The sequence below is a fragment of the Talpa occidentalis genome, unplaced genomic scaffold, assembly GCF_014898055.3.
Source record: "Talpa occidentalis isolate TD23 unplaced genomic scaffold, MPIMG_talOcc4v2.1 talOcc4.12, whole genome shotgun sequence".
NCBI classification, from domain to species: Eukaryota; Metazoa; Chordata; class Mammalia; order Eulipotyphla; family Talpidae; genus Talpa; species Talpa occidentalis.
In genome coordinates, this window is record NW_023601212.1 from 80,503,685 (window position 1) to 80,574,014 (window position 70,330).

General features: G+C 48.2%; 2 protein-coding genes across 2 annotated transcripts; one reads left to right on the plus strand and one right to left on the minus strand.

Moving 5' to 3' along the window:
- Positions 1-12,866: 12,866 nt before the first annotated feature.
- LOC119242329 (mucin-3B-like) lies at positions 12,867-26,325 on the minus strand. The gene is given in 17 exon segments (XM_037508052.2): positions 12,867-13,639; positions 13,754-13,806; positions 14,074-14,165; positions 14,248-14,430; positions 14,791-14,953; positions 15,238-15,303; positions 15,678-15,823; positions 16,393-16,451; positions 16,562-16,677; positions 20,530-20,718; positions 20,823-21,709; positions 21,771-21,992; positions 22,087-23,327; positions 23,329-23,561; positions 23,680-24,431; positions 25,045-25,572; positions 25,661-26,325. Coding segments are annotated over 17 exon segments (5,598 nt in total). The 5' UTR covers positions 26,287-26,325; the 3' UTR covers positions 12,867-13,597.
- A 2,068-nt stretch (positions 26,326-28,393) lies between these two features.
- LOC129145543 (uncharacterized) lies at positions 28,394-47,995 on the plus strand. The gene is given in 9 exon segments (XM_054693920.1): positions 28,394-28,406; positions 28,492-30,380; positions 31,767-32,834; positions 34,221-35,312; positions 36,708-38,353; positions 40,784-40,845; positions 47,724-47,840; positions 47,843-47,929; positions 47,932-47,995. Coding segments are annotated over 9 exon segments (6,021 nt in total). The 3' UTR covers positions 47,979-47,995.
- Positions 47,996-70,330: the final 22,335 nt, after the last annotated feature.

The following is a 70,330-nucleotide window of genomic DNA, read 5'->3' on the forward strand; positions in this document are numbered from 1 at the left end:
GAGAGCAGTGAGGGCTGTGTCTGCTCTGGGGAGAAGCTCCATGGAGACAGATGTGCCCGTGGAGAAAGCTCCTGTGTTAGCGGCAAGACAGAAGAGTTCCGAGGTGAACCGTCTCTTGCGTTGTCACACCACCTGGTAGGCTGTCTACCCCACTCTCAGAGCCCCCGATGGGAGAACACGCCCTTGCTGACTCCCCTACCACAGGCAGTTTGGGGCTGCGGTCTCGGGTGAGAGCCAAAGCGGCGCTCCCTGGGATGGCTGCCCAAGGGGGCTGGGCTGCGGCCCCCACTTCCTAGTGGCTGACCTTCCAGCCCGACACAGCCGAGACCCCTGCCTCCTCCCTCTGCAGCCCCCTCCCTCCACACGCCCATTTCCCTCACTCCCTCCCGCTCCTCTCGGCCTGCCCGCTCTCTGTCTGTACCCTCTCTGCCCTTCTCCCTGCGATCCTCTGTGGCCTGGTCTGACTCTCAGCTCCGACGGGGGCAGGGGTTAGGAGAGACAAGAGAGAATGACCCCCGCCAAGGCCACACTGGAGTGCCACTCGCCAGGGGCACCGGCTGACGCAGGGCCAGAGAGGGAGAGCTTTACGGAGAACGGGAAGAGGAGAGACAGAGATTGCAGCTCAGGTTCTGTGGAGGCTAAGGACAAGGACAGGGGGCCACACTGAGGGGCTGAGGGATAAGCCCTGAGAAGGAAACTACCAGGAAGAGAGCGCTCCACAGCAGGCAAGAGTCCCAGGGACCCTAAGGTCCAGCAGTGGGCGTTACTGCTACAAGTGTACACACTGTCAGTCACCTCTGCTATTCCGCCACTTGGTTAATTGGCAAACCAACACGAACCCTCCATCTGCAGATACCATCAACCCCATTTACAGGTGGAAGGAGAGTCAGGGGCAGAGATCCCCCGATGCCACAGCCGGGGTGGGGACAGGAGTTTGTGTGGCCTCTGCGGGCCCAAGCAGGAAGTGCCTTCTCTCCTGCCCACTCAGGGGCAGCCTCTTCCTCGCCTCTGCTTGTCTTGTCTTTGCTCTGAAAGCTCTTTTTTGCTTCTCATCCTACGGGGAGTGTCAAGGAGGCAGATGGAGGGGAGGTTGGCCCCAGGGTAAGTGAGAGGGGGGACCATGGGCCTCTGGGTTGGGAAGGCCTAGGGTAGGGGGTAAAGCAGTTGCCAGGGGACAGAGGGATGAAAAGCACAGAGGAATTGTGGGGTTCCTAAGGAGCAGGAGGTCTGGGGTACCACACTGGGTAGCCTCAAACCCACCCTTTGGAAGCAAAGTGGGTCTTAGGATCTTCCCACCCTGGCCCTGCAGACAGTAGCTGTGCCCAAAAACGTGACAGGGTGGCCCTGGGAGAGATATGGGCAGAGCTGGGACATGGGACCCCAAGAACCAAAGGCAGAAATGCCCCAGAGAGAGGAGGGCACCCCAGGGCACGCTCAGGCCAGCACAGAAGGAAGAAACAGGAGGACTAGTGTCCCAGGTGGAAGTTGCCCAAGGGTGGGGAAGTGGAGGGTCTGTGCAAAAGGCCGAGGGGCTCAGAAAACGGAGTCAGAGCGGGAAGAACACCCTTGCTAAAGCTCTCCTGGTGCGAGCACTCTGCACCTTCCATCCTAGCTGGTAACGCCACCAACTTGCCCCAGTTCCCCTCTCACGCCTCCCCTGCCTCAGTTCTCCCTGCACACAGAGCTGTGGGGACCCTCTTCCTATCTTTCCCTAAGGCCTCGGAACCACCTCAACATGCCCACCCGGTGTCATCAGGAGCATCTCTCTGGTGCCCCCCTCACTTCACCTCCTCACCTGCGGTCCCAGGGGAAGCCCTGAGCATCCAGAGGAGGCCGAGGAGCCCGAGCAGCAACATGGACCTGGTGTGGCAGAGCCGGCGCTAGCACAGGGACAACAGGACAGCAGGGCAGGGAGGCAGCCAGTGCATGCACTGCGGCACCCCGCTCTAATGACAGAATGTGTTCATTAGTCCTGCTTCACCTTTGCACCACCCACTTGTCCCTTCCTGTGTCATACTTCAGGGCTGTAGGAAGTGAAAGGCCAGATAGGGCAATCCCAGGTAGGAAAGTTGCTGGTGGCCCAACCCCCAGACAGCTGTTTCTAAGAAAGGCCCTTCCCTCTCCTGCCCCCTACCAAGAACTAGCAAAATGGGTGGAGAATGCACATCTCAAGGACTTTGGACTCTGGGATCTGGATCCTCCTCTGAAAACCTCTCCTTAGTTTCAGCTACAGAGAGGAAGGTGGAACCTCTGTGATCTTTAAAGCAGTAGGAGCATGCAGAATTCAATCAGAAGCCATTTTGTATCTGAAGGTGTGGGCCAGAAAGGGAAATACAGGTGGTCAGTGGGAACGGTCAACGAAATGACTAGTGTTGATCCAGCAGATTACCAGCTATCATCGATTCTACCCAGTGTGGGCTAAGTGGTGAAGAACAAACACGCTTTTCCAGCAGGTGGGAGTGGGAGTGAGTTGGACTCCTGTAAAAAGGCGTTTTGGTGGCATCTATTAAAATTCTAAATGCAGGCTCCAGGATCCAGACATTCCACCGTGCCATCTCTGTGTTCAGGAGGCACTTTAGGAGGCATTCACAGGATGGTCATTGCCATTCCAACAGAAACTGGAAACAACCCAGACAGACCTCAATAGAAAACCTGAATGACCTAGAATATTTGACTATAGACTCAATGCTGGAATCAAAAGAATGGCACCGTCGCGTAAAGACCCTCAGAATGTCTTATTCAGTGATACAGTTTTGTTAAAACACACACACGTATATATTTCCTATGAACATACACACACACGTGAGTGCATTTAAAATTTGCAAAGAGGGTCAGCTACCCCAATAACAGAGGCAGGGTCAGCTCACAGAAGCTTGAAGAATCTAAGTTTGGGAATGATAAGGGACTTTAGCTCTATCTGTGGTTTTTACTTTGACAAAGATTCTATCCTTGATGAAGCTCAGCCAGGTTGCTCTGAGCTCTCTTCTTGACTAGGACTTAACTTTGGTCTATAAAGACTAGAACAAACAGTAACCTAGTTTCTAAATGAGCATTCCTGGGATGCCACTGGGCCCATAAAGTACCTGCCTGAGAAAACTCAAAAATTCCCCCAAATTTATCTGTGTTCCATTCAACACCTGAAAACAAGACCCCTGTCTCCAGCCACCGTGGAAAGGTAGAAGCCGGGTTAGCAAAGGTAGAGCTCTACTTAGCACACCCGATGGGTGTCACATGGACCAACCGTGCATTGTGGGGATGCATTCTGTTGCCTTGTGCTGGGAGGGGGGCCCAGAGCCAGCAAGGCAGGTGCAGCTCAAGGGAAGGAGCTGGTGGGGGGCAGGGCCATTCTTGGGATCCACCACTTCAATTCCTTAACAGATTTGACTTCTTCGTGCAGCACTGAAATATTTGTTCCATGAGGTCTTCCTGTTTGCCAAGGCGTGTCTCTGGGACTGGGCTAAGTGGTCAAGCCCTGGGTGGCCAGGGTGCAGGGCACAAAGTACAAAATGCCAGTCGCTGTGCTAAGGACACGTGCAAATGCACCCTGTTGTAAGGCACACCAGGTTCCTGGGGAAATGGACTCCCCATCTAGCTTCAGGCTCCCTGATTCCTCCTCACTTCCTTCCCCCCACCCTTCAATTTAATCTCCCTCTACTGTCCAAACATCTTTGTGCTCCAGGCACAGGCCTCCTTGTCCCAGGCTTTTCTATCTCCAGGCCTTTGCCTGACCTGTTTCCTACATCAAGAATAATCTCGGGCCTCCCCGGTGGTGCAGCGGTTGAGCACTGGGTTGCGAAGCTGCCCGCAGCCTCTGCGGCGCTGGTTCGATCCCCGGCTGCTCCCCGGCCACCAGAGGAGGGTCCCACATGGCGCACAGACCTCTCCTGCCGCCCGCTGCTCACCTCAGCAGTGTACTTCGGTCCTTCTGCCTGCTCTGCTCCCCGCTCTGGCTCTGGTGAATTCTCTCACCCTCCCGCGCTTCTGACTGTACCCAGTGCATGTATAAACAAAAACAAACAAACAAACAAATAAATAAAACATGCCTCTATATTAAAAAAAAAAATCTAAAAAAAAAAAAAAAGAATGCTCTCTGCGTGTCTCTCTCTGCCTCTCTTTCTCTCTCTTTCATTTTCCTCTTTTCTCAGCTCCACCAAAAAGCTATCAGGAATGTGTGTGATCGTGAAGTAACTACTCCCATTCCTGAAATTTCATAGTGCTGACAACCTGTCTCTTTCCGCTGGCATTAATTATCACTTGATGGCAGTCATCTGAATGCCTGCCCAGAAGGGGGAGGGGAAGGTGAAATCTTGGTACTGAGCCAAAGCAACAGACACTTCGCCTCCAGAGCAGGGGAACCTCCTTTCCACTCAGGGAGAAGAGGGCCAAGGTAAGGCGGCTGGAGTCTACTTGCTGCAGTCCAAGAAGACCCCACCCCCACATCGGGGTCCAGCCCTTATGGGAAAAGCTGGAGGGGAGGGAAGGGAAGAGGTGCACCCCCATCACTCACCCCTGTGCCGCACCCAGGCTGGCAAGCATGGCCCTAAGTGTCACAGACCCTTCTCTGGGCTATGCACACACCCCCGAGACCCAGAGGTGGCTCCAGAGAGGAATGTGATCCCAGCCAGGGTTCCCACAGATGAGAAGGTCGTTGGGGAGAAGGACTGGGCACAGGGGGGAGGACTGGGGCTGAAAGAGGGCGAACTTGCCCAATCATCAGTGACCCACCTTAGGGCCCCTTTCAACACCTATTCCACAGGCCAGGTGACACTAAAGTGGGGTTCAAGGGAGCTCAGTGAGGGGTTCTGGCCTCTCTCCAAGGTCCCATGATGTCTCCCATACTTGGGGGAAGACATAAATCCAGACGTGCCCTCCTCGACGTTGTCCTCACATGGGACCCAGGCTGATGGCACATGCCCTACCTGGGACGTTTTCACTCTCACGGCAGTGGGAAGTGAGAGATGGCTAAACCACAGCTGGCTCTCAGTCGCTTTCCAGAGATGATGTGCATCTGTTGGCCCTTGCATGTCACTTGGTTGTCCCTGAGTTTGACAGGATAAAGATATAAAATCCTTCATCCACAGGGAAAGGCCCCACATGTCCAGCTGCCAGGTCCAATATCAGTGGGCAGGGAAGGGTAGTCCTCCCTGGAAAGCAAGCAAACATCGAACAGTGACACCGTCTATGGCATCTGGTTATGGTTTACACCATGAAGACCCCTCCGTGACCCATCAGTTGACTGGCCTGGTGGGTCTTTGAGAGTTGTCAGAGCTGTGCTAATGGAAATGGTCCCTGTAATGACAGAAATAGGGGGATCAGTTGGGGAGCTGGTGAGCTCAACCCAGTAGTCAAGGAGGAGAAACTCCTCTTCTGGAAAAACTGAGGCTGCATTACGTCTATTCCTCTGTGAATTGGTTCTTAATGTCAATATACCCTATTTCTTAACTGTGAGATACAAAAGATCATATCCTACCATCTCCCACCAGATTCCTTCCATGACTTCCTTATGTCTTCTACAAATTGTCCAGAAGTTACCCCAGTTGTTACCATCTCTGTTTCTTACAACACCCCATACCTCAACACAGGACCCATTGTGGAAGTTACCTCCTTCCACTGATACTGGTCATTTCCAGCACTTCTGTGAGCATTGGCCACATCTCCTCAGCTCTGGGAGGACTCGCAAAAAGCTTGTGCAAGTGGTCCTCACATGGTGATTGATTTCTGAGGATTATGAATAAGGAAGTCCAGGCCAACTTGAGGATGTTTCTGAAGGTTCAACAAAGTAATATCAAATCAAGGAAACCGAGTTTCACCTTTCCCTGTCATTTATCTTCCTAGGAGCTGGTGTAAAGAAGTTCTGTTAACACTACTCCCTACAGTCATTCTGGGAACAATTGTTTTCCCATGGAAACTGAGGATGCTATTGGTCTGCTGGTTAGAGAGTCCACAGAACACTGAACAGTGAACACTCATCTAAAACATAATTGAAACTGGACCAAAGTTAAAGGGACTGAAATAATCCTTTGTTGAGTAGAAGGTCTTACTGCTTCCGAACTTATTATAGGTTGTTTTTTTTTTTTTCCCTGCTTGGAAATGTTACTGTAAAAGTGCTTATTTATATGTTCAAGTATAAGTACAAGTTTTTATACTTAGTGGTTTTTTTTTTATTTCTTTATGTAAGAACTTAATGTATAAATTACCTCTGACTTTGGAGAACGTCAGTTCTTGCTCAGTTTTGGGAGTAAGGATTCAATCCTGATATCTAGATCAATGCCCTACTTGAGCCACCTTAATAAATGTTTTGCCCCCAAAACTCAGGAATCTTTAGAAAGTAGAACTGTTTTTTTCTACTAAGATCTTAAAGAGTGTGCTTAGAAATTGCATTTTAAATATTTACATATTTTAAGTATATTCCGTATCTACACCATGACTGTTCTTAGTATATTTGTTGAAGTTTGCATTTGATTTGAAACTAAAATTCAAAATAAAATGTATAGTGTACACATAGATATCTAGAATCTTGGCTGTGTACACATGTTGGACACTAACTGTTAAAGGTAACATTTGTGTAGCATTTTTCATTCTGGATATTGCTTTTACATTTTATGATATGAGGGGATACCATAGTTTTAAAAATATTACTAGGTCCAATGTTATTCTTACAATATATATTAGAGAATTTAGTTCATTGGGTTAAGAATAAAATATTGCTGGTTGGACTGTTAAAAGCAAATCACTTTGGGCCTCCCCGGTGGCTCAGCAGTTGAGTGCTGGGTTGCGAAGCTGCCCACAGCCTCTGCAGTGCCGGTTCGATCCCCGGCTGCTCCCCGGCCACCGGAGGAGGGTCCTGCATGGCGTGCAGACCTCTCCTGCCGCCCCCTGCTCCCCTCAGCAGTGTACTTCGGTCCTTCTGCCTGCTCTGCCTCCCGCTCTGGCTCTGGTGAATTCTCTCACCCTCCCGCACTAATGACTGTACCCAGTGCTTGTATAAATAAATAAATAAATAAATAAATAAATAAATAAATAAATAAATAAATAGATCTTAAAAAAAAAAAGCAAATCACTTCCTAAACCACATGGAATATTTACTAAGATAGACCACATTCTGGGTCATTAAACACATGGTAAAAAATTTCATAAGAGTAGAAATTATACTGCATCTGCTCTAGCACCACAATGGAATTAAATGAGAAATAAGTAACAGAAATGTAACTGGAAAATTTTAAAAATGTAGATATTAAAAACACACTTATAAATAACAAATGAATCAAAGCAAAAGTTGCAAGTAAAATTTTAAAATAGTTTGAAATAAAAATGAAAATGACTTCTAAAATTATGGGACACAGTGAAGGCAGTGCCCAGGCAAAAAATTTATAGAATTGAACACATTTTTTAAAAAGAAGAACAGTGGTACAGGTGGTTGAACGCAGCACTGTGAAGCTGTCTGCAGCCTCTGCAGTGCCGGTTCGATCCCCAACAGCCACGGAAATGCCCACATGGCAAGGTAGACCTCTCCTGTCTCGCCCTCTGCTCCCCTCAGCAGTGTATTTCGTCAGTCTGCCTGTTCAGTTCCCTGCTCTGGCTCTGGTGAATCCTTTCACCCTCCCACAAATCTGGCCTATACCCTGGTTCTTGTATAAATAAATAAATCTTTTGAAAAATAAATAAAAAGAAAAAGAACATTAAGATCAATCATCCTAAGATTCCACCTTAGGAACCTAGAAAAAAAGAACAAAAAGAATAAAAATAAAAAATATATCAAAAGTCAATGAATGAAAACAACAAATAGAGGAAATTAATAAAGCCAAAAGATGGATAAAATCAATCTACAGCCATATCAGGAAAAAAAGAAAAGACACAAATTACTAATATTAGAAACAAAACCAGGACATACTGTGATCCCATGGACACTAAGAGGAGAATAATAGGGTCTCCCCGGTGGCCCAGCGGTTGAGCGCTGGGTTGCGAAGCTGCCCGTGGCCTCTGAGGCTCCGGTTCAATCCCCGGCTGCTCCCCGGCCACCGGAGGAGGATCCCACATGGCGTGCAGACCTCTCCTGCCGCCCGCTGCTCCCCTCAGCAGTGTACATCGGTCCTTCTGCCTGCTCTGCTCCCCGCTCTGGCTCTGGTGAATTCTCTCACCCTCCCGCGCTTCTGACTGTACCCAGTGCATGTATAAACAAACAAACAAATAAATAAATAAACCATGCCTCTATAAAAAAATAAAATAAATAAAATAAAAATTAAAAATAGAAAAAAAAAGAGGAGGATAATAAAGGAATTCCATAAATACTCTGTGCCCACAAATTTGAAAACTTAGAAGAGCTGGACCAGTTCATTGAAATATGCAATTTGCAAACCTTACACAAAAAGAAATAGACTATCTGAATAGACCTGTATTTAGTAAATAATTCAATCAATAATTAATAACCTTCCAAAATCAGAAAGCATTAGACCTAGATGGTCTCACTGTTGAATTCTATCAAATATTGAAGGAAAAAAATTCCTTGTAGATTCTCTACAATCTCTGTCAGAGAAACAACAGAAGGGATACATCCTCACTCATTCTATTATATGAGGATAGCATTACCTAAGACAGTATGAGGATGGCACAACCAGACACGGACAGTGAAAGAAAAGAAAACCACAGACTAGTATCTCTTATGAATATAGACACAAAAATCTTCAACTATCTAGTAGCAAATAAAATTTGGCAATATATAAAAATAATGTCATCAACATCACTGACTGATGGGGATGCCTCCTGAGAACATTGTCATGGGACCTAAAGGTACAGCCCACATGCACCTTGGTTTGCAGGGACCACCACATTGTCGTGTGGGGTGCACTTGTATGGAGCTAATCCTAAAAATGCAAGACTGGTTCAACATTTGAAATTCAAAGTAATTTATCCTATCAGACTAAGGAAAAAACCACACGATCATCTCAGTTGATCCAGAAAACATATTTGACAAAAATGTATTTGGCAAAATCCACCAATCAGCGAGAGGCCTTAGGGAGCCTGGAGGTGCTGCTGTGGCACCCAGGGGTGTCTGCCCACATGCTGCTGGCTCCACAAGTGAAGCGCCCAAAAAACCGGACCACATGGGAGACTGGCGTTCTGCATATGCCGGCTTGCCACCAGTAGGAATGACTCCTGGAGGAACCTGATTCTCAATTTAGGACTTTTTGCTGCAAGAGTTTGCAGGGCTAGAACTTGATGACATTCACCAAAGGGCACTTCAGCCAGGACTGTAGCCAGTATCCAGGGAACCCCTGTGCTGTATTCAACCTTCTAAAATGGATCCTCCATCCGTAAGCCTTGCCTGCCAGCAGGTAAGTCTAATCCAGATGCACACCTGGCTCCCTGCCCAGGTTCCTTTTCTTCACAGAGTCCACTTGAAACTCCACGTCTATTCAACAGTCAGACTTCAGCTAATGTATTATCGCATGTTCTGTAGAGTTCTGTACATGTTTCCTAAGTTTCTGCAGGAAGTGTTCTTTGTTTGTGTCCTGAGGAATAACCTAATGGCATTTAGCAAGTATTTGAAATGAAGAAAAAATGCAAAGACAAAAAATTAAAATCCCAAATTTATTTCTGATAAAAACTCTGGGTAAGAGTCTCAGGTGCTAGGGCACCTGAGATAAGAGACAGGAAGGATTATCACTCTCATTCCTCTGGAACTTCCAGTTCTGGCCCATTTCCTACTTTCAGCCTGAGATAGGCAGAGAGGAAAGTTGAGTGTGGTGGAAATTGTAAAAGCTTGTCCAGAGACCAAAATGGTGAATTCTTCAGGACTTCATGTGCAACAGCATTTTTATTGGCCGTGGTGGCACAGGGAAGAGTTGAACCAAAGGGCAAGAAAAATCTGATGTTTTGTGTAGCCAGTGGGTGCTCTCGGATGGGATGTGGGTGTTTGCCCAGAGATCAGGGTAGCAGAAATTAATTCACCTGGACCAGATGGGAAAGAATTTGTGTTCCCAGTGGTATAGAAGGTATCTGGTGGAACTGTAGGATCTGATGAATCTGAGAGGGTTGTGGAGGGGCGGGTTCCACAGTAAAGGGCTAAATGTGTTTCCTCATCTCCAACTAGAGTAGAAATGATTCTCCTGAACTTGCATTCCATTTGGGAAGAGTGACATTAGAGGTCACTGAAGAATGGGAGGAACTCTCCTGGGAAAGTTCCAGTTGTCTGCGCTGAGGTGGCAGCGCCAGCACTTCCATCTTCTCTGGTAGAGAAGGTTCCAGAGGAAAAGGTCGATTCAGACAAATCACACCTGCTTCTGAATACAGAGTTTGATCCAGTGGGATTTGCAGCACTTGTGTGTCCAGTGGCCAGGGAATTGGTAGAAAATATGACACGCATGATGGGGTAGAAGCACTTGTTCTACAGGGAGAGGCTGTGTTTTGATGACTCTGAGATGGCTGAGGAGATGGTAGGTTCCTCCAGAGTGGACGTGTCTGACGGCCCTTCATCTCCGCACTAGACATTGTCTGCTCCTGCTACCTCCAAACACACTTCTGCTTGTGGTAAGCTCAGTCAGCAGATTTGCAGGAGCAGCCCTGGAGGGCAGGGTTTGGAGGGGGGTACACTCCAGGATGGCGGCCATATAGCTGTGGGAACTTGTGCAGTTGATTTCTGAACTCCCATCTGCCCCTAGAAATGTCTACCCTGCTCCCTTGAGAATAATCTACAAGAGAAGCCATGTGGAGACCTGGGATGTCTTCAGTCACACAGCCCTGGATGTATGTTCAGCCCTGCTACTCAAGCCTGTGTCGCACGCAGCAGAGAGCAGCAGGGAGTACAAACTAGCAAGGGCAACTCGGTTTCTCCAGGACCCTCACCCCAAACCCCAACTCACTGTGGAGAGTGGATGGGCATCCTGGCTTTCCAGTGTCAGCAAGAAGTGCCGCCTTGCTCCTACCCACATCTCCCTCAACAGTCACCTGGTTGCTGCCAAAGCATGGTATAGTAGATTGACTGTGTGCCCCCACAAACTATATTCAAGTCGTCAGAGCCAGTTCCTGCCTAGGTCTTATTGGTAAATAGATCCCTGCATAACTGAGGTGAGGATATCAAAATCAGATTGTCTTGAATTTAGGGGGCCCTAAGTCCAAATACTGGCATCCTAATAAGAGAAAGGAAGAGACTGAACACACACACACAGATGGCCACGTGAAGACAGAGCCAAGAAGACCAGGAGGCACCAGGAGCTGAAGGAGGCAAGGAAGCCTCCTCCCCTAAGAGTCAGGAGGGCCCTGCTGATACCTTGATTGCCGACCTCCAGCTTCCACAGCTGTGAAAGAATAACCTTCTGCCGTTGAAGCCACCACGTTGGTGGTGATTTGCTGCAGCAACCCTGGAAACGCGCACGTGGGCAGCCCCAGTCAGTGAGTGGTGAGGAAGGTGAACTGGGGAGCCACACGGCTTGGCCTCGAATCCTGGCTCCTCCACTCGACGATGGGTGGGCGACCTTGAACAACTGGTTACTATCCCTGTGCTTTGCTTTCCCCAGGTATAAAACAGATCAGTAACAGCACATTTGTTCTAGGTTAGGAGAATTAAATGACGAAAAAGACATTACTGAGAACAGTGCCTGGCACATAGTAGGCCCGCAGTGAGCATCAGCAGTACCCAGACCCCAGCATCAGAGTCACTTCCCAAGTGGCTATACCCTCAGGGCTGCTGATGATCAACATTCCAGCCCTCTCTGGAACTATGCATGGCTTTGTCAGTTCTGAATTTACCTAAGGACTTTGAGCTTCAAACGCTACCTCTCTCTGCGAGGCAGGAGCAGCTTCTGAGGCCCCCTCTGCACGACCTGGGGCCCCTCTTGCCACCTCTGCACCAGGTCTGGCGTGTGGTTCTTTCTGCATCAAAAAAACTTGAGTATAAACTGGCTTATCCTTCCGGCCTCTTCCAAAGCACCTCGCACCTGCTCGGGAAGAGCCAGTCCCTGTGTGTCTGCTGAATGAGTAGGTTTCATTACTCCCTGAGCAAAACAGCACTTCCCGTTCATTGCTCGGTGCTTACATCACACACCTTCCAAGGTGCCCCGTCAACTACTGGGGGCAAATCTGTTCTCACCGTCACCCACTCTTACCTCACCTCATACATATTGAACATGTCCTTTCCCAGGACCCCAACAAAGACCTCCTCTGTCACCCCGACCACCACAGGCCAGGAGAGGCCCAGGCTCCAGGCATGGCAGGTCCCGATATGGGTATATTGGCCTCCTGAGATTAGGAAGCCAAGGTCCCTGACCATCCTCCTCCAGCCCCAAGCCCCCAACATCACAGGAGGAAGGGCACAGGTGGCAAATCCACCCAGCACCCCCACTCACTGATGGAGAAGCTCCTCTGCTCCACCCACTCCCTAAGAAAGTGGGTCCCCCATCTGTGTTCTCTGTGGGGGCAGTTGTGGCCCCGGATGGCTGCCCACAGGTTCTTTCCTTCCTTTCAGGCCCTCCTAGGCCTCCTACTTTTCATCCAGAAGCCCCTGTTCTCCACCCAAGGGAAAGGAAGACATGCAGCAGCCTCTTGTACAGTAAATGCTGTATTTTGCTCACAGGGAGAACTGGCCACCCGCCGGCTGCCTGTCCCTAAAGGGCACCTTCCTGCAAAGAAAGTTGAGGACTGGTGGGCTCAGAGAACACTGCAGGGCTGGGGTGAGGATGGAAGAGGAAGGGGGAGGAGGAGCAGGAGCAGGGAAGGGAATGGGAAGGGGAGGGAGAGCTAGGGAGAATCAGGGGAACCTAAACCACCTAAGGGCCCCACTTCTCATACTTGGGACCCAGGACAACCCACGTCCCACCCCCACCCATGTCCCACTCCCACCCAGGGTGACCCAGGGGTGTTTCTGGGGGAGAGGAAGGGATGAAGCTTCAAAAGAGGGCCAGGGCTTGGGGAGCACCAGTTAGGGGGGTCCTAAGATGCAGAGGGTATCTGTGCCTCGCTAAGGACAGGGATATGAGGGGAGGAGGGGGGATTTAGGACTGGGGCACTGGAGGGAGGGGTAGAGATTTAGGGCAGAGGGAAGGGGAGATTAAGGAAAATGGAGGAGATTTGGGGCTGAGGTCTGGGCTATACGGGATGATTTAAGGAATCGGTCGGGGGGAGAAGGTTTAAGGATAGGAGCAAGGGAGGCAGCGCTGAGTTACATAAGGAGCGACGGGGGCTGCGGGCTGGCTACAGGGATGCTCACAGGAAACCAGAAACTGAGGTCTGAGTCTGGGCAGGCGTGTGGGGTTTGGGGATCTGAGAGAGGCCATTAAGCACAGAGTGGAGACTGGAAGGTGGGCTGGGACAGAACTGATGAGTACATCTGGTCTGCATGGTTACAAGGATCAGGACAGCTGTGCCAGTTTACAGGTGACTGGCCTAGGGTTCCACAGCAGGAGAGCTCGGATTGGAACTGGGTTTCCAGGTGGATTTCACTCTAGTAGGAGAAGCATGGGTCAGGGCATGGTCTGGTTTTGCCCAAGGAAGCCAGGAGTCAGCTGCGCGAGTCTGGGCCATCTCTAGTAATGAAGGCAGAGCAGAGAGCTCCTGCCCACCATCTGGGCAGGGTGGAGGGGAAGTGAATCTGCCCCTTCAGGGCTCACAGCCAGGATGAGGTCACCTCGGGTCTCTGGATGTGCACCTGCCAGAGTGCGTGAGAAAGGGAGTGAGAACAGGGGCCATCTGCTGGTGTGGGCCGGAGGTGACTGCCTCCTGGTGCGGCCCATGCCCCTGGCCTGCCCCTTTGCCCTCTCACCTTGACACTGGTGTCCACTGTCTCCAAGGCCACCTGGGCAATTTCTTGGATGACTACAGAGAGAGAAAAGAGGGGTGAGAAGGGAACAGGGGAGAGGCGCACAGGGGAGGGAAGGAGAGGTGAGGAAGGCAGGGCCTCCAGGGCTCCTAAGCACCTGCGAGGGCCAGGACCTTCCTCAGCAGGGGCCTGGGGAGGCATAACCAAGCTCCCTGGCCCGAGGGGGAAGCTTGTCCTGGGCTAGGGAGATTGTCCCGTCCCACCCCAGCCTCAGCGGTGCCCAGGGCAACCCTTGCCCGCCTTGGCCAGGAGGAAACACTCACCTGTTCCTTCATCCTCGAAGCCCAGGTTTGTAAAAGTCCCAACGCTGCCCTCATCCCACGTGTCAAACCACGTCTTGTCCTTGTCCAATGCCCTGGGGTGGGATGCCACGCGGTCAGGGGGGCCAGCCCTCGGGGCACCCCCTGACCACACCACCTCAGCCCCAGCCTGCTCACCAGCCTTTGCCTTGGCGGCCTCTCTGCTGAGAGCGCGAGCGCGCGAGGTAGACGCTCACCAGCGCCACCAGGAGCAGCAGCAGCAGCGCCCCGACGGCCGCCAGGCTCCCGACCAGCGTCCTCCAAGGGACGGCCACCTCGCAGCGCGGCCCCGAGAGCCAGTGTGTGTCGGTAGAGAAGCACCTAGACCAAGAGGTCACAGGTCACAGACCCCTCCCTTCCCGGGGTCAGCTCCACCGGGGGGCCACAGCCAGGCCCACCCGGCAGAATCGCCTACTGGGCGGGGGGCGGGGGCAGCGGAGGGACAGGAGTTGGGGGGCGGGGGAGGGCCGGGTGGGGGTGGTCGGGGTGCGGGGGTGGCGGGGGACTGGGGGGGAGTGGGCGCGGGGCGGGGGAGTGGGCAGGAGGGGGAGTGGGTGGAGGGGGAGTGGGTGGGGGGAAGTGGGCGGGGGGAGTGGGCGGGCGGGGGGAGTGGGCGGGGGGGCGCGGCCTGATGACGGCATGTTGGGCGGAGCTCCGTCCGGGCAGTGGGCGGGGCCTCACCGACAGGTAGGCCCGGTCCTCTCCAGAACGCACTGGCCCTGGTTACAGTCCAGCGTGTGGTCCAAGCCCGACGTACAGTTGGTGACGCAGCGGAGCCGTTTCTCCTCCACCAACGGGAAGTAGAAATCCTCAAAGCCCTCGGCAGCGGCTCGGCGACAGATGGCTGCGGGGTGAGTAGAGAGTTGCAGAGAAAGAGACCTGAATCCACTACTCAGCCGTGCAAGGACTGCATTAGCGATGGCGGGTGGGTGCGCAAGTCCCCCGGAACCCTCACCCACTGCTCACCTTCCCAGACTGCGCCCAGGTGGAAGCTACTGAAGGGCCGGAAAGGGCGTCCCGCGTGGGCTACATCACTGGCCTCCCCCAAAGGGTTCCCCCTGCTCCCCAGGGAGCTTCAACGGGCACATGTCCCCAGTCGGTGGGGTCATGGACACCTTTACCCTTTACCTTGAGGGCTCACTGACGAGCTGACGCTGTCGTTCACCTTGATGGAGTCAGGCTTAAAACACAGGCCTAGAGAGACAAAGGCACAAGTGAAATTGGAGGAGGGGTACAAGGAGTGAGGCCAGGAGAGCAGGGCTGGTGTGGGGAGGGCCAGAGGGCTTCTGTCACCACAAATGAGGTTTCTTTGATGTCCCTGGTGACCCCTGAATTATCAAGAGTCTTCAGTCATCCCAAAAACCTTGAAGAGAACCGCCAGGGACCTCATTCCCAGCACCCAGGTTCTGGCAAGCACCTCCTTAGCCCCATCCTTGACCCAGCTGACTGTGGACACCTCTGGTGTCTCCTGAGGGTACCAGAAGGCCCCTGTCTGTGCTGGGATAGTCTAGGACAGTGGCTGTGACCCTAATCCCTCCCTCCAGCCTGGGGTCCCCAGCCTTGCTCACTCTGGTTGTTGCAGCCATTCTCCTCCAGGCTGGAGTTTTGGAGCTCCTCCCTGAGCAATGTCTTCATCTTCTCATATTCGCTCTCCAGCTGGGGGCTGAAGGGCATCTCCAACAGGACCAGGTAGTCCACCACGATGCTGCCTTTCCTGAAGGGTTGAGGAGGTCAGAAAGCCTTAAGCGTGCCCAGACATGAGACCCATTGATCCCCAGACGAGCATCTTCAGCACCAACAAATAGTGCAGGGGGCAAGAAAGGGTTGCGGAAAGAAAGAGGCAGAAGCAGTGCGTTTGGATTCCAGACACATTGTGTTAAGAAGGGGCTGCCAGCTTCACTGACTGTCAGCTTGACATGGTAGGACCAGGAATGACCGACCGTCTCCTGCACTGCATCAGGCCATTACCAAACTAGGCCCCTGGCTCTCTGCCAACCAGAGAGACCAGCTACTGTCCAGAGAGAAAGCTTCCCATCAGCCATCGTGCACCATCTCTCCACATGTCTTATGCAATCTTGTATTTCCTCTGTGCTTAAAGAGGAGCAGGGGCGTCCCTCCTACAGAGAGACAGATCCAGGAAATGATTGCACGATTCCCCATATAGTGATCTGCTTGCATCCTCATGAAATATGAAAATTTCAAAAGGGAGGGATGAGGTCTCCAATCTTCCTTCTATCCCCTTCCCCTCCTGACATACCTCCACAGCCCAGAGATGTGTCCTACCTCAGGGACAGGATCTCCACACCCTTGAACTCTGTCACATTTTGATAAATCTTCTGCATCTAAAACAACAAGGATTCTGGGCTCATGTTTCAATCTCCAGGTATGAGGGCATCCAGCGCCAAGCTCAGTGCCAAGAGAAGACCCTTGAGTTCCCTCCCTCGTCCCTCACCTGAGCCCTGAAGGTGTTGCTGAAATCCTCATAGGCCTTGGAAGTGTTGTCGTTGAGGTCCGAGGAGAACTCCTGGTCCACAGACACCTCCATGCCCACTTCAGCCTGCACAGTGTCTGCACAAGTATGTCCAGCTCTGGTCACCTCACTGTCTGCTCCTGTCTGATATCACCACCACCCCAATCCAGGGGCTCCCCACTGGTCCCTTTCCTAGTTTCCTGAGGACTTACTGGATGGCACACAGGAGAGAGGTGGGAATTTTGGGATGAGTTGTCTCAAGATGAAGGAAAGAAAGGAAGTCAGGTCATCGAAATCTGCCTATAGTCACACCCTGTCAGAGTGGGAGCCAGCATAGTGGCTCCACGGCCGCTTATGTCCTAATCCCCAGAATTTATGGATATGTTACAGTACAGGCCAAGCAAAATCAAGATTGCTGATGGAATTAAGATCACTAAATTCTGGGAAGATAACAGAATGGTGAAGACAGAGCGTTCACATCCCCACAGTTACAACAAATCATCATCTATATAAAGCAAATGTTCCTCAAAAAGACCTGAAGACTGGAGCATCAGATTTTCACAACAAAATATGAAAGAAAATGTCTTTGACTATAGGAAAAGTCAAAATACAGATTTATCTGGAATGCAACCAGGGCACCATGACCTAAGAGAGGAAGAGACTGCAATGATAAGGAACTTTTTGGGGGGAGAGGGAGAAAATGGTGACTGAAGGGCTTTCTCCTGTATTGGAGACCCTATTACCCTAGGAACTGCACTAGTGAGGTGCAGAAAATGGAAGGCCTTATCTGGAAAATAATAGGACTGTAGAGGGGGGTCAGTGATCTGTGGCTGAGCCAGGGCCAGAGGGCAAAAATCCCACATTCCTAATATCAGAGATGCCTGAGGCTGTGCAGTGGGTGAGAAGATTCACCAGAGACAGAGTGGGGAACAGAACAGGCAGACTGAAATACACTGCTGAGGGGAGTAGTGGGCGAGACAGGAGAGGTCTGCTGCACCATGTGGGTACTCCCTGGCTGGGGATCGAGCTCTCATGCAGAAGAGGCTACAGATAGCTTCACAGTGCTGTACTAACCCCTTGTGCCACCAGGGAGGCCCTCCAATGTTATCTTTTAAGGAAATGGAAAAAAATAATTCTAGGATTTATATGGAATCACAGAAGACCCTAAATAGCTAAAGCAATTGAGAAAAAAATAAGAAAAATGGAAGTGTCACATTACTACACTTCAAACTATATTGTAAGGCAACAGTAATTGAAACAGTATGATACTGAAATAAAAGTAGACACGTGGGTCAATAGAATAGAATCAAATACCCATAAATAAGCCACACATATATAGACAGTTAATTTGTGACATAATTGTACAATGGAGAAAGGAAAATCTCTTCAACACATAGTGCTGGGAAAACTGCACAGCTACATGCAAAAGAATGAAATTGGACCACTCTCTAACTCCATACACACAAATAATTAAGAATGGATTAAGGGGGACCTCCTGCTGGCACAAGGGGTTAAGCATCAGCACTATGGAGCAATCTGCAACTATTGCAGCACGGGCTCGATCCCCAACCAGGGAGGTGACCCACATGGCTCAGCAGACCTCTCCTGTCTCGCCCAAGGCACCCCTCAGCAGTGTATTTCAGTAAATCCAACTGTTCTGCTCCCCACTCTATCTCTGGTGAATCCTCTCACCCCCTGCACCTCTGGCCTATACCCCAGTTCTCATATGCATAAATAAATCTAAAAAAAAAGAAGAATGAATTAAGGACTTGGATGTAAGTCCTAAAACAATAAAATACATTATATCGGCTATAGATACGGTTTTAGGAACTCAACCACAGCAAAAGAAATGAGAGCAAAAATTGGGCCTCCCCTGGTGGCACAGCGGTTAAGCGCTGGGATGCGAAGCTGCCCGCAGCCTCTGCAGCACCAGTTCGATCCCCGGCTGCCAGGCTAGGGTCCCACATGGCGCACAGACCTCTCCTGCCACCTGCTGCTCCCCTCAGCAGTGTACTTCGTCAGTCTGTTCCCCGCTCTGGTTTGGTGAATTCTCTCACCCTCCCATGCTTCTGACTGTACCCAGTGCTTGTATGAATAAATAAATAAATCTTCAAAAAAAAAAGGAGGGAAAAAAAAGAATACCTTTAAAGAAAAAAGAAATGAGAGCAAAAATAAATGAGACTACATCAAATTTTAAAAGGTAAAAATCAGTAGAGTGCACGACAGCTTACTGAATGAGAGATTAGCATTCTTATATCCAATAAAGGGTTAATACCTAAAGTATATAAAAAAAACTCATACAACTCAACAACAACACCAAAAAATAAAAAACAAACAAAATGGGGACAGAAGATCTGAGTGAACATAAGACTTACACACAGAGGCCATAAAGATGGCCAAAGCACATGAGAAAATGTTCATTGTCAATATTAGGGAAATGAACATCAAAACCACTAGTAACAGGGCCTCCCCGGTGGCGCAGCAGTTGAGCGCTGGGTTGCGAAGCTGCCCGCAGCCTCTGCAGCGCAGTTTCCATCCCCGGCTGCTCCCCGACCACCAGAGGAGGGTCCCACATAGCGCGCAGACCTCTCCTGCCTCCCGCTGCTCCCCTCAGCAGTGTACTTCGTCAGTCTGCCTGCTCTGCTCTCCGCTCTGGTTCTGGTGAATCCTCTCACCCTCCCGCGCTTCTGACTGTACCCAGTGCTTGTATGAATAAATAAATCTTTAAAAAAAAAAACACTAGTAACATTTTAGAGATGATGTGGAGTGGAAAAAACCCTCATGCTGTTGGTGGGGATGTAAATTGGTGAATTTCAGAAAACAGCTGGAGCTTCCTCCAAAAAGTAAAAATCAAACTAATGTATGACCGAGCAATCTCACTCCTAGGTATATACCTGAAGAAAAGAAATCATTAACTCAAGAGTTGGAGGCACCCCTATGTTCATCGTGGCACTATTCACAATAGCCAAGAAATGGAAACAACATAAGTGTCTTTCGATAGATGAGTAGATAAAGAAGATGTGGTATATATACACAGAAGAATACTATTTGGTGATAGAAAGATGAAATTTTGCCCTTTTACAGCAAAGTAGAAGGAACTTGAGGGGATTATGTTAAGAGAAATAAGTCCAACGGAGAAGGAAACATTGGACGATTTCCACCTATATTTGGAAAAAGGAAACAAGGTGGATGAACATACGAAACATTTAAAAACAATGGATTCTGACAATAAAAGTTACCAAAGGGGAAGGGTAGAGGAGTAAACATGGAGGGGATCCAAAGGATGAGATGTTTTTTTTTTATATTTTGTTTATGAAGTTTTTTAAAAGACTGCAAATCCACCTGTTATCCAGGTGGGCCTGGTACAATCACAGGGATCCTTAACAGAGGAAGAGGGAGGCAGGAGAAGACAGAATCGGTCAGGTGAAGATGTGACCCAGTCAGGTGAAGATGTGACCATGGAAGAAAGACACAGAATGGACGATTACTGGCTTTGAGGATGGAGAGAGGGGACTTAGAGACAAGGAATATAGAAGGCTCCAGACTTGGAAAGGGAGAGAAATGGATTCTCCTTTAGGGTCTGTGGAAAGAAGCACAGCCTACTGACACCTTGATTTTAGTTCGACAAAACCCACGTCAGACTGCTAAATATCCATAAAGAGATAATAAATTTGCATTGAAGGTTTGTGGTGATTTGTACAGCAGCATTAGAAATTAAAAACCCTTAATGAAGTCCAGACCAGGAGGAGGTGTCAAAAAGGATCCAGCCACCTCCTTGTCATGAGGGCAGAAAGAGGAATGATCTAGGCTCCTGGAAACAAAGGCAGGGATGGCTAGATAAGCCAAGATGTCATAGAGGCCAAGCGGCCTCCTGTCAACCAGATTGGGCCCAGGGGAGTCACTGCGATTTCCCAGGAGAAAGTGCAGAGGGAAGGGCTCTGGGAACTCACCTAGCTCCATCTGTTCCACAGCCAACTCACAGCGGGTTCCATAGAAGGTGCTGGGACACTGGCACTTAAGGCCATCCCATTTACCCCCGTTCAGGCACTTGATCTCCTGCAGTTCACAGCGGTCCCCAGAGAATTCTGGGGGGCAGAGACAGCGGTCCTGCATCCAAGTGCCACCATTGTCACAGGTACCTAGGCAGCACAGGAAGAAAAGGAAGTTCAGGACAGGGCCTGACCTTGATAACTGGAAATTTAGCAGGGGAAGGAGGAGAGAGGCCAAAGGCAAGAAGTCCAACCTGGAGTAGTAGTCAGCCGAGACTGGGTGGTCATCTTAGTAGTGGTCGAAGTGGTCCTGGATGATGTGAGGGTAGTGGAAGACTGAGTGGTGCCCACCGTTGTCTCTGGACTCCTGGTGGTGGGTGAGGTGGGACTTGTCACCTTGCTTGAAGTCATTACAGCAGTTGTAAGGTTGCTGCTTGGTGTTGTAGTCAGTGGGGGACTAGTGAAACTCGGCACATGGGGCGTGGTTACAAAGTCAGTACTTGTCCAGGTCCCACTGGTGGGGCTCTGTGTGCTCATCACAAGGGTGCTACTGGGAATGCCCCCAGGGGTGATGGAACTGGGAGCATCTGTTGTAATGGCAGTTGGGCCAATTGTGGGAACTGAAGTAGAAGCCTCCGAATGTGCAGGAAATGTACTTGTGATGGCAGAACTAGAGGAGGCCAATTCAGTAGTAGAGGTAAAGAATGATGTTGGGAGAGTAGACATTGAAGTAACCTCACTACTAGGTTCCGTCTCTATACAAATGGTGGTGGGAGAAGTAGGGACTATTGTAACTGATATGGACTCTGGACATGGGGTAGTAGAAAGAGTAGTAATAAAAGGTGTGCTGGTTGTTTCAGTAAAACTAGAGCTTGTATCAGGGGAAGTTGGAGAAGTTCTACTAGTAAAAGAGTGTGTGGGAGTGGCCATGGAAGTGACAGAGGACGATGGAGTTGCTGTACTGGTCATAGGTTGAGAAGTAGAGTAAGTGGTACTGGTAGATATAGATGTAACACTGGTGAAAGACACAGTTGGGGAGGTAACCATTGTGTGTGGGGAGGAGGGAATGATGGTACTAAAAGATGTAGTTATTGCACTAGTACTAGTACTCATATAAGGAATAGGTGGTGTGAGTGTAGTGCTGTGGGTAGTGGTAAATGCAGTCGTAGGAGGGGTCTCAGCTGTGCTGGTCATTGGAGTACTGGTAGATGTGGTCATAATACTGGTCATAGTGGAAGCTGTTGTCCGAGTTGTGGGGACTGTGGTCGTAGGAGGGGTATCGGTGGTGGATGTTGACTTGATGGTGGTGGATGTGGTCATTGAAGTGGTCTTGGTGTTGGTAGTAAAGGTGATGGTGGATGTGGTAGTAGGTTGGGTCTTGGTTGTGGTTGTGGTATTGTGATGGAAGTGGTAATGGGAGGGGTCTTAGTGGTAGTTGAGGTTGTGGTGGATGTGGTAGTTGGTGGGGTCTCAGTTGTGGTGGTGGTTTTGGTTGTGATGGATGTGGTGGTGGAAGGCGAGGTAGTGGTTGTTGGTATTGTGTTGGGTGTGGTAGTGGATGTGGTCTCTGTGGTGGTGGTTGTCATTGTTGTGGATTTCGTAGTGGGTGTGGTTTCAGTAGTCGTGGTGGTTGTAGTTGTGGTAGATGTGGTAGTGTGCGGGGACGTTGTGGTTGTTGGGTTTGTGTTGGATGTGGTAGTAGGCAGGGTCTCTGTGGTAGTGGTCAGTATTGTGGTGGATGGTGTTGTGGAAGTCGGGGTGGGTTCTGTGGTTGTGGTGGTTTGTGTTGTGATGAATGTGGTAGTAGGAAGGGTCTCTGTGGTGTTGGTGGTCAGTATTGTGGTGTATGTTGTTGTGGGAGGGGTTTCCGTGGTAGTGTCAGTTGTTTTTGTGGTGCTTGTGGTAGTGGGTGTGGTCTCAGTAGTGGTGGTGGTTGTTATTGCTGTGGATTTGGTAGTGGGTGTCGTCTCAGTAGTACTGGTGGTTTTAGTTGTGGTTGACGTGGTAGTGTGAGGGGAGGTAGTGGTTGTTGGGGTTGTGTTTGATGTGGTAGTAGATGGGGTCTCTGTGGTGGTGGGTGTCAGTGTTGTGGTGTATGCTGTTGTGGGAGGTGTTTCTGTGGTGGTAGCAGTTGTGGTTGTGCTTTTAGGGGTAGTGGTGGTGGTTGTCATTGTGGATTTGGTAGTGGGTGTGGTCTCAGTTGTAGTGGTATTTGTAGTTGTGGTGGATGTGGTAGTGTGAGAGGAGGTAGTGGTTGTTGGGGTTGTGTTGGATGTGGTAGTAGGCGCAGTCTCCGTGGTACTGGTTGTCAGTATTGTAGTGGATGTTGTTGTAGAAGTTGGAGTGGGTTGTGTAGTAGTGGTAGTTGGTGTCATGGTGGATGTGGTAGTAGATGGGGTATCAGTAGTGGTAGTTGTTGGTGTTGTGGTGGATATTGTTGTGGGGCGCGAGGTAGTCATTGTTGGTGTTGATTTGGAAGTGGTAGTGGGTGTGGTTTCTGTGGTGGTGGTGGTGATCAGTGTTGTATGTGTTGTGGTAGTGGGAGGAGGTTCTGTGGTGGTGGTAGTTAGGGTTGTGGTCAATGTGGGTGTGGAAGGGGTCTCGGTGGTGGTGGTTGTCATTCTTGTGGTGATTGTTGTGGGAGGTGTTTCTGTGGTAGTGATTGACGTGGTTTTGGTGGATGTGGTAGTAGGCAGGGTCTCAGTAGTGGTGATTGTTGTCATTGTTGTCAATGTGGTAGTGGTAGTAGTCTCAGTAGTGGATGGGGCTTGTGGTGGATGTGGTAGTAGGAGAGGTAGTGGTTTTTGGTGTTGTGTTGGAAGCAGTAGTGGGCGTGGTCTCTGTGGTGGTGGCTGTCAGTGTTGTGGTGGATGTGGTAGTGGGATGAGTTTCTGTGGTAGTGGTAGTTGGGGTTGTGGTCGATGTGGTCGTGGGAGGGGTCTCTGTGGTGGTGGTTGTCATTCTTGTGGTCGTGGTTGTAGTGGGAGATGTTTCTGTGGTAGTGGTTGTTTGGGTTTTTGGTGGATGTGGTAGGCAGGGTCTCAGCAGTGGTGACTGTTGTCATTGTTGTGGATGTGGTAGTGGTAGTGGTCTCAGTAGTGGTTCTTGCGCTTGTGGTGAATGTGCTAGTAGGAGGGGAGGTAGTGGTTGTTGGCGTTGTGTTGGATGTGGTAGTAGGCGTGGTGTCTGTGGTGGTGGTTGTCAGTGTTGTGGTAGATGTTGTAGTAGGCAGGGTCTCAGTAGTGGTGATGGTTGTCATTGTTGTGGATGTGGTAGTGGTAGTGGTCTCCGTAGTGGTTGTTGTGTTTGTGGTGGGTGTGGTAGTAGGAGGGGAGGTAGTGGTTTTTGGTGTCGTGTTGGAAGTGGGAGTGGGTGTGGTGTCTGTGGTGGTGGTTGTCAGTGTTGTGGTGGATGTGGTGGGAGTGGAAGGTGGTTCGGTGGTAGTGGTAGTCGGGGTTGTGGAAGAATTGGTGGTGGAAGAGGTCTCAGTAGGTGTCGTTGTCGATTTTGTGGTGGTAGTTGTCGTGGATGGGGGTTCCGTGGTAGTGGTAATTGAGGTTGTGGTGGATGTGGTAGTTGTTGGGGTCTCAGTAGTGGTGATTGTTGTGGCTGTGGTGGATGTGGTAGTGGAAGGGGAGGTAGTGGTTGTTGGTATTGTGTTGGATGTGGTAGTGGGCATGGTCTCTGTGGTGGTTGTTGTCAGAGTTGTGGTGGATTTTGTTGTTGGAGTAGAAGTGGTTTCTGTAACAGTGGTAGTGGGGATTGTGGTGTATGTAGTAGTGGATGTGGTCTCTGTAGAGGTGGTTGTCGGTGTTGTGGTGGTAGTGGTCGTGGGTGGGGGTTCTGTGGTGGTAGTAGTTGAGCTTGTGATGGATGTGTCAGTGGGAAGGGTCTCTGTGGTTGTCAGTGTTGTGGTGTATGTTGTTGTTGTGGATGTGGTAGTGGGTGTAGTCTCCGTAGTGGTGGTGTTTGTAGTTGTGGTGAAAGTGGTAGTTCCAGAGGATGTAGTGGTTGTTGGTGTTGTGGTGGATGTGGTAGTAGGCGGGGTCTCTGTGGTGGTGGGTGTCAGTGTTGTGGTGTATGTTGTTGTGGGAGGTGTTTCCGTGGTAGTGGCATGTGTGGTTGTGGTTTTTGTGCTAGTGGGTGGAGTCTCAGTAGTTATGGTCGTTGTCATTGTTGTGGATGTGGTCGTGGGTGTGGTCTCAGTAGTGGTGGTGGTTGTAGTTGTGGTGAAAGTGGTAGTTCCAGAGGATGTAGTGGTTGTTGGTGTTGTGGTGGATGTGGTAGTAGGTGGGGTCTCCGTGGTAGTGGTTGTCAGTTTTGTGGTGGATGTTGTTGTGGACGTTGGAGTGGGTTGTGTGGTAGTGGTAGTTGGTGTCATGGTGGATGTGGTAGTAGATGGGGTCTCAGTAGTGGTGATTGTCGTCATTGTTGTCAATGTGGTAGTGGTAGTAGTCTCAGTAGTGGATGTTGGGCTTGTGGTGGATGTGGTAGTAGGAGCGGTAGTGGTTGTTGGTGTTGTGTTGGATGTTGTAGTGGGTGTGGTCTCTGTGGTGGTTGTTGTCAGTGTTGTAGTGGATGCTGTGGTTGGAGTAGAAGTGGTTTGTGTAATTGTGGTAGTTTGGATGGTGGTGTATGTGGCAGTGGGTGTGGTCTCTGTAGAGGTGGTTGTCGGTGTTGTGGTGGTAGTGGTTGTGGGTGGGGGTTCTGTGGTGGTAGTTGTTGAACTTGTGATGGATGTGACAGTAGGAAGGGTCTCTGTGGTTGTCAGTGTTGTGGTGGATGTTGTTGTGGAAGTTGGAGTGGGTTGTGTAGTAGTGGTAGTTGGTCATGGTGGATGTGGTAGCAGATGGGGTCTCAGGAGTGGTGGTTGTCGGTGTTGTTGTGTATATTGTTGTGGGGCGCGAGGAAGTCATTGTTGTGTTGATTTGGAAGTGGTAGTGGGTGTGGTTTCTGTGGTAGTGGTTGTCAGTGTTGTGTGTGTTGTGGTAGGGGGAGGAGGTTCTGTGGTGGTGGTAGTTGGGGTTGTGGTCAATGTGGGTGTGGAAGGGGTCTCGGTGGTGGTGGTTGTCATTCTTGTGGTGGTGGTTGCTGTGGGAGGTGTTCTGTGGTAGTGATTGATGTGGTTTTGGTGGATGTGGTAGTAGGCAGGGTCTCAGTAGTGGTGATTGTTGTCATTGTTGTCAATGTGGTAGTGCTAGTGGTCTCAGTAGTGGATGTTGGGCTTGTGGTGGATGTGGTAGTAGGAGAGGTAGTGGTTTTTGGTGTTGTGTTGGAAGCAGTAGTGGGCGTGGTCTCTGTGGTGGTGGCTGTCAGTGTTGTGGTGGATGTGGTAGTGGGATGAGTTTCTGTGGTAGTGGTAGTTGGGGTTGTGGTCGATGTGGTCGTGGGAGGGGTCTCTGTGGTGGTGGTTGTCATTCTTGTGGTTGTGGTTGTAGTGGGAGATGTTTCTGTGGTAGTGGTTGTTGTGGTTTTGGTGGATGTGGTCGTAGGCAGGGTCTCAGTAGTGGTGACTGTTGTCATTGTTGTGGATGTGGTAGTGGTAGTGGTCTCAGTAGTGGTTCTTGCGCTTGTGGTGAATGTGCTAGTAGGAGGGGAGGTAGTGGTTGTTGGCGTTGTGTTGGATGTGGTAGTAGGCGTGGTGTCTGTGGTGGTGGTTGTCAGTGTTGTGGTAGATGTTGTAGTAGGCAGGGTCTCAGTAGTGGTGATGGTTGTCATTGTTGTGGATGTGGTAGTGGTAGTGGTCTCCGTAGTGGTTGTTTTGTTTGTGGTGGGTGTGGTAGTAGGAGGGGAGGTAGTGGTTTTTGGTGTCGTGTTGGAAGTGGGAGTGGGTGTGGGTCTGTGGTGGTGGTTGTCAGTGTTGTGGTGGATGTGGTGGGAGTGGAAGGTGGTTCGGTGGTAGTGGTAGTCGGGGTTGTGGAAGAATTGGTGGTGGAAGAGGTCTCAGTAGGTGTCGTTGTCGATTTTGTGGTGGTAGTTGTCGTGGATGGGGGTTCCGTGGTAGTGGTAATTGAGGTTGTGGTGGATGTGGTAGTTGTTGGGGTCTCAGTAGTGGTGATTGTTGTGGCTGTGGTGGATGTGGTAGTGGAAGGGGAGCTAGTGGTTGTTGGTATTGTGTTGGATGTGGTAGTGGGCATGGTCTCTGTGGTGGTTGTTGTCAGAGTTGTGGTGGATTTTGTTGTTGGAGTAGAAGTGGTTTCTGTAACAGTGGTAGTGGGGATTGTGGTGTATGTAGTAGTGGATGTGGTCTCTGTAGAGGTGGTTGTCGGTGTTGTGGTGGTAGTGGTCGTGGGTGGGGGTTCTGTGGTGGTAGTAGTTGAGCTTGTGATGGATGTGTCAGTGGGAAGGGTCTCTGTGGTTGTCAGTGTTGTGGTGGACGTTGTTGTGGGAGGGGTTTTCGTGGTTGTTGTTGTGGATGTGGTAGTGGGTGTAGTCTCCGTAGTGGTGGTGGTTGTAGTTGTGGTGAAAGTGGTAGTTCCAGAGGATGTAGTGGTTGTTGGTATTGTGGTGGATGTGGTAGTAGGCGGGGTCTCTGTGGTGGTGGGTGTCAGTGTTGTGGTGTATGTTGTTGTGGGAGGTGTTTCCGTGGTAGTGGCATGTGTGGTTGTGGTTTTTGTGCTAGTGGGTGGAGTCTCAGTAGTTGTGGTCGTTGTCATTGTTGTGGATGTGGTCGTGGGTGTGGTCTCAGTAGTGGTGGTGGTTGTAGTTGTGGTGAAAGTGGTAGTTCCAGAGGATGTAGTGGTTGTTGGTGTTGTGGTGGATGTGGTAGTAGGCGGGGTCTCTGTGGTAGTGGTTGTCAGTTTTGTGGTGGATGTTGTTGTGGACGTTGGAGTGGGTTGTGTGGTAGTGGTAGTTGGTGTCATGGTGGATGTGGTAGTAGATGGGGTCTCAGTAGTGGTGATTGTCGTCATTGTTGTCAATGTGGTAGTGGTAGTAGTCTCAGTAGTGGATGTTGGGCTTGTGGTGGATGTGGTAGTAGAGCGGTAGTGGTTGTTGGTGTTGTGTTGGATGTTGTAGTGGGTGTGGTCTCTGTGGTGGTTGTTGTCAGTGTTGTAGTGGATGCTGTGGTTGGAGTAGAAGTGGTTTGTGTAATTGTGGTAGTTTGGATGGTGGTGTATGTGGCAGTGGGTGTGGTCTCTGTAGAGGTGGTTGTCGGTGTTGTGGTGGTAGTGGTTGTGGGTGGGGGTTCTGTGGTGGTGGTTGTTGAACTTGTGATGGATGTGGCAGTAGGAAGGGTCTCTGTGGTTGTCAGTGTTGTGGTGGATGTTGTTGTGGAAGTTGGAGTGGGTTGTGTAGTAGTGGTAGTTGGTGTCATGGTGGATGTGGTAGCAGATGGGGTCTCAGGAGTGGTGGTTGTCGGTGTTGTTGTGTATATTGTTGTGGGGCGCGAGGAAGTCATTGTTGGTGTTGATTTGGAAGTGGTAGTGGGTGTGGTTTCTGTGGTAGTGGTTGTCAGTGTTGTGTGTGTTGTGGTAGGGGGAGGAGGTTCTGTGGTGGTGGTAGTTGGGGTTGTGGTCAATGTGGGTGTGGAAGGGGTCTCGGTGGTGGTGGTTGTCATTCTTGTGGTGGTGGTTGCTGTGGGAGGTGTTCCTGTGGTAGTGATTGATGTGGTTTTGGTGGATGTGGTAGTAGGCAGGGTCTCAGTAGTGGTGATTGTTGTCATTGTTGTCAATGTGGTAGTGCTAGTGGTCTCAGTAGTGGATGTTGGGCTTGTGGTGGATGTGGTAGTAGGAGAGGTAGTGGTTTTTGGTGTTGTGTTGGAAGCAGTAGTGGGCGTGGTCTCTGTGGTGGTGGCTGTCAGTGTTGTGGTGGATGTGGTAGTGGGATGAGTTTCTGTGGTAGTGGTAGTTGGGGTTGTGGTCGATGTGGTCGTGGGAGGGGTCTCTGTGGTGGTGGTTGTCATTCTTGTGGTTGTGGTTGTAGTGGGAGATGTTTCTGTGGTAGTGGTTGTTGTGGTTTTGGTGGATGTGGTCGTAGGCAGGGTCTCAGTAGTGGTGACTGTTGTCATTGTTGTGGATGTGGTAGTGGTAGTGGTCTCAGTAGTGGTTCTTGCGCTTGTGGTGAATGTGCTAGTAGGAGGGGAGGTAGTGGTTGTTGGCGTTGTGTTGGATGTGGTAGTAGGCGTGGTGTCTGTGGTGGTGGTTGTCAGTGTTGTGGTAGATGTTGTAGTAGGCAGGGTCTCAGTAGTGGTGATGGTTGTCATTGTTGTGGATGTGGTAGTGGTAGTGGTCTCCGTAGTGGTTGTTGTGTTTGTGGTGGGTGTGGTAGTAGGAGGGGAGGTAGTGGTTTTTGGTGTCGTGTTGGAAGTGGGAGTGGGTGTGGTGTCTGTGGTGGTGGTTGTCAGTGTTGTGGTGGATGTGGTGGGAGTGGAAGGTGGTTCGGTGGTAGTGGTAGTCGGGGTTGTGGAAGAATTGGTGGTGGAAGAGGTCTCAGTAGGTGTCGTTGTCGATTTTGTGGTGGTAGTTGTCGTGGATGGGGGTTCCGTGGTAGTGGTAATTGAGGTTGTGGTGGATGTGGTAGTTGTTGGGGTCTCAGTAGTGGTGATTGTTGTGGCTGTGGTGGATGTGGTAGTGGAAGGGGAGGTAGTGGTTGTTGGTATTGTGTTGGATGTGGTAGTGGGCATGGTCTCTGTGGTGGTTGTTGTCAGAGTTGTGGTGGATTTTGTTGTTGGAGTAGAAGTGGTTTCTGTAACAGTGGTAGTGGGGATTGTGGTGTATGTAGTAGTGGATGTGGTCTCTGTAGAGGTGGTTGTCGGTGTTGTGGTGGTAGTGGTCGTGGGTGGGGGTTCTGTGGTGGTAGTAGTTGAGCTTGTGATGGATGTGTCAGTGGGAAGGGTCTCTGTGGTTGTCAGTGTTGTGGTGGATGTTGTTGTTGTGGATGTGGTAGTGGGTGTAGTCTCCGTAGTGGTGGTGGTTGTAGTTGTGGTGAAAGTGGTAGTTCCAGAGGATGTAGTGGTTGTTGGTGTTGTGGTGGATGTGGTAGTAGGCGGGGTCTCTGTGGTGGTGGGTGTCAGTGTTGTGGTGTATGTTGTTGTGGGAGGTGTTTCCGTGGTAGTGGCATGTGTGGTTGTGGTTTTTGTGCTAGTGGGTGGAGTCTCAGTAGTTGTGGTCGTTGTCATTGTTGTGGATGTGGTCGTGGGTGTGGTCTCAGTAGTGGTGGTGGTTGTCGTTGTGGTGAAAGTGGTAGTTCCAGAGGATGTAGTGGTTGTTGGTGTTGTGGTGGATGTGGTAGTAGGCGGGGTCTCCGTGGTAGTGGTTGTCAGTTTTGTGGTGGATGTTGTTGTGGACGTTGGAGTGGGTTGTGTGGTAGTGGTAGTTGGTGTCATGGTGGATGTGGTAGTAGATGGGGTCTCAGTAGTGGTGATTGTCGTCATTGTTGTCAATGTGGTAGTGGTAGTAGTCTCAGTAGTGGATGTTGGGCTTGTGGTGGATGTGGTAGTAGGAGCGGTAGTGGTTGTTGGTGTTGTGTTGGATGTTGTAGTGGGTGTGGTCTCTGTGGTGGTTGTTGTCAGTGTTGTAGTGGATGCTGTGGTTGGAGTAGAAGTGGTTTGTGTAATTGTGGTAGTTTGGATGGTGGTGTATGTGGCAGTGGGTGTGGTCTCTGTAGAGGTGGTTGTCGGTGTTGTGGTGGTAGTGGTTGTGGGTGGGGGTTCTGTGGTGGTGGTTGTTGAACTTGTGATGGATGTGGCAGTAGGAAGGGTCTCTGTGGTTGTCAGTGTTGTGGTGGATGTTGTTGTGGAAGTTGGAGTGGGTTGTGTAGTAGTGGTAGTTGGTGTCATGGTGGATGTGGTAGCAGATGGGGTCTCAGGAGTGGTGGTTGTCGGTGTTGTTGTGTATATTGTTGTGGGGCGCGAGGAAGTCATTGTTGGTGTTGATTTGGAAGTGGTAGTGGGTGTGGTTTCTGTGGTAGTGGTTGTCAGTGTTGTGTGTGTTGTGGTAGGGGGAGGAGATTCTGTGGTGGTGGTAGTTGGGGTTGTGGTCAATGTGGGTGTGGAAGGGGTCTCGGTGGTGGTGGTTGTCATTCTTGTGGTGGTGGTTGCTGTGGGAGGTGTTCCTGTGGTAGTGATTGATGTGGTTTTGGTGGATGTGGTAGTAGGCAGGGTCTCAGTAGTGGTGATTGTTGTCAATGTGGTAGTGCTAGTGGTCTCAGTAGTGGATGTTGGGCTTGTGGTGGATGTGGTAGTAGGAGAGGTAGTGGTTTTTGGTGTTGTGTTGGAAGCAGTAGTGGGCGTGGTCTCTGTGGTGGTGGCTGTCAGTGTTGTGGTGGATGTGGTAGTGGGATGAGTTTCTGTGGTAGTGGTAGTTGGGGTTGTGGTCGATGTGGTCGTGGGAGGGGTCTCTGTGGTGGTGGTTGTCATTCTTGTGGTTGTGGTTGTAGTGGGAGATGTTTCTGTGGTAGTGGTTGTTGTGGTTTTGGTGGATGTGGTCGTAGGCAGGGTCTCAGTAGTGGTGACTGTTGTCATTGTTGTGGATGTGGTAGTGGTAGTGGTCTCAGTAGTGGTTCTTGCGCTTGTGGTGAATGTGCTAGTAGGAGGGGAGGTAGTGGTTGTTGGCGTTGTGTTGGATGTGGTAGTAGGCGTGGTGTCTGTGGTGGTGGTTGTCAGTGTTGTGGTAGATGTTGTAGTAGGCAGGGTCTCAGTAGTGGTGATGGTTGTCATTGTTGTGGATGTGGTAGTGGTAGTGGTCTCCGTAGTGGTTGTTGTGTTTGTGGTGGGTGTGGTAGTAGGAGGGGAGGTAGTGGTTTTTGGTGTCGTGTTGGAAGTGGGAGTGGGTGTGGTGTCTGTGGTGGTGGTTGTCAGTGTTGTGGTGGATGTGGTGGGAGTGGAAGGTGGTTCGGTGGTAGTGGTAGTCGGGGTTGTGGAAGAATTGGTGGTGGAAGAGGTCTCAGTAGGTGTCGTTGTCGATTTTGTGGTGGTAGTTGTCGTGGATGGGGGTTCCGTGGTAGTGGTAATTGAGGTTGTGGTGGATGTGGTAGTTGTTGGGGTCTCAGTAGTGGTGATTGTTGTGGCTGTGGTGGATGTGGTAGTGGAAGGGGAGCTAGTGGTTGTTGGTATTGTGTTGGATGTGGTAGTGGGCATGGTCTCTGTGGTGGTTGTTGTCAGAGTTGTGGTGGATTTTGTTGTTGGAGTAGAAGTGGTTTCTGTAACAGTGGTAGTGGGGATTGTGGTGTATGTAGTAGTGGATGTGGTCTCTGTAGAGGTGGTTGTCGGTGTTGTGGTGGTAGTGGTCGTGGGTGGGGGTTCTGTGGTGGTAGTAGTTGAGCTTGTGATGGATGTGTCAGTGGGAAGGGTCTCTGTGGTTGTCAGTGTTGTGGTGGATGTTGTTGTTGTGGATGTGGTAGTGGGTGTAGTCTCCGTAGTGGTGGTGGTTGTAGTTGTGGTGAAAGTGGTAGTTCCAGAGGATGTAGTGGTTGTTGGTGTTGTGGTGGATGTGGTAGTAGGCGTGGTCTCTGTGGTGGTGGGTGTCAGTGTTGTGGTGTATGTTGTTGTGGGAGGTGTTTCCGTGGTAGTGGCATGTGTGGTTGTGGTTTTTGTGCTAGTGGGTGGAGTCTCAGTAGTTGTGGTCGTTGTCATTGTTGTGGATGTGGTCGTGGGTGTGGTCTCAGTAGTGGTGGTGGTTGTCGTTGTGGTGAAAGTGGTAGTTCCAGAGGATGTAGTGGTTGTTGGTGTTGTGGTGGATGTGGTAGTAGGCGGGGTCTCCGTGGTAGTGGTTGTCAGTTTTGTGGTGGATGTTGTTGTGGACGTTGGAGTGGGTTGTGTGGTAGTGGTAGTTGGTGTCATGGTGTATGTGGTAGTAGATGGGGTCTCAGTCGTGGTGATTGTCGTCATTGTTGTCAATGTGGTAGTGGTAGTAGTCTCAGTAGTGGATGTTGGGCTTGTGGTGGATGTGGTAGTAGGAGCGGTAGTGGTTGTTGGTGTTGTGTTGGATGTTGTAGTGGGTGTGGTCTCTGTGGTGGTTGTTGTCAGTGTTGTAGTGGATGCTGTGGTTGGAGTAGAAGTGGTTTGTGTAATTGTGGTAGTTTGGATGGTGGTGTATGTGGCAGTGGGTGTGGTCTCTGTAGAGGTGGTTGTCGGTGTTGTGGTGGTAGTGGTTGTGGGTGGGGGTTCTGTGGTGGTGGTTGTTGAACTTGTGATGGATGTGGCAGTAGGAAGGGTCTCTGTGGTTGTCAGTGTTGTGGTGGATGTTGTTGTGGAAGTTGGAGTGGGTTGTGTAGTAGTGGTAGTTGGTGTCATGGTGGATGTGGTAGCAGATGGGGTCTCAGGAGTGGTGGTTGTCGGTGTTGTTGTGTATATTGTTGTGGGGCGCGAGGAAGTCATTGTTGGTGTTGATTTGGAAGTGGTAGTGGGTGTGGTTTCTGTGGTAGTGGTTGTCAGTGTTGTGTGTGTTGTGGTAGGGGGAGGAGATTCTGTGGTGGTGGTAGTTGGGGTTGTGGTCAATGTGGGTGTGGAAGGGGTCTCGGTGGTGGTGGTTGTCATTCTTGTGGTGGTGGTTGCTGTGGGAGGTGTTCCTGTGGTAGTGATTGATGTGGTTTTGGTGGATGTGGTAGTAGGCAGGGTCTCAGTAGTGGTGATTGTTGTCAATGTGGTAGTGCTAGTGGTCTCAGTAGTGGATGTTGGGCTTGTGGTGGATGTGGTAGTAGGAGAGGTAGTGGTTTTTGGTGTTGTGTTGGAAGCAGTAGTGGGCGTGGTCTCTGTGGTGGTGGCTGTCAGTGTTGTGGTGGATGTGGTAGTGGGATGAGTTTCTGTGGTAGTGGTAGTTGGGGTTGTGGTCGATGTGGTCGTGGGAGGGGTCTCTGTGGTGGTGGTTGTCATTCTTGTGGTCGTGGTTGTAGTGGGAGATGTTTCTGTGGTAGTGGTTGTTGTGGTTTTGGTGGATGTGGTCGTAGGCAGGGTCTCAGTAGTGGTGACTGTTGTCATTGTTGTGGATGTGGTAGTGGTAGTGGTCTCAGTAGTGGTTCTTGCGCTTGTGGTGAATGTGCTAGTAGGAGGGGAGGTAGTGGTTGTTGGCGTTGTGTTGGATGTGGTAGTAGGCGTGGTGTCTGTGGTGGTGGTTGTCAGTGTTGTGGTAGATGTTGTAGTAGGCAGGGTCTCAGTAGTGGTGATGGTTGTCATTGTTGTGGATGTGGTAGTGGTAGTGGTCTCCGTAGTGGTTGTTGTGTTTGTGGTGGGTGTGGTAGTAGGAGGGGAGGTAGTGGTTTTTGGTGTCGTGTTGGAAGTGGGAGTGGGTGTGGTGTCTGTGGTGGTGGTTGTCAGTGTTGTGGTGGATGTGGTGGGAGTGGAAGGTGGTTCGGTGGTAGTGGTAGTCGGGGTTGTGGAAGAATTGGTGGTGGAAGAGGTCTCAGTAGGTGTCGTTGTCGATTTTGTGGTGGTAGTTGTCGTGGATGGGGGTTCCGTGGTAGTGGTAATTGAGGTTGTGGTGGATGTGGTAGTTGTTGGGGTCTCAGTAGTGGTGATTGTTGTGGCTGTGGTGGATGTGGTAGTGGAAGGGGAGCTAGTGGTTGTTGGTATTGTGTTGGATGTGGTAGTGGGCATGGTCTCTGTGGTGGTTGTTGTCAGAGTTGTGGTGGATTTTGTTGTTGGAGTAGAAGTGGTTTCTGTAACAGTGGTAGTGGGGATTGTGGTGTATGTAGTAGTGGATGTGGTCTCTGTAGAGGTGGTTGTCGGTGTTGTGGTGGTAGTGGTCGTGGGTGGGGGTTCTGTGGTGGTAGTAGTTGAGCTTGTGATGGATGTGTCAGTGGGAAGGGTCTCTGTGGTTGTCAGTGTTGTGGTGGATGTTGTTGTGGGAGGGGTTTTCGTGGTTGTTGTTGTGGATGTGGTAGTGGGTGTAGTCTCCGTAGTGGTGGTGGTTGTAGTTGTGGTGAAAGTGGTAGTTCCAGAGGATGTAGTGGTTGTTGGTGTTGTGGTGGATGTGGTAGTAGGCGGGGTCTCTGTGGTGGTGGGTGTCAGTGTTGTGGTGTATGTTGTTGTGGGAGGTGTTTCCGTGGTAGTGGCATGTGTGGTTGTGGTTTTTGTGCTAGTGGGTGGAGTCTCAGTAGTTGTGGTCGTTGTCATTGTTGTGGATGTGGTCGTGGGTGTGGTCTCAGTAGTGGTGGTGGTTGTAGTTGTGGTGAAAGTGGTAGTTCCAGAGGATGTAGTGGTTGTTGGTGTTGTGGTGGATGTGGTAGTAGGCGGGGTCTCCGTGGTAGTGGTTGTCAGTTTTGTGGTGGATGTTGTTGTGGACGTTGGAGTGGGTTGTGTGGTAGTGGTAGTTGGTGTCATGGTGGATGTGGTAGTAGATTGGGTCTCAGTAGTGGTGATTGTCGTCATTGTTGTCAATGTGGTAGTGGTAGTAGTCTCAGTAGTGGATGTTGGGATTGTGGTGGATGTGGTAGTAGGAGAGGTAGTGGTTGTTGGTGTTGTGTTGGATGCTGTAGTGGGTGTGGTCTCTGTGGTGGTTGTTGTCAGTGTTGTAGTGGATGCTGTGGTTGGAGTAGAAGTGGTTTGTGTAATTGTGGTAGTCTGGATGGTGGTGTATGTGGCAGTGGGTGTGGTCTCTGTAGAGGTGGTTGTCGGTGTTGTGGTGGTAGTGGTTGTGGGTGGGGGTTCTGTGGTGGTAGTTGTTGAACTTGTGATGGTTGTGGCAGTAGGAAGGGTCTCTGTGGTTGTCAGTGTTGTGGTGGATGTTGTTGTGGAAGTTGGAGTGGGTTGTGTAGTAGTGGTAGTTGGTGTCATGGTGGATGTGGTAGCAGATGGGGTCTCAGGAGTGGTGGTTGTCGGTGTTGTTGTGTATATTGTTGTGGGGCGCGAGGAAGTCATTGTTGGTGTTGATTTGGAAGTGGTAGTGGGTGTGGTTTCTGTGGTAGTGGTTGTCAGTGTTGTGTGTGTTGTGGTAGGGGGAGGAGGTTCTGTGGTGGTGGTAGTTGGGGTTGTGGTCAATGTGGGTGTGGAAGGGGTCTCGGTGGTGGTGGTTGTCATTCTTGTGGTGGTGGTTGCTGTGGGAGGTGTTCCTGTGGTAGTGATTGATGTGGTTTTGGTGGATGTGGTAGTAGGCAGGGTCTCAGTAGTGGTGATTGTTGTCATTGTTGTCAATGTGGTAGTGCTAGTGGTCTCAGTAGTGGATGTTGGGCTTGTGGTGGATGTGGTAGTAGGAGAGGTAGTGGTTTTTGGTGTTGTGTTGGAAGCAGTAGTGGGCGTGGTCTCTGTGGTGGTGGCTGTCAGTGTTGTGGTGGATATGGTAGTGGGATGAGTTTCTGTGGTAGTGGTAGTTGGGGTTGTGGTCGATGTGGTCGTGGGAGGGGTCTCTGTGGTGGTGGTTGTCATTCTTGTGGTCGTGGTTGTAGTGGGAGATGTTTCTGTGGTAGTGGTTGTTGTGGTTTTGGTGGATGTGGTCGTAGGCAGGGTCTCAGTAGTGGTGACTGTTGTCATTGTTGTGGATGTGGTAGTGGTAGTGGTCTCAGTAGTGGTTCTTGCGCTTGTGGTGAATGTGCTAGTAGGAGGGGAGGTAGTGGTTGTTGGCGTTGTGTTGGATGTGGTAGTAGGCGTGGTGTCTGTGGTGGTGGTTGTCAGTGTTGTGGTAGATGTTGTAGTAGGCAGGGTCTCAGTAGTGGTGATGGTTGTCATTGTTGTGGATGTGGTAGTGGTAGTGGTCTCCGTAGTGGTTGTTGTGTTTGTGGTGGGTGTGGTAGTAGGAGGGGAGGTAGTGGTTTTTGGTGTCGTGTTGGAAGTGGGAGTGGGTGTGGTGTCTGTGGTGGTGGTTGTCAGTGTTGTGGTGGATGTGGTGGGAGTGGAAGGTGGTTCGGTGGTAGTGGTAGTCGGGGTTGTGGAAGAATTGGTGGTGGAAGAGGTCTCAGTAGGTGTCGTTGTCGATTTTGTGGTGGTAGTTGTCGTGGATGGGGGTTCCGTGGTAGTGGTAATTGAGGTTGTGGTGGATGTGGTAGTTGTTGGGGTCTCAGTAGTGGTGATTGTTGTGGCTGTGGTGGATGTGGTAGTGGAAGGGGAGCTAGTGGTTGTTGGTATTGTGTTGGATGTGGTAGTGGGCATGGTCTCTGTGGTGGTTGTTGTCAGAGTTGTGGTGGATTTTGTTGTTGGAGTAGAAGTGGTTTCTGTAACAGTGGTAGTGGGGATTGTGGTGTATGTAGTAGTGGATGTGGTCTCTGTAGAGGTGGTTGTCGGTGTTGTGGTGGTAGTGGTCGTGGGTGGGGGTTCTGTGGTGGTAGTAGTTGAGCTTGTGATGGATGTGTCAGTGGGAAGGGTCTCTGTGGTTGTCAGTGTTGTGGTGGATGTTGTTGTGGGAGGGGTTTTCGTGGTTGTTGTTGTGGATGTGGTAGTGGGTGTAGTCTCCGTAGTGGTGGTGGTTGTAGTTGTGGTGAAAGTGGTAGTTCCAGAGGATGTAGTGGTTGTTGGTGTTGTGGTGGATGTGGTAGTAGGCGGGGTCTCTGTGGTGGTGGGTGTCAGTGTTGTGGTGTATGTTGTTGTGGGAGGTGTTTCCGTGGTAGTGGCATGTGTGGTTGTGGTTTTTGTGCTAGTGGGTGGAGTCTCAGTAGTTGTGGTCGTTGTCATTGTTGTGGATGTGGTCGTGGGTGTGGTCTCAGTAGTGGTGGTGGTTGTAGTTGTGGTGAAAGTGGTAGTTCCAGAGGATGTAGTGGTTGTTGGTGTTGTGGTGGATGTGGTAGTAGGCGGGGTCTCCGTGGTAGTGGTTGTCAGTTTTGTGGTGGATGTTGTTGTGGACGTTGGAGTGGGTTGTGTGGTAGTGGTAGTTGGTGTCATGGTGTATGTGGTAGTAGATGGGGTCTCAGTAGTGGTGATTGTCGTCATTGTTGTCAATGTGGTAGTGGTAGTAGTCTCAGTAGTGGATGTTGGGATTGTGGTGGATGTGGTAGTAGGAGAGGTAGTGGTTGTTGGTGTTGTGTTGGATGCTGTAGTGGGTGTGGTCTCTGTGGTGGTTGTTGTCAGTGTTGTAGTGGATGCTGTGGTTGGAGTAGAAGTGGTTTGTGTAATTGTGGTAGTCTGGATGGTGGTGTATGTGGCAGTGGGTGTGGTCTCTGTAGAGGTGGTTGTCGGTGTTGTGGTGGTAGTGGTTGTGGGTGGGGGTTCTGTGGTTGTAGTAATTGAGCTTGTGATGGATGTGGCAGTGGGAAGGGTCTCTGTGGTTGTCAGTGTTGTGGTGGATGTTGTTGTAGGCAGGGTCTCAGTAGTGGTGATTGTTGTCATTGTTGTGGATGTGGTAGTGGTAGTGGTCTCAGTAGTGGTTGCTGTGTTTGTGGTGGGTATGGTAGTAGGAGGGGAGGTAGTGCTTTTTGGTGTGGTGTTGGAAGTGGTAGTGGGTGTGGTGTCTGTGGTGGTGGTTGTCAGTGTTTTAGTGGATGTTGTGGGAGTAGAAGGAGGTTCTGTGGTAGTGGTAGTCGGGATTGTGGTAGATTTGGTAGTGGAAGAGGAAGTAGTCTCAGTAGGTGTCGTTGATTTTGTGGTGGTAGTTGTTGTAGATGGGGGTTCCGTTGTTGGTATTGTGGTCGAGGTGGTGGTGGTAGTGGGTTCAGTGGTAATGGTCGTCAGTGTTGTGGTGGATGTGGTGGTGGGAGGTGTGGTAGTGGTTGTTGGGGTTGTGGTGGATACGGTCATGGGAGTGGTCTTTGTGGTGCTGGTCATCGGGGTGGTGATGCCAGTGGTCGTAATAGTAGTAATGGTGGTGGTCGGTGTGGTGGTTGACCTGGTCGGGGGAGGCGTGTCAGTGGTGGTGGTGGCTCCCGTTGTGCTGACTGTGGGAACTGTGGTGGATTTTATTGTTGTCATTGGCCTGGTAGTGGTGAAGTGCGTTCCTGGCGTCCCTGTCTCGGGAGTTTTGGTATAGGCGCTGGTGAGCGTCACTTGTGTCTGGGTCATGCAGGTGGTGGTGGGGTAGCTGGTGGTGACGGTCAGGGTGGTTGGGTTTATGCACTCTGTGGTGCTAATTACCACCACCGTGGTGGCTGGCATGGCCCCCACCTTGAGGACATACTTGGTTGGAGGGATTGTGGAGGTGCTGGATTTGATGGTGGGTTTTAGCAGTGGGTCCAGAAGGGGATAAAGGGTGGGGGAGATGGGGTATGGGGCAGAAGGGTTTTGGGGCATCCTGATTGGCCCCTCTGCTGTGCCTGTGGCGTGTGGGGCGCTGCTGAGAGCAGTGAGGGCTGTGTCTGCTCTGGGGAGAAGCTCCATGGAGACAGATGTGCCCGTGGAGAAAGCTCCTGTGTTAGCGGCAAGACAGAAGAGTTCCGAGGTGAACCGTCTCTTGCGTTGTCACACCACCTGGTAGGCTGTCTACCCCACTCTCAGAGCCCCCGATGGGAGAACACGCCCTTGCTGACTCCCCTACCACAGGCAGTTTGGGGCTGCGGTCTCGGGTGAGAGCCAAAGCGGCGCTCCCTGGGATGGCTGCCCAAGGGGGCTGGGCTGCGGCCCCCACTTCCTAGTGACTGACCTTCCAGCCCGAGGCCAGCCGAGACCCCTGCCTCCTCCCTCTGCAGCCCCCTCCCTCCACACACCCGTTTCCCTCACTCTGTCCCGCTCTGCTCGCCCTGCCCGCTCTCTGTCTGTACCCTCTCTGCCCTTCTCCCTGCGATCCTCTGCGGCCTGTTCTGACTCAGCTCCGACACGGGGCAGCAGTTAAGAGAGGCAAGAGAGAATGACCCCCGCCAAGGCCACACTGGAGTGCCACTCGCCAGGGGCACCGGCTGACGCAGGGCCAGAGAGGGAGAGCTTTACGGAGAACGGGAAGAGGAGAGACAGAGATTGCAGCTCAGGTTCTGTGGAGGCTAAGGACAAGGACAGGGGACCACACTGAGGGGCTGAGGGATAAGCCCTGAGAAGGAAACTACCAGGAAGAGAGCGCTCCGCAGCAGGCAAGAGTCCCAGAGACCCTAAGGTCCAGCAGTGGGCGTTACTGCTACAAGTGTACACACTGTCAGTCACCTCTGCTATTCCGCCACTTGGTTAATTGGCAAACCAACACGAACCCTCCATCTGCAGATACCATCAACCCCATTTACAGGTGGAAGGAGAGTGAGGGGCAGAGATCCCCTGATGCCACATGCTGGGGTGGGTATGGGAGTTCGTGTGGCCTCTGCAGGCCCAAGCAGGAAGTGCCTTCTCTCCTGCCCACTCAGGGGCAGCCTCTTCCTCGCCTCTGCTTGGCTCATCTTTGCTCTGAAAGCTCTTTTTTTTTTTTTAAAGATTTATTTATTCATGCAAGCACTGGGTACAGTCAGAAGCGGGGGAGGGTGAGAGAATTCACCAGAGCCAGTGCGGGGAACAGAACAGGCAGACTGACGAAACACACTGCTGAGGGAAGCAGTGGGAGCAGCAGGAGAGGTCTGTGGCACCATGTGGGACCCTCGCCTGTGGACGGGGATCAAACGGGCATTGCAGAGGCTGCAGGCAGCTTCACAACCCAGCGCTCAACCGCTGCGCCACCAGGGGAGGCCCTCTGAAAGCTTTTTGCTTCTCATCCTACGGGGAGTGTCAAGGAGGCAGATGGAGGGGAGGTTGGCCCCAGGGTAAGTGAGAGGGTGGACAATGGGCCTCTGGGTTGGGATGGCCTAGGGTTGGGGGTAAAGCAGATGCCAGGGGGCAGAGGGATAAAAAGCACAGAGGAATTGTGGGGTTCCTAAGGAGCAGGAGAAGGTCTGGGGCACCACACTGGGTTGCCTCAGACCCACCCTTTGGAAGCAAAGTGGGCCTTAGGATCTTCCCACCCTGGCCCTGCGGATAGTGGCTGTGCCCCAAAACGTGACAGTGTTGCCCTGGGAGAGTTATGGGCAGATTGGGACATGGGACCCCAGGAACCAAAGGCAGAAACACCCCAGAAAGAGGAGGGCACCCCAGGGTACTCTCAGGCCAGCACAGAAGGAAGAAACAGAACTAGTGTCCCAGGTGGAAGGAGCCCTTAGGTTGGGGAGTGGAGGGTCTGTGCAAAAGGCCGAGGGGCTCAGAAAACGGAGTCAGAGTGGGAAGAACACCCTTGCTAAAGCTTACTGTGCTCTCCTGGTGCGAGCACTCTGCACCTTCCGTCCTAGCTGGTAACCCACTGACTGGCCCCAGCTCCCCTCTCGCGCCTCCCCTGCCTCAGTTCTCCCTGCACACAGAACTCTGGGGACCTCCTCCCCAACTTCCCCTAAGGCCTCAGAACCACCCCAACATGCCCACCCGGTGTCATCAGGAGCATCTCTCTGGTGCCCCCTCACTTCACCTCCTCACCTGCAGTCCCAGGGGAAGCCCTGAGCATCCAGAGGAGGCCGAGGAGCCCGAGCAGCTCCATGGACCTGGTGTGGCAGAGCCGGCGCTAGCACAGGGACAACAGGACAGCAGGGCAGGGAGGAGCCAGTGCATGCACTGCGGCACCCCGCTCTAATGACAGAATGTGTTCATTAGTCCTGTTGGGAAAGCGCAGCTTCACCTTTGCACCACCCACTTGTCCCTTCCTGTGTCATACTTCAGGGCTGTAGGAAGTGAAAGGCCAGGTAGGAAAGCTGCTGGTGGCCCAACCCCCAACCTACCCAGCCCACATAGCTGTTTCTAAGAAAAGCCCTTCCCTCTCCTGCCCCCCACCAAGAACTAGCAAAATGGGTGGAGAATACACTTCTCAAGGACTTTGGACTCTGGGATCTGGGCCCTCCTCTGAATTTTCAGCTACAGAGAGGAAGGTGGAACCTCTGTGATCTTCAAAGCAGTAGGAGCATGCAGAATTCAATCAGAAGCCATTTTGTGTCTGAAGGTGTGGGCCAGAAAGGGAAATACAGGTGGTCAGTGGGAACGGTCAATGAAATGACTAGTGTTGATCCAGCAGATGACCAGCTATCATCGATTCTACCCAGTGTGGGCTAAGTGGTGAAGAACAAACACGCTTTCTCTGCAGGTGGGAGTGGGAGTGAGTTGGACTCCTGTAAAAAGGCATTTTGGTGGCATCTCTTAAAATTCTAAATGCAGGCTCCAGGATCCAGACATTCCACCGTGCCATCTCTGTGTTCAGGAGGCACTTTAGGAGGCATTCACAGGATGGTCATTGCCATTCCAACAGAAACTGGAAACAACCCAGGCAGACCTCAATAGAAAACTTGAATGACCTAGAATATTTGACTACAGACTCAATGCTGGAATCAAAAGAATGGCACCGTCGCGTAAAGACCCTCAGAATGTCTTATTCAGTGATACAATTTTGTTAAAACACACACGTATGTATTTCCTATGAACATACACACACACACGTGAGTGCATTTAAAATTTGCAAAGAGGGTCAGCTACCCCAATAACAGAGGCAGGGTCAGCCCACAGAAGCTTGAAGGAACTAAGTTTGTCTCTATTTGTAGTGTTTTGACAAAGATTCTATCCTTGATCAAGCTCAGCGAGGTTCCTCTGAGCTCTCTTTCTTTTTTTGGCATAGAAGAACTGGGGTGTAGGACAGAGGTGCAGGGTGTGAAAGGATTCACCGGAGACACTGTGGGGAACAGAACAGGTAGATTTACTGAAATACACTCCTAAGGTGAGCAGCAAACAGGACAGGAGAGGTCTGCTGCACCATGTGGGTTAGCTCCCTGGCCGGGGATCGAACTCAGGCCAGAGGGGTGAAAGTGCTGAGACATAACCCCTAGGCCATCAGGGGAGCCCTGAACTCTCTTCTTAACTAGGACTTAACTTTGGTCTATAAAGACTTGTACAAATATTAACCTAGTTTCTAGCAGCTCAAGGATAACACTAGACCCCATAAAGTGCCTGCCTGAGAAAACTCAAAAATGCCCAAAAAAATTCCACACTTGAAAACAGGACACCCGTTCCCAGCCACTGTGGAAAGGTCGAAGCCAGGTTAGCAAAGGTAGAGCACTACTTAGCAAACCTGATGGGTGTCACATGGACCAACCGTGCATTGTGGGGATGCATTCTGTTGCCTTGGGCTGGGAGGGGGGCCCAGAGCCAGCAAGGCAGGTGCAGCTCAAGGGAAGGGGTTGGTGGGGCGCAGGGCCATTCTTGGGATCCACCACTTCAATTCCTTAACAGATTTGACTTCTTCGTGCAGCACTGAAATATTTGTTCCACAAGGTCTTCCTGTTTCCCAAGGCGTGTCTCTGGGACTGGGCTAAGTAGTTAAGCCCCCCCGGGCTGGCCAGGGTGCAGGGCACAAAGCACAAAATGCCAGTCGCTGTGCTGAGGACACATGCAAATGCACCCTGTTGTAAGGCACACCGTTGCTGGGGAAATGGATCCCCCATCTAGCTTCAGGCTCCCCGATTCTTCCTCACTTCCCTCCCCGCACCCTTCAATTTGATCTCCCTCTACTGCCCAAACATCTTTCTGCTCCGGGCACAGACCTCCTTGTCCCAGACTTTTCTTTCTCCAGGCCTTTGCCTGACCTTTTTCCTACATCAAGAATGTTCTCTCGGGCCTCCCTGGTGGCTCAAGGGTTAAGACACAACCTATGAAGCTGTCTGTAGCCACTGCAGCATGAGTTCGATCCCAGGGAAGGGAGCTACCCACATGGCGCAGCAGACCTCTCCTTACTCTCCCACTGCTCCCCTCAGCAGTGTATTTCAGTCAGTCTGCCTGTTCTGCTCCCTACTCTGTCTCTGGTGAATCCTCTCACCCTCCACACCTCTGGCCTGTACCCCAGTTCTTGTATGCGTAAATAAGTAAATCTTTTTAAAAAAAAAAAAAAAGTTCTCTCTCTTTCTCTGTGTGTGTGTGTGTGTGTGTGTGTGTGTGTAAGTCTCTCTCTCTTTCATTTTGCTCTTAGCTCCACCAAAATGCTATCAGGATGTGTGTGATCAGGAAGTGACCACTCCCATTCCTGAAATTTCATAGTGCTGACAACCTGTCTCTTTCTGCTGGCATTAATTATCACTTGATGGCAGTCATTTGAATGCCTGCCCAGAAGGGGGAGGGGAAGGTGAAATCTTGGTACTGAGCCAAAGCAACAGACACTTCGCCTCCAGAGCGGGGGAAACTCCTTTCCACTCAGGGAGAAGAGGGCCAAGGTAAGGCGGCTGAAGTCTACTTGCTGCAGTCCAAGAAGACCCCATCCCCACATCGGGGTCCAACCCTTATGGGAAAAGCTGGAGGGGAGGGAAGGGAAGAGGTGCACCCCCATCACTTACCCCTGTGCCGCACCCAGGCTGGCAAGCACGGCCCTAAGTGTCACAGACCCTTCTCTGGGCTATGCACACACCGCCGAGACCCAGAGGTGGCTCCAAAGAGGAATGTGATCCCAGCCAGGGTTCCCACAGATGAGAAGGTCGTTGGGGAGAAGGACTGGGCACAGGGGGGAGGACTGGGGCTGAAAGAGGGCGAACTTGCCCAATCATCAGTGACCCACCTTAGGGCCCCTTTCAACACCTATTCCACAGGCCAGGTGACACTCAAGTGGGGTTCAAGGGAGCTCAGTGAGGGGTTCTGGCCTCTCTCCATGGTCCCATGATGTCTCCCGCACTTGGGGGAAGACTTAAATCCAGACGTGCCCTCCTCGACGTTGTCCTCACACGGGACCCAGGCTGATGGCACATGCCCTACCTGGGACATTGCCACTCTCACGACAGTGGGAAGTGAGAGATAGCTAAACCACAGCTGGCTCTCAGTCACTTTCCAGAGATGATGTGCATCTGTTGGCCCTTGCATGTCACTTGGTTGTCCCTGAGTTTGACAGGATAAAGATATAAAATCCTTCATCCACAGGGAAAGGCCCCAGCTGCCAGGTCCAATATCAGTGGGCAGGGAAGGGTAATCCTCCTGGAAAGTAAGCAAACATCGAACAGTGACACCGTCTATGGCCTCTGGTTATGGTTTGCACCATGAAGACCCCTCCGTGACCCATCAGTTGACTGGCCTGGTGGGTCTTTGAGAGTTGTCAGAGCTGTGCTAATGGAAATGGTCCCTGTAATGACAGAAATAGGGGGATCAGTTGGGGAGCTGGTGAGCTCAACCCAGTAGTCAAGGAGGAGAAACTCCTCTTCTGGAAAAACTGAGGCTGCATTATGTCTATTCCTCTGTGAGTTGGTTTTAATGTCAGTATTCCCTATTTCTTAACTGTGAAATGCAAAAGATCATATCCTACCATCTCCCACCAGATTCCTTCCATGACTGTCTCTTTTCTTCTATAAATTGTCCAGAAGTCATCCCTGTTGTTACCAATAAGGAAGTCCAGGCCAACTTGAGGATGTTTCTGAAGGTTCAACAAAGTAATATCAAATCAAGGAAACCGAGTTTCACCTTTCCCTGTCATTTATCTTCCTAGGAGCTGGTGTAAGGAAGTTCTGTTAACACTGGCCTACTCCCTACAGTCAGTCTGGGAACAATTGTTTTCCCATGGAAACCAAGGATGCCTTTGGTCTGCTGGTTAGAGAGTCCACAGAACACTGAACAGTAAACACTCATCTAAAACATAATTGAAACGGAACCAAAGTTAATGGGACTGAAATAATCCTTTGTTGAGTAGCAGAGGCCATGAGGGAAAGCTGGCTTTAGTTCCTGTTACAGTCTTACTGCTTCCAAACTTGTTATAGGTTTTGTTTTTTTTTTTTTTTCCTGCTTGGAAATGTTACTGTAAAAGTGCTTATTTATATGTGCAAGTACAAATGCTCTCTTAGTGTTTTTTATTTCTTTGTATAAGAACTTAATGTATAAATTACCTCTGGCTTTGGAGAACCTCAGTTCTTGCTGAGTTTTGGGAGTAGGGATTCAGTCCTGATATCTAGATAAATGTCCTACTTGAACCACCTTAATAAGTGCTTTTGCCCCAATTTAGAAAGTAAAAATATTTAGAAAGTAAAATTTTTAGAAAGTAAATATTTAGAAAGTAAAACTGGTTTTCCCTATTAAGATCTTAAAGAGCAGGGCCTCCCTGGTGGTCCAAGGGGTTAAGACGCAACCTATGAAGCTGTCCACAGCCACTGCAGCACGAGTGCAATCCCTGGCCAGGGAGCTACTCATATGGCATATGGCGCAGCAGACCTCTTCTGTCTCGCCCGTTGCTCCCCTCAGTAGTGTGTTTCAGTCAGTCTGCCTGTTCTGTACCCCATTCTGTCTCTGGTGAATCCTCTCATCCCCCACACCTCTGGTCTATATCCCAGTTCTTGTGTGCATAAATAAATAAATCTTTAAAAAAAAAAAGATCTTAAAGAGTGTGCTTAGGAATTGTATTTTAAATATTTATGTATTTTAAGTATCTTCCGTATCTACACCATGACTGTTTTTAGTATATTTGTTGAAGTTGGCATTTAATTCAAAACTAAAATTCAAGATAAAATTCAAAATATGTGTACAAGATAAAATATACACATAGATTACTAGAAAACCTGGCTGTGGTACACATGCTGGAACACTAACTCTGAAGGTAACATTTGTGTAGCATTTTTCACTTCTGCATATTGCTTTTACATCATTTTATGGTATGAGTAGATGCCGTAGTTTCAAAAATATTTCCAGGTCCAATGTTATTCTTACAATTTATATCACAGAGAATTTAGTTCAATGGATTAAGAATAAAATATTGTTGGTTGGACTGTTAAAAGCAAATCACTTCCCAAGCCACATGGAATATTCACCAATATAGACCACATTGTGGGCCATAAAACACAGACATTTAATAGAGTAGAAATTATACTGAATCTGGTCTAACACCACAATGGAATTAAACTAAAAATAAATAACAAAATATGACTGGGGTCCTCCCTGGTGGCGCAGCGGTTGAGCGCTGGGTTGCAAAGCTGCCCGCAGCCTCTGCAGCATCAGTTCGATCTCTGGCTGCTCCCCGGCCACCGGAGGGGGGTCCCACATGGCACGCAGACCTCTCCTGCCGCCCGCTGCTCCCCTCAGCAGTGTACTTCGGTCCTTCTGCCTGCTCTGCTCCCCGCTCTGGCTCTGGTGGATTCTCTCACCCTCCCGCGCTTCTGACTGTACCCAGTGCTTGTATAAATAAATAAATAAATCTTTAAAAATATATATATAATATAACTGGAAAATACAAAAATATGTAGATGTTAAAAACACACTTGTAAATAACAAATGAAAGAAAGAGTTGCAAATAAAATTTTAAAATAATTTGAAATAAAAATGAAAACACAACTTCTAAAAATTATGGGGCACAGTGAAAGCAGTGCATAGGTGGAAATTTATAGAATTGAACACATTTTTTAAAAGAAAATTAAAATGAATCATCCTAAATTTCCACCTTAGGAAACTAGAAAAAAAGAACAAGAACAATAAAATATAAAAAGAATTAGATCAGAAGTTAATGAAATTGAAAACAACAAATTAATAGAGAAATAAAGCCAAAAGATGGATAAAATCAATCTATAGCCATGTCAGGAAAGAAAGAAAAGACACAAATTACTAATATTAAACAAAACCAGGACATACTATGATCCCATGGACATTAAGAGGAGGATAATAAAGGAATTCTATAAATACTCTGTGCCCACAAATTTGAAAACTTAGAAGAGCTGGACCAGTTCCTTGAAATAAGCAATTTGCAAAACTTATACAAGAAGAAATAGATTATCTGAATAGACCTATATTTAGTAAATAATTCAATCAATAATTAATAACCTTCCAAAATCAGCATTAGACCCAGATGGTCTCACTGTTGAATTCTATCAAATATTGAAGGACAAAAATTCCTTGTAGATTTTCTATAATTTCTGTCAGAGAAATAGCAGGAGGAATACTTCCTAACTCATTCTATCATATGAGGATAGCATTACCTAAGACAGTATGAGGATGGCAAAACCAGACAGGGACAGTGAAAGAAAACCACAGACTAGTATCTCTTATGAATATAGACACAAAAATCTTCTACTATCTAGTAGCAAATAAAATTTGGCAATATAAAAAAATAATGTCGTCAACATCACTGACTGATGGGGATGCCTCCTGAGAACACTGTCATGGGATTATTTATTTCACCCTTGTACAAACACCCTAGAGGGCGTGCACACAAACCTAGAAGGTACAGCCCACATCCACCTTGGTTTGCAGGGACCACCACATCATCGTGTGGGCTGCACCTGTATGGAGCTAATCCTAGAAATGCAAGACAGGTTCAACATTTGAAATTCAATGTAATTTATCCTATCAACAGACTAAGGAAAAAGACCACACGATCATCGCAGTTGATCCAGTTGATTTGACAAAAATATATTTGGCAAAATCCACCAATCAGCGAGAGGCCTTAGGGAGCCTGGAGGTGCTGCTTTGGCACCCAGGAGTGTCTGCCTGAATGATGCTGGCTCCACAAGTGAAGCACGCAAATTTCCGGACCACGTGGGAGACTGGTGGTCTGCATATGCCGGCTTGCCACCAGTAGGAATGACTCCTGGAGGAACCTGATTCTCAATTTAGGACTTTTTGCTGCAGGAGTTTGCAGGGCTAGAATTTGAATGACATTGACCTAAGGGCACGTCAGCCAGGACTGTAGCCAATATCCAGGGAACCCTTGTGCAGTATTCAACCTTCTAAAATGGATCTTCCATCCGTAAGCCTTGCCTGCCTCAGGTAAGTCTGATCCAGATGCACACCTGGCTCCCTGCCGGGATTGCTTTTCTTCACTGAGTCCATTTGAAACTCCACGTCTGTTCAACAGTCAGACTTCAGCTAACATATTATTCTCTGTTCTGTAAAGTTCTGTACGTATTTCTTTTTTTCTTTTTTTTTTTTATTTTAACATTTATCATTTTTAAAAATTTTTTAAACAATATTTGCTTTCCCCCAGCCCCTCAGGTGTAGTCCCCATAGAATTTCCTTCCCCAAGGCACCTGTGCACCATCACCACAGTCCCCTGTGCTCCTCCCTCCCTCCCTCTCATCCCTCTCCCTCCTCCTCCCCTGCAGTATGTCTCTGGTTTATAATTGTTTTTGCTTTGTTGTGTTTTGTACTGTTATTTTTTTTACACTGATGTCTTACTTGGTTCCTCTATATTCCTGTTATAAGTGAAACCATCCGATATTTTTTTTTCCTTTTGGCTTATTTGACTGAGCATAATTCCTTCTAGCTCCATCCACGTTGCTGCGAATGGCTTGAGTTTATCTTTTTTGATTGAATAGTATTCCATTGTGTATATATACCACAGCTTCTTGATCCAGTCATCTATTTTTGGGCATTTGGGTTGTTTCCAGGTTTTACCTATTGTAAATAGTGCTGCAATAAACATAGGTGTACAGGTGTTCTTTTGAATCACTGTTTTTGTGTCCTTTGGGTAGATCCCTAGTAGTGGAATTGCCGGGTCATATGGTAGCTCCATTTTTAGTAGACTGAGGAACCTCCAGACAGCTTTCCACAGTGGTTGGACCAGTTTGCACTCTCACAAGCAATGTAGGAGAGTTCCTTTTCACCGCATCCTCGCCAACATTTGTTGTTGCTTGTTTTTTTGATACTTGCCATTCTTACTGGTGTAAGGTGGTATCTCATTGTGGTTTTGATTTGCATTTCCCTGATGATAAGGGATGTTGAACATTTTTTCATATGCCTGTTGGCCATTTGCATTTCCTCTTTGGAGAAATGTTTTTTGAGTTCTTCTGCCCATTTCTTGACTGGATTGTTTATTTTGTTTTTGTTGAGCTGTGTGAGTTCTTTGTATATTTTTGTGATCAGTCCCTTATCAGTTGAATGGAGTGCAAAGATTTTTTCCCAATCAGTGGGGTGTCTCTCTGTTTTGGTTAATGTATCTTGCTGTACAGAAGCTTTTCAGTTTGATGTAATCCCAGGTATTTATCTTTGCTTTCACTATCACTGCTTTGGGTGATGTGTCTTTTTTTTTTTAAAGATTTATTTATTTATATATACAAGCACTGGGTACAGTCAGAAGCACGGGAGGGCGAGAGAATTCATCAGAGCCAGAGTGGGGAACGAACAGAACAGGCAGACTGACGAAACACACTGCTGAGGGAAGCAGCGGGTGCAGCAGGAGAGGTCTGTCGCACCATGTGGGAACCTCGCCAGTGGCTGGGGATCAAACCATCACTGCAGAGGCTGCAGGCAGCTTTGCAGCCCAGTGCTCAACTGCTGCGCCACCAGGGGAGGCCCTGGGTGATGTGTCTTTAAAGATGTTTCTGAGATGTATGTCTTGTAGTGTTTTACCTATATTTTCTTCTATATATTTTATGGTTTCAGGTCTTATGTCCAGTTCTTTTCTCCATTTTGAGTTGATTTTTGTGCATGGTGAGAGGTAGTAGTCTACTTTCATTTTTTTGCCTGAGGAAGTCCAGTTCTCCCAGCATCATTTATTGAACAAACTGTCCATGTTCCATTGCATATTCTTTGCTCCTTTGTCAAAGATTAGTTGTTCATGTAAGTGTGGCTTTATTTCTGGGCTCTCTATTCGGTTCCATTGGTCTGTGTGTCTGTTTTTGTTCCAATACCAAACTGTTTTAATTATTATGGCTTTGTAGTATAGCTTGAAGTTTGGATGTACATATTTCTTAAGTTTCTGCAGGAAGTGCTCTTTGTTTGTGTCCTGAAGAATAACCTAATGGTATTTAACAAGTATTTGAAATGAATAAAACATGCAAAGACAAAAAATTAAAATTCCAAATTTATTCCTGTCAAAAACTCTCAATAAACTAAGACTAGAAGGAACTTCCTCAACCTGATAAAGGGCATCTACCAATGAAGCAAAACAAAACTAAAAACAGGGCCTCCCTGGTGGCACAAGGGGTTAAGTCTCAGCACTATGAAGCTATCTCCTGCCACTGCGACATGAATTCGATCCCTGGCAGAGAGGGACCCACATGGTGCAGCAGACCTCTCCTGTGTCGCCCGCTGCTCCCCTCAGCAGTGTATTTCAGTAGATCCTCCTGTTCTGCTCTCCACTTTGTCTCTGGTGAATCCTCTCTCTCTCTTACACACACACACACACACACACACACACACACACACACACCCCACCTCTGGCCTACACCCAGTTCTTTTTATTTTTTTTTAAACATTTTATTTTTCTTAATCTTTTTTTTTAATTTATTTATTTATACAAGCACTGGGTACAGTCAGAAGCTAGGGAGGGTGAGAGAATTCACCAGAGCCAGAGCAGAGAGCAGAACAGGCAGACTGACGAAGTACACTGCTGAGGGGAGCAGCGGGCGGCAGGAGAGGTCTGCGCGCCATGTGGGACCCTCGCCCGGCGCCAGGGATCGAACCAGTGCTGCAGAGGCTGTGGGCAGCTTCGCAACCCAGCGCTCAACCACTGTGCCACCGGGGAGGCCCTGGCCTACACCCAGTTCTTGTATGCATAAATAAAATAAATCTTTAGAAACAAAAAACACTAGTCTACACTGATGTCTTTTGGTAAATACAGTGTAGACTGAGCTTTAGAACTCCGGCTAGCTCAGTCATGAGGCTCAAGAAAATAGATAGTCTCTGACTTTCTGTCGGGCCTTGTGTAGGGATTCCAGTTTGTCCTTCCTCAGGCTGCTTTGTTTCTGTTGAAAGAAGAACCCATGTCCACGCATGACCTTCTTACCTTTTTTGAGTGTGACCACTTTGTCCTCCAAAATCTTGCCTTTAGTAGGAGTTTTATGGTCCCAGTAACTGTAAGTGACCATTAAACTAACCCTTTAAAGCTAAGGTCATTCATAGGTTTTTCAGCATAGTTCTTTATTATATCAAGAATAACTTACAAACAGAATTCCTCACAGACTCCATTGTCCATTAAAATGTACTACAGGACCTCCCTGGTGACGCAGGGGTTAAGCACTGCACTATGAAGCCATCTGCAACCTCTACAGCACAAGTTCAATCCCCGGGAAGCCAGGGAGCAACCCACATGGCAAGGCGGACCTCTCCTCTCTCTCTCTCGCCCTTTGCTCCTCTCAGCAGTGTATTTCAGTAGATCTACCTGTTCCCCACTCTGTCTCTAGTGAATCCTCTCACCCGCCCACATCTCTGGCCTGTACCCCAGCTCTTGTATGCATAAATAAATAAATCTTTTAAAAAATAATAAATAAAATGTACTGCATTACTGCATATGTTTGTAACCATCCTTGTGATGTATCCTGTATCTATGTTGTTAATAATAATAAAATGTTAAATAAGTAAAATAATAAGACACTTATTAATCAATAAAGTGTTCCTGCTGTCATAGTGGATGGGCAAAAAAAGGGAGAGAGGTAGAAAGGGAAAACTCAGTAGGAAAATGGGCAGAGAGTATGAGTAAATAATTTACAGAAGAAATTTGAATATCAAAGATGAGAGCAGCACAAGTTCCTAGTGGCAAAGAAATGCAAAGTAAATTAGCATTAGCAGTAGAAAATAAACTTATACCCATCAAATGAGCAAACTGCCAAAATGTAAAACAAACTACTGTTGGAGAAAATTTAGGAAAACAGTTACTATATCTCAGCTTTTGCTGATATCTGACAATTAGAATACAAATAAAATTAAAATCACCCACACCACCAATATAGCGGTAACACCTCTGCAACTCTATCGAAATAAAAGCAATAATATATATGGACTTAGGTACAAAATCGCTCATTCTATCCTCAGAGACTGAACTATTGAGGGGTAGCAGTTGGGCGCATGTGGGACAATGGAGTTAGCCTACCTTCAAGCAAAGGTGAAATAGCCTTATCAGGGAAAGGAGGGAGCTTATTTTGTGTAGCTCAACGGAGGGTTCAGCGGGCCCAGGGGAAGGAGTATTGTCCTAGTCACTAAATTCTCACACCAGTTCTCAGAATACCATTCTTTCCCCTCCAGCACCCTGACTTTCAAATGAGAGATCTGGCAAAACTATGAAATTCAACTGATGTTGTTTGGTAAATACAGTGTAGACTGAGCTTTAGAACTCCGGCTAGCTCAGTCATGAGGCTCAAGAAAAAAGACAGTCCCTGACTTTCTGTCCAGGCCTTGTGTAGGGATTCCAGTTTGTCCTTCCTCAGGCTGCTTTGTTTCTGTTGAAAGAAGAACCCCTGTCCACACATGACCTTCTTACCTTTTTTGAGTGTGACCACTTTGTCCTCCAAAGTCTTGCCTTTAGTAGGAGCTTTATGATCCCAGTGACCGTAGGTGATTATTAACTATTTTTATCACTGAATGATGTCATTTCTACCCCTTAGTATGCAGTAACTGGGCTTTTAATGCCTCTAGCCCCAACTACATCAGATAACCCATTCAGACTTTTCCATTTCCTGAAGGTCAATCTGTTATCTACAACTCACTCACGTTCATTAGACAATGTTCCTGGCTGCAAAGAACAGAAACCAACTGTGCTTAACTTAAGCAGAAATGTTAATGTTATTAACGGAATGTTATCAAGCAGCTCAGGGAAATTAGGTGGCCAGGACAATAGTCAAATCATGGCTAGTTAAAGTCTAGTGGTTGCTCCTCACTCACTATAAGCACTACCACCAGTGCCGACTTTGGACACGATGCCATAGACAGCACCCTGGCATCAAGACACAAGAGACCACTGCCATCTCCTACCACCATCACCTAAATAAATAATCTGCTTTTTGCGACACTCATTCCAGCTTCAGACATCTAATTAATTGGCCAAGTTTAGGTCATAAGCGCCCCCATGGTCTAGCTGCCAGAGACCAGAAGGGGAACTCTGCCTCCACCTAGCTTCCATGACAGGACTTGACCCCATGATTGCCAGCTATCTTAAGATTCCCCCCAAACAAGATGGAGATTTCTATGCTTGGCCACCAAAAGCAACAGAGAACCTGATAGGTATGTTTTATCAGAGAAAAATCAGAAAAACTTATATTTTAAACAATTCACCCTGGGAATTTCAGTAGAGGTGGTGGTAGTATGAGCTGTTTTTCAGTTGTCTTAAAGTATAAGTAATATTGGTGATCATTATGGAAATTGCCCACACACTAGAGATGGGAGTGGTGGTTATATAGCTCCATGGGAAGTAGAGGCATGATTTTGCTAATGTCTTCATTTGGTAGTTCATTAAATATGGTTTCAAAGGTGTATATGTAAGATGTCAAGTTGAAAAGAAATAGACTGTCATGGATTTGTATTGGTCCTCAAATGAAACTATGGTTCCTAGAATTCTCTTCCCTATTAACCCTGAGTTTGCGTGGGCCCCGTGGTGGTGTTAACCAGCAGCACACACAGCAATGAAAACACTACAGCTACAGGCAACGACCTATAATGTTAAAAATATTGCAAAAAAGAAGCAAAACACCGAAGTACACATATGGTGCAACATGTGTATTTACATACTTTTATAAAGCTGACAGAGGAGCAATGCTTAACTACAGTGTTTAGGGAGGCACGCTTAGGTGCTGTCACTGCATAGAAGAACAAGAAAGCAATTGGTGTAAAACTTTCCTTTCAAGACAATGGAGGAAATAGTTACTTGGAAAAACAGCCTGGCCACAGTGGCATATACAACTTACTCTGAGTAGCCCACTCTTAAAGTGAGGAAGAAAGAAGTACTTTGATGGTTTCATTATTTTGTTGACAATTCATTATAAATGTGGCTTAACATGAGATACCCCAAAGCGACAGACCTCGAGAATGATTATGATCAGGACAATAATGAAGGAGATGGCGTTACAGTTGGAGTATCTAAACCAGATTTGTACACTCTGCCCAGAATAAATGCAGGGAATGCGGGGAACAGCAGCCTTGGATTCAGGGCCCCCACATGTGGAAACTGCAAAGCCAGAGCCAATTCTTAAGACGTGCAAAGAGAGACCCAGAAAGGAGTGTGATGGCCATGCCAGAGGAATCTGAGTTGCTCAGCATAAGTAAATAGGAGGAATTCACCTTTATTTTGTCCCAGAGAGGGAGTGATTGAGGCAAGAGGTGAGCTGGACAGTCAGGTAGAATGTTTAAGTCCAAGTTGTGGTTGAAGAACTGTATAAAAATTAGGAGAAGTAATAACCAGTATTTAAATTGCTTACATTTCTTACATTTGGTGCCCGGTAAATCCTCTCCGTTTCTCAAACATTCAGAAAGGTCACTAGTGAATGATTTCATGGGTGAGGACTTATTCGGAAGGAAGCAAGGGGAGAGGCTGAGTTTCATGTCAAGGGCAACCCAAAGGGAAACAAAGGCAGGTCTTCCCCTAAACTGAGCTGATGAAGTAACACAGAAAGAGTCAGTGGCGACTGTGAGCAGGTGAGCCTGAGAATCCTGCTGAGAAGGACTGGACTTGCCACCACTCGTGGCAGGGATTTGACCTGTCATTTATAATCTGAAAGAAGACAGCACATGACAGGTGGGTTAGAGCCAAAAGAACTAGCTCCTTAAAGCACTTACTAGACAGTCCCTTGTCTTCCCCAGAGAACTGTGGGTTGCACTGGTCTTGCTGCTTTGCCGAGAGCTCCCAGAGACCGTGGAATGGAAATCCATGCATGGGCCCCCCGGAGGACTCATCATTGCACCGCAGCACCTAGAGGAGGGGACAGTCTGCTGACAGGTCAGCAAAGCCACCTGAGGCCGGTCAGTAGTGGCCTCCTCCATCGGGCCTGGGATCCAAAAGCCCTGTGGACCCAGGAGAATGGAAGATAGGCCTCATACATGGCTTTAAGAAGAATCTGGTCAAGTCCAACCAGTTGCTCCATCTCTGATCTCCTGGCTCTAGGTGTCTGACTTTGGCATTTTCTGACATATCAACCCCTGTTTCCTTGTCCATACCCCACCAAGACGGTTTTTGTAAAATACAAGACTGAACCGACCAGTCACATCTGCAGCCTGTGTCACCTCCACCTCTTCCCTCCATCTCTTTTACTCTCATACCTCTGCCACCATCAAAACACTCAGATACCAGCTGTGCCAAGAAAGTCTGTGACAACAGCTGTGTGCCCAACAATCTAATTCAGTTCTGACACTGTCCACCTGGAGATGGCATCAGATCCCATAGGTTAAGTGGCCCCACATCTTTAAACGTCAAGCACAAGTAGTAGATCCCTGGCTTACCCACAACTTCTGTCCAATGTGGCTACAAATTGGAGGTGCCTATGACCACCTCCTCTTTAGATTCAATTATTTGCTAAAAGAACTGATAGAACTCAGAGAAACACATAAGATTATCATAAACAAAGGATATGATAAATGCATAGGACAAGTTATGCGGATGTATTCATCAACCTGGAAACTCCCGAGCCCCATATTTTGGGGTTTTTTATGGCGTTTTCTTCTGCAGGCATGATTGATCATTAAGCCCATTCCCCGTGCCTTTCCCTTTGCTGCAGAATCAAGAAGGAGACTGAAAATCCCAAACTTCTGATCTTGGCTTGGTTTTTCCAGTGACCACACCCCCCCCCATCTAGGAGCCACCCCATTAGAACAAAAGACACTGATAAAACTCAGGAAATCACAAAGAATTTAAGAACTCTGTGTCAGGAGCTGGGGTCAAAGGCCAAATATTAGCACGAAAAGATGTTTACAGTGCTCTTATCACTTAGCTTAGGAATTTACGAGTGTTTTAGGAGCTCTATGCCAGGAACTGGGGCAACATATATATATTCTATTATCTAATTCTATTATCTCACGACCTTTGAACTTCACAAGGTCCTCTCCAGTTCTCTGTAACCCAAGAATAAATTGAAAGCCTAAGGGGTTAGATCAGCACTTTTATTGCTTGGAAGAGTGTTAAGGCAAGGCTCTCTGCCAAAAACTTCACGGCAAAGGGTCAGTGAGGACAGAAAACTTGCTGTTCTGGGCAGAATTCAATCTACAGCTACCTGGTGTTTTCTCTACCAAAGGGGAAACCTGGGGAAAGTGGCAGCCCCCATCCCAGAAACCTGATCCATTAGTCTCTTTTCATCCTAGAGATTAACAGGCTGAGTGTCAGGTGGGTTGGGTTAGGGGAGAAATCACAGCTTTGAGCTGTTCAGGACAGGAAGAGCCTTCCACTTGTAGGGCATGAGCTGTTCACTGAGTGGGCACTAGATGCCCAGGGCCGGTTGCGATGCAGCAGCAGAGCTGGGTCAGGGCAGCAAAGGGCTGGTGGTTGACAGATGAGGGAGCTGGGAAAGGTTGGAACTTTCAGCACTAGTGAGTTCATTCCAGTTGAGAACCCAACAGATCACCCAAATCCATACCTCATCTTGCTAATTCCAGAAGATCCAAGAACCCACACCACCTCCAGCTGATGGGAACCCCATTCCCAGCCAAGAGTGTTACAGAATTGTCTCAGCCACAATTACAGGAGAGAGGCCTGGCCAGACAGCACTGGGCTTGAGCTCTGGCAGGCGGGCTGAGGGCTGCCCACTAGCTTGTGTCAGCAGTCTTTATAAATGATCTTTTTTTTTTTTTTTTTAAATGATCTTTTTTTTTTTTTTTTATAGAGGCATGTTTTATTTATTTATTTATTATATTTGTTTGTTTTGTTTATACATGCACTGGGTACAGTCAGAAGCGCGGGAGGGTGAGAGAATTCACCAGAGCCAGAGCGGGGAGCAGAGCAGGCAGAGGGGCTGAAGTACACTGCTGAGGGGAGCAGCGGGTGGCAGGAGAGGTCTGCGCACCATGTGGGATCTTCCTCCGGTGGCCGGGGAGCAGCCGGGGATCGAACCAGCGCCGCAGAGGCCGCGGGCAGCTTCGCAACCCAGCGCTCAACCGCTGCGCCACCGGGGAGGCCATCAGCAGTCTTTATAAAATAAGGCCATGTCCCCTCTGGAAAAAAGATGGGTATAGTTGGGTTTTTTTGCCTTGTTATAAAATTTTGAGGAGAAAAAAGCTATAATTAAGAAAGTTTAAATCACCTATGAAGCTCTCACATGATTCAGAATGACTCACTGTTGCTACTTTGGTTTACCTCTCCATACTTCTATCTATGGGAAGAGATTTTTGTCCCCAAAAATAGGATGCCATCTAACTTACTGCTTTGTTATTTTCACTTAACTATATGTCATAGGTGGGTTTTTTTAAGTCCTAGAATTATTTTGCTCTTCTTTCTTATTGTGTAAAATAAACTGACATAAAATTTACTACTGCAACCATAGTTAGGTACATTCACAACCTGGTACACCCATCACCTTTATCCATTTTGATCCTTCCAAATTTCTCATCTTCTCAGACCCATTCCACACTAATTCCCCGTCATTCCCAGCCCAGCCCTGAAACCTCTAAACTACTTTCAATCTATCAATTTGCGTAATCTACCTCTGTAAACCCTACCTCACGTAAGTGGGGTCATACAATTATTGTCCTTTTGTGATTCGTTTATTGCAATTAGCGTAATATCCTCGAGGTTCATTCATAGCATGTCCCAGGACTGCCTTCCTTTTTATGGCTGAATATCTCATTGTATATTTAGATCATATTTTGTTTATTCGTTCATCTATTGATAGATGTCTGGGTGCTTTGCCCGCTTGCTTTCTATGAATGATGCTCCATGGGTGTGCAAGTTTCTGTTCAAGTCCTGGCTTTCCTTGTCTCTTGATGACAGTATGAAGAGGAGTGAGCAGGCATCACCCAATGTACCTGGAGCATAAGGTACTGAATGCTGAAAGCAGCATGGTATTGGGAGCCCTCTTCATGTTACAGGAAGCGCTGCAGAGCATTCCAGAATGTGACCCCATCATAGCTCACTGTGACTGCCCAGTCAGTAGACACTTAGGTTTTTTCTTCTGTCACACTATAGTACAATGAAGCAGTACACTTTCTGGTTATATCTCTTGGCAAAGGGGACAAACTTTTTTTTTTAAGAATTTTTTTAAAAGAAATATTCCCCAATGGCCCTCAAATTGCCACTTCTCCACATTCTTGTCAAAACTATAAGGTAAGTTCCAGAGGCTTGCCCAGAGCCTGGAAACCAGGGGTTTGCCTCAGAAGACAAGATTTGGGAGCCCCAAACTTAAGATAATGATGTTAACACAGCACTTGTCTAGCAAGGACCATTAGAGAAAACAGGCAGTGACCAGATGGCTAACTGGCCCCCAGCACTACATGAATCTCTAAGGAACAATGAGTCGTGATGTTCACTTGGAAGCCAAAATGACTATACTCTGGGGCATGGAGTAGGTACATCCACTGCCCATATGGGACTTGAAAACTGCCCCTTCCCTTCCCAGCATGGCCAGAACTGCCTTCTGGCGCATGGGAGGATTCACAATGGCTCCTCTTGGTGCCATGACTATCCCCATGAAGGGGTATCCACATCTTGTCCCTGCTCAGGAAGGACTCCTGAGTTTCCCATCTTCAAATATGTCAGCAGGCCAAGAAATCTCAAGACACTCTGGGATCTCATCATGTGGTGCTAACAGGCAGTTTCAGAGGAGGCCTGGCACCAGTCAACATGATCACACTGACCAGTGGCCATGGAAGTGAAGCACTGCCTGATAAGGGCGATGAAATCACAATTCAATCATCATCCTTCCCAGACCATTCTTTGTCACCAACCTCCACACACTATGCCCACCGTGTTCTTAACAAAAAGCAATAGAAGATTGAGGAAAATATCCTGGATTTAGGTATGTAAAGAATAACAAACACTAAAATTCATATGGAAATTCAAGGAACCCAGAATAATCAGAACAATCCTTTCAAATAAAGAACAAAGGGCCAGGACCTACCTGGTGGCACAAGGGGTTACAACGCAACCTGTGAAGCTGTCAGCAGCCACTGCAGCACGAGTTCAATCCCCGGCCAGGGAGCAACCCACATGGTACAGCAGACCACTCCTGTCTCGCCCGCTGCTCCCCTCAGCAGTCTGCCTGTTCTGTTCCCCACTCTGTCTCTGGTGAATCCTCTCACCACCCATGCCATTGGCCTGTACCCCAGCTCTTGTATGCATAAATAAATATATCTTAAAAAAAAAAAAAAAAGAGGGCCTCCCTGGTGGCACAGGCAGTTGAGCGCTGCACTGTGAAACTGTTTGCAGCCTCTGCAGCACGGGTTTGATCCCAGCAGGCCGGCAAGCATCCCACATGGCGCAGCAGACCTCTCCTGTCTCGCCCGCTGCTCCCCTCAGCAGTATATTTCGTCAGCCTGCCTGTTCTGTTCCCCACTCTGTCTCTGGTGAATCCTCTCACCCTCCCATGCATCTGGCCTGTACCCTGGTTCTTGTATAAATAAATAAATCTAAAAAAAGGAAGGAAGGAAGGAAGGAAGGAAGGAAGGAAGGAAGGAAGGAAGGAAGGAAGGAAGGAAGGAAGGAAGGAAGGAAGGAAGGAAGGAAGGAAGGAAGGAAGGAAGGAAGGAAGGAAGGAAGGATGGTATACACTGTTAAAGTAATCAACACTGTGATACTGGTAAAAGACATCAATAAAAATAGACCTAAGAGTCCAAAAAGAGACTCTTATATTTGTGGTCAACTGATTTTCAACTGGGTAACAAGAAAATTCAGTGGGGAAAGAATACTCTTTTCACCAGTGTCTTGATGGGACATTAAAGACAATTCACAGAATGGGAGAAAATATTTACAAACATGTATCTGATAACTGCTCATATCCAGTGCATATAAAGAACTCTTAGAGCTCAACAATAAAAAGACAACTCAATTTTTAAATGGGAAAACAACCTGAACAGACATTTCTTCAAAGATGATATACAATAAGCACAAGAAAAGATATTCAACCTCATTAGTCATTAGAGAAATGCAAATCAAAATAAAGTAAACCGCACTCAGATGGCTATAATCAAAATGATGGACAATAATATGTTGGAGAGGATATGGAGAAATTAGAACACACATTGCTGATGGGAATATAAATGGTTCAACTGATGTGGAAAAGGATTTGGCAGTTTGTCACAAAGGTAAGTAGAAAATTACCATATAACTCAGCAATTCTACTCCTAAACATACACCCAAAAGAATGTAAAATATATATCTACATAATCACTTGAATGTTGATACTTAATGTTGATAGAGGCATTATTTATAAAAGCCACTATCAATTGATGAATAAACAAAATACAGTCTAGCTGTACAATCGAATATTACTCAGACAGGAAAAATGAATTTCTGACACATGCTACAACATGGATAAACCTTGAAAATATTATGCAAATGAAAACATGTTCTGGAATTAGATAGTGTACACACCTTTGTAAATATACTTAAAACCACTTTCAGGGTATGCGTTTTATGGGATAACTCAATAAATAAATGTTTTTTAAAAAGCATTGTCTTGGTTACAAGACAATATGTACTCTATAAAACCTAAGAGCATAAAAATAATACATAATGTTGGGGCCTCCCTGGTGGCACGAGGGGTTAAGCATCAACACTATGAAGCTATCCCCAGCTACTGCAGCATGAGTTCGATCCCCAGCCAGGGAGGCGACCTACATGGCGCAGCAGACCTCTCCTGTCACACCAGCTTCTCCCCTCAGTAGTGTATTTCAGTCAATCCGCCTGCTCTGCTCCCTGCTCCATCTCTGGTGAGTCCACTCGCTCTCCCCTAGCTCCGCACCTCTGGCCTGTACTCCAGTTGTTGTATGCATAAATAAATAAAACTTTTTTAAAAAAAGAAAATAATAGGGCCTCCCCAGTGGCGCAGCGGTTGAGCGCTGGGCTACGAAGCTGCCCGCAGCCTCTGCAGCGCCGGTGGGATCCCCGGCCACTGGGGAGGGTCCCACATGGCGTCAAACCTCTCCTGCCGCCCGCTGCTCCCCTCAGCAGTGTATTTCGTCAGTCTGCCTGTTCTGTTCCCCACTCTGGCTCTGGTGAATTCTCTCACCCTCCCACGTTTCTGACTGTACCCAGTGTTTGTATAAATGAATAAATAAATCTTTAAAAAAAAAGAAAAGAAAAGAATACATAATGTTAATTTGGAGAAGAGGAAAGAAGGCGGAAGGGTGGTTATGTGTGCTATTTCCTCACCTTTTACAGCTGGAGATGTCTAGATATCATTTAAAGCTGATGTATTGAGTAATAAAATTATAAAAAAACTAAACAGTCCAAGGTAAATACTAAGAAGGACAATGAAGTCAAATAATGAAGGAGAAGGTCGAATTGATATCATCATTACTCATAGCAGGAAATCACTTTCTAAAGAAACAAACTCTAATAGGTTATATATTCTACAACAGTGTCCTTTAGTAATAAAATATAAATTTTCCCAATAACCTGAAGAAACATACATAAAAGAAAGCATAGACCACATAGTGAAAATGTTTTTAAGTTAACAACAAAAACAAAAACAGAGAACCTAAGGGGAAAAGAAAAAAATTGTCATAAATAAAAGAAAACTAAATAAGCTCACCTACTTTTTATTTATTTATTTTAAAGATTCATTCATTTATTTATATAAGCACTGGGTACAGTCGGAAGCACAGGAGGGTGAGAGAATTCTCCAGAGCCAGAGCGGGGAGCAGAACAGGCAGACAGACGGAGGACACTGGAGGACACTGCTGAGGGGAGCAGCGGGCGCAGCAGGAGAGCTATGCGCGCCATGTGGGACCTCGCATGCGGCCGGGGATCAAACCGGAGCTGCAGAGGCTAAACCGCTGCACCACTGGGGAGGTCGTCACCTACTGTTTAGAAAGACTTTCACATTAGCACACAAAGGAAAACCCAACTCTGCTGAGACAAATGTTTCAGGAAGGTTCTAGAAAGCAATGGCCAGAAATCTACAAGGCAATGTGGAGAAGCAAGAATGGGACATAATGTTCATAATGTTCATTATACGTTCTTTTCAAAAATTATTTTACGGGCCTCCCTGGTGGTGCAAGGGGTAAAGACGCAACCTATGAAGCTATCTGCAGCCACTGCAGCACAAGTTCGATCCCCGGCCAGGGAGCTGACCCACATGGCGCAGCAGACCTCTTCTGTCTTGCCTGCTGCTCCCCTCTGCAGTGTGTTTCAGTCATTCGGCCTGTTTCGCTCCCCACTGTCTCTGGTGAATTCTTTCACCTCCCACACCTCTGGCCTGTACCCCAGTTCTTGTATGCATAAATAAATAAACCTTTTTTTAAATTATTTTATTATTACACTCCAATGAAATTGTAATAAATAAACTTTTTTATTCAGAAAATGACTTTGTTCCTCAATTCCTTTCTGTAAGTTTGTATTACTTTTCTTTGGAATATCTGCTAGGCATTTGAGGATAATACTCTTGGCGATCTGTGTGGTCCTGTGATGTGAAATGGCAAAAATTCATTATGTTGATCCACATACATAGCTGAAATATGACAGAATACCAGAGAAATGCAAGGACTGAAGTATATATCCTGGTCACAACTCTCCCATTTAAGTTACTTGAGATGAGACATAACATTGCAGGACTTAATTTCTAATCTTGTTTGCCAAGCCTTAGAATCTTTTCCATAAAATATCCATAAAATATTTTAATACTGTGCTGTAGACATGCCCCAGCTGTGTAATTCCTACCACTCCTCTCATTTTGTTGAAAAAGGAAAGGCAATTTCATATGTATCCATTTTTAAATACAAAAAAATAGATCAAAAACCCTTATATCCAACAGAAACAGGATAGCAACTTCTATTTATATTCCATTTCATTTTGATTCATTAAAATTTGTTTTACCTTTTAAATTATATCATAGTAAAACTGACTATTTTGTGCGATGAATTTTAACATGTATGGGTTTGGTTGGCAACCACTAGAGTCAGGACACAAAGTTATGTCGATCATAAAAAAATTCCCCTGTGTTCTCTCTGTATTGTCACCCCTAGCCTATGAAAACTACTGATTCATCCTGCATCCTTGTAGTTTTATCTTTTTGAGAAAGCTGTATAAATGAGTCTTTTGAAACTGGCTTCTTCCACTCAGCATAGAGTCTTTGAGAATCATCCAAGTACTGGTGTATCAATAGTCACTTCCTTTTTTATTGCTAGGCCACAGTATGTTTACTCATTCACTGCTGAACAAACATATGGACTGTTTCCTATTTGTGGCATTTCTGTGTCAACCAAAATTTTCATTTCTCTAAAATGTAAATATCCAGGAGAGGGATTGCTGAGTCATATAGGTAAGTGTCTGGTTAACTTGGTAAGAAACTTCCAAACTGTTCTACAGGCTATGCCATTTTGTACTCCCCATAGCACTGGACAGAGGGTCTAGATGCTCTTCATCCACATTAACTCTTGGTCTTGTCAAGCACTTTTTCCACTGTAGCCATTCTGATAGGTGCATAATGGTATCTCCTTGTGGTTTTAACTTGCATTTCCTTAATGATTAAAGATGTTGAACATCTTTTGATTTTCTAATTTACCATGTAGATAGCCTCTTTAGTGAAGTGTCCTTTTGAGTCTTTCACTCATTTTTAATTGGGCGCTTTGTTTTCTTACAGATGAATCTTGAGAGCCATCAGAACTCACTGAACACAAGTCCCATGTCAGAGATGTGAACTGTATTTTCTCCCAGTCTGTATTTTGTCATTTCTCTCTCTTTGTGTCTTTCACAGAGCAAAAGTTCTTAATTTTGACAAACGTCACTTTTTCTTTTGCTCATGCTTCAAATCATGAAAAACACATTTTAATGCATTCATGATGAAGGTAAATCTGTTGTGATTGTGCACTGATTTACAAAGCATCAACAATTTTATAGCTAAACCTATATAAAGTATAAGAAAAATAGAAACACATGAGTAATAGAAAACTTTTATTCATTTCTCTCAGCCCGTGATAAATCAAATGGAAAGGGTTTAATAGAATATAAAAAAAAAAAAAAAAACTGGGCCTTCCTGGTGGGGCAAGGTTTTAAGTCTCAGCACTATGAAGCTATCTGCAGCCATTTCAACACAAGTTCATGTTCGATCCTGCCAAGCAGCTGACCCACATGGCACAGCAGACCTCTCCTGACCTGTGCCTGCTGCTCCCCTCAGCAGTGTACTTTGGTCAATCTGCCTGTTCTGCTCCCTGCTCTGTCTCTGGTGAATCCTCTCACTCTCCCGCACCTCTGGCCTGTCCCCCAGCTCTTGTGTGCATAAATAAATAAAACAAATCTTAAAAAATATATATATATAAAACCTAAACAATATAGTAAAGCAAATGTAATTGATCCATATTAATAAATCTATATCCTGAAAACGGAAAATAGATTTCTTTTGTAGATGCCAATGGAGTATTCAGAAACTGCATTAGTCCATTAATTTTATTTTATTTTTTTAAGATTTATTTATTTATGCATATAAGAACTGAGGTACAGGCCAGAGGTGGGGGGGGGGTGAGAGGATTCACCAGAGACAGAGTAGGGAACAGAGCAGGTGGATTGACTGAAATACACTGCTGAGAGGAGCAGCGGGCCAGACAGGAGAGGTCTGCTGTGCCATGTGGGCAGCTCCCTGGTGGGGGATCGAACTCGTGCTGCAGTGGCTGTGGACAGCTTCATAGGTTGTATCTTAACCCTTTGCACCGCCAGAGAGGCCTCGTAGTCCATTAATTTTAAAGTATACGTTTTTCACATGTTGACATGAATAAAATAGGTGTCCATCTTGCAGTTTATAGCGTCTAACATTTGTCCTTAGCAGCACTCTTTCTTGATGGTATTTAAAATAAAGTTGGGCTGGGACCCCCCAGTGGCGCAGCGGTTGAGCGCTGGGCTGCGAAGTTGCCTGCAGCCTCTGAAGCGCCGGTTCGACCCCCGGCCACCAGCGAGGGTCCCACATGGCGCGCAGACCTCTCCTGCCGCCCGCTGCTCCCCTTAGCAGTGTACTTCGTCAGTCTGCCTGTTCTGCTCTCCACTCTGGCTCTGGTGAATTCTCACCCTCCCGCGCTTCTGACTGTACCCAGTGCTTGTGTAAATAAATAAATAAATCTTTTTAAAAAATAAATAACTAAAATAAAGTTGGGCTACTTAATATTACAAAATAAAAATAGCAACTTCACAGTTGAGCATTCCGGCACCACCCACCCCCCTTAACCAAGTGAATAAGTCCTATCAACTTCCTGTACCTCCTGATGTGATGGGCTGGGAAGGCCACATCTGACCAAAAGTGCATCATCTTCATTTAATTATGAAAAAAAAGATAAATCCAAATTGAGGGACAGGCTACAAAAGAACTGGCCGGTGCTCTTCAAATGTGTCAAGGTCATGAGACATCAAGAAAGATAGAGGAACCGTCTACACTGGAAGAGATTAAGGAGACAGGAAAGCACTGACCTCCTCGGACCCCAACTCCCTGGCCCTGAGCCCGGCCTGGTTGAGGGTGGCAGTGTCCTGTGGGTCTCTGGGCCTGGGAATGGAGTGGAGGTGTGAGGTCCCAAGATGGGAGGAGAAGAGGCCCTGGACATAGCAGACAACATCACTTGTCCTCAGCCTCCCCCAGAATTAGGTGTCCTGCTCTGGCTATCCGGCACCTCTCATCCAGACATGTCTTCATGGTCCAAGATGGCTGGTAGGTGACAGGCAGGGTCCCTGACAGGGAGAGGAAAATGGAAAGCACGGGAGAGAGGGAGAGAACCAAGGCGGGCAAGGAAGGGAGAGAGATGGAGGGAGGAGGGAAAGTAGGAGACAGAGAGTAAACTGTCCCAGGAAGTACAGGCGGCTCATGGGGGGCCTGCCTCACCCCTTTTCTTTCCCTGGACTCTAGCAGATCGTTTTCCGCAAGTCGTTAAGAAATGAGTGACACCAAAGCATACCAACCCCACTGCAAGTCAGAGTTCTCATCCAAAGTTCAGGGCCTTCTCTTACCAGTTGATAAAGTAAGCAATAGCTTACCCTTTGTGCCAGTTTCGATTTCCTATTAAATTGTTGTGATAATAGGAATGCGTGATAATGAGATTATGTTCCCTCCAGCCCCTGGCAAACGTGAACGCAAACGTGCGCAAACGTGACGGTAGTCCAAATGGGTTCTGGGTTACCCACAATCCCACTCTGGAGTCCCTGGTGTGGTAGACAGTCACCTCAGGCCTCCAGCTGCCCACAAGGCCTCTGATCACATGGCCAATCTTGAAGCCAGCCTGCATTGTCCCCAGGCAAGGCCCTGGGGGATCAAGGACAGGCTCTTTCCATGTCTGCACCACTACTGTGTCCCTGGAACTACAGCCTCCAAGGAACCCAATTCTGTTTCTGAATGATTCTCATTGGCTACTGATACCTACAGGGCAGCCAGGCGCAGCTTGGAACACTTTCAGGATCTCCCTGGTGTGAAACATAGATAGTACCTACTGTGACTTGACCAGCTGTTCCCAAGAAGTCATCCAAGACATGTTGCTAACATTTATTTATTTTTTTTTTTTTTAAAGATTTATTTATTTGTACAAGCACTGGGTAGAGTCAGAAGTGCAGGAGGGTGAGAGAATTCACCAGAGCCAGAGCGGGGAGCAGAGCAGGCAGAAGGACTGAAGTACACTGCTGAGGGGAGCAGCGGGCGGCAGGAGAGGTCTGCGCACCATGTGGGACCCTCACCCGGTGGCCGGGGATCGAACCGGAGTTGCAGAGGCTGCGGGCAGCTTTGCAACCCAGCGCTCAACTGCTGCGCCACCGGGGAGGCCCAATGTTGCTAACATTTAAACAAACCTACATCCGGGATGGCTGGAGCCCATATACCAGGGAGAGAACAGGCAATGGGACAGCACACCAGGAACCCAGGGGCCCTGCCAGGTGGGGGCTGAGGCCAACTCCAGATCTGGAGTCCTTCGGGATTCTGGCGCCAGGACAAAGGATAACACAGAGCTAAATGCACGCCTGGTAAATTAAGCTATACGTTCCCCTCCTTTCAGAACCATCATAACACATGGGAGGAAATCAACCCAGAAGGGTACTGATTTAATAACATGTACACCTGCCAAAAACCCCACTCCACTCTACCCCCAGACAGAAAAGGGACAAGAAGCAGCAAGAGGATTTCTATTAATTCAATGAAAAACACTGTGAACTGGCTAAGTATTTAACAGAATCATGAAAATAAAATGAGGCCATTCAGAGACAGGCTAAAAACTGTATGAAATGCTCAAAACCAGTCAAAGAGTTTTAAAAATGGAGTGCCCTAAGCTAAGCTCCATGTCACCAAATTCAGATTTTACTTAATTACAGTTTCAACCAGGAATCACCTGGTCAGCACTAGTGAGGCAACCAGACTATAGACCTCTGTCATCCCCTAAAAGACTGTGTCCTTGACACACCCGATCCATATTTTGCTGGTGTAGCGTCCCGGTCCTGGCGCTGGTCTGTGCGGCTCAGTCTCATTTCCTGTGGCTCCTTGGAACTCCTCTGTCTGCAGGATTAGGTGAGTCATGAGTCTGCCCGATTCGTGAGTCATTGAACAAAATCAGTAAGATCTTTAAAATTACAGTTGTTTGAATTGTTTTTTAACAAGAGAAAAGGTACAAACAGGATGGATGAATCTGAGGAAAAAATTGTGTGAAATGATGGGACTTGGATCAAGTATGAATTCTAGGCCAACCTTCAGAAGGCGCTCACTGGGAGGAGGGGTGGGGGCAGGGAGGAGAGTCTCTCAAGGCTGAGGCTCCAGCTCTGCAGGTCAGTTGTGCGCAGTGGGAGTTTGGGCTATGGCCTGGTCAGACACCCTCCGGGCTTATGTGGAGACAACTCTGAGGTCATCCTTGGGCTGAACCAAGGTCCCTGCTGTGCTCCCTACATAGGACCGGTGGGACGTCCTGTACTGACCCCTCCCACGTCAGGGTGGGGCCACCTGGTCTGCAACCCCTTTGCTGCTCTCACCCCCCACTCCCAGCGCACTCATCAGCCTCTGCCTTTACTGCTGCTCCTCTGGGAGCTCTCACCCCCACCCCTTGAACACTGTTACTGCCACCTGCAACAGCAGCATCCCTGCCCCCACCAGGCACACACCTCCCCCCACCCCAAACACAGAAGGCCAGCTTGCAGGGCCAGTGAACCATTGTGTGTCTGAGGAGAAGCAGGAATCGCACAGTGAGGGTGTTTGGGAGAAACAGGGCATCCCTGAATTGAATCATCTTAGAGGTGTGCCTCAGTCTTGCACAGACACACGAAAAGTGGGGCATGGGTGTGGCAGACAATGGTTGTCCCCCAGGATCTCCTCGCTCTTCTTCCTTAGTAGTAGGACAGCCAAATTTTAGATGCGTGCTCTTCCAAAACGAAGACTACATCTCTGAACCTCCTACGGTACCCTTTAGGAGGCACCTTAGGGTTAAATTCTGACCAGTGGGATAGATATATAAATTAAAGTGTTGGGGGGGTGGTCTCCAAGAACTGTCCTTAAAGGGAGGAGTGATACCCTCAGTCCTTCTTCTCTCCTCCGTCCTGCTAGCTGGAATGCAGATGTGATGGCTGATGCTCCAGCAGCCATAGTACACCATGCAGTGGAAGTGACACATTTAAAATGGTTAAGAAACAAAATTCCATGTACAGGAACCTGGTTGGTACTTGACATCACGGGCACCCTGCCAAACTTGCATGGCTTACTTCTGGGTCTCTTCCATTTAAGAGAGAAATCTGTTCCCAGTATATTTTGTTAAAGTCATTATTGTTTGGATTTCTGTCTTATGGAGAATAGAGGGTGATTCCCCCTTTCTCTCTCAGTGCTCTAGGCTAGCAAATGATAAATTAACATCAGAAAGATTGACAAGAGGAAAAAAACGTGTGCCTCTTGTATATATGGGAAAACCCACTAAGAGTGAGTAACTCAGCAAATGACTTAAGTATCTCCTTAAGTAACTTCGGTTAAAGACAAAGGATGTGGAGGAGTTTACCAGGAAAGGCAGAGCAACTAGCAGGTTAGGAAACTTCTACTGTTAAACTTCTTTTCGGCTACTCTTCTCAATCTGTCTGATACCAGTTTGATTATTTGGAGGCCTAAAAGAACTCACAGGGGGAACAGGATGATTTCCTTTGTGCCCCCACAGATGCAACAGGGAGTACTGCATCTGAATTGGCAGAATTTGTGGTAGGAGATTGATTTTTGGATAAACAGATGTGGTGAAAGAAGAAACGGAAAAATCAAGGCCACCCCTACAATGATGCCTGTGGAGGATGGGGTCAGAGAGGACATAAGAGAGGTTATTGTTGTTTAAAAAATTCACAATTTTAGAGGTTTAGTTGGGGCAGCCGGGGACAGGAAATCGTACTCATATAGATTACCTCACAGGTGCTAATTAGAAAACTCCAGATTAATTGGTTTCTGGTTAGTCTTTGGGGAGAAGTTAAAACTGCAATATGAATTAAGTTCTGGGTGGGAGCCCGACAGGAAGTGTTCCATTTCAGGTCTGTTTTTTTCCTATTTTTAACACTGTGCTGGACTCTGTAGGGCAGGTGCCATGGCTGGAGTGGTGAGGTCCTTGTGTTGACAAGGGTGGGGAAGAGTCTCAAGGTGAAAAGCAGGATGTGTTATCCATTTTAAGGGTAAACTCAAGTCCTCTTCCACCCCTTCACAGCCAGAGGTGTTCTGCTGACCCACACAGCCTGTTGGACCCCATGAGGTCAGTTTGGACTGACCATGGGGCGCCTGCTCCAGTATTTCCCACCACATGGACTGCCCTGACATACTAAAAACGCAGATGTAAGGCCTCCACCAGACACCAAATAGATCAGACTCTCTGACTGGTCCCTATGAATCTGATAGATAGTCCAGTCTAATTCACCACATCACACATCACACAAGAGGAAACTGAGGCCCAGCCTCACTACCAATCAGCAGATGACCAGGTGAGAAGCCAGGATTCAAGATGGGCAGTCCAGGGCTCACCCAGTGCCCTGTGGCTCTCCAGACACCTGGCTTTCTCAGGTGGCCCCTCTTATTTAGAAACTCTGAGAAGGGAACACAACCTGGATGGGCTCCTCCACCCTCACAGTCTAGGGACAAACTGCAGACTGAGAACACATCTGTGGTCCCATGGCACCCTGTCCAGTGCTGCCTGACCTACAGAACCCCCATCTTCCTTTGCAGCACCTACCTACCTATTCTCATGGCCCAGGCCCTGGGCAAACCTGCAGATTCATCTGACTGAACATTCAACTGACCC